The sequence below is a fragment of the Lolium rigidum genome, chromosome 1 (assembly GCF_022539505.1).
Source record: "Lolium rigidum isolate FL_2022 chromosome 1, APGP_CSIRO_Lrig_0.1, whole genome shotgun sequence".
NCBI classification, from domain to species: domain Eukaryota; kingdom Viridiplantae; phylum Streptophyta; class Magnoliopsida; order Poales; family Poaceae; genus Lolium; species Lolium rigidum.
In genome coordinates, this window is record NC_061508.1 from 202,615,889 (window position 1) to 202,687,977 (window position 72,089).

Genomic DNA, 72,089 nt, shown 5'->3' on the forward strand with positions numbered 1-72,089 from the left:
TACCTCATTCCTTACCACATCCTTCATCTTAGGAATTAAACGACGCTGATGTTCAACAACAGGCTTTGCATCATCTTCCATATTGATGGCATGTTGGCAAATAGCGGGAGAAATCCCCTTCAAGTCATCAAGAGTGTAGCCAATAGCTCCTCGGTGTTTCTTCAATATTTCCAATAATCTTTCTTCCTCAAAATCTGAAAGCTTAGCACTAATAATAACATGATATGTTTTCTTATCATCAATATAAGCATACTTAAGATTATCAGGTAATGGTTTCAAATCAAAAACAGGATCTTCCTTTGGTGGTGGTGTTGTACCTAGATCTTCAACCGGTAAGTCATGTTTAAGAATAGGTTGACGAAGGAAAATTTCATCAAGCTCATTCCTTTCTTCCCTAAAGACTTCACTCTCATGATCCTCCAAATGTTGCTTGCAAAGGATTATTAGGAGCAAGAGCAATAGATGCACACTGTTCAACTCTGAAATCAGCGTTAGGCAATTCAGCTTTATAAGGAACTTTGGCAAATTTAGAGAAATTAAACTCATAAGATTCACCAGAAAATTTAGTCACAATTTTCTCTTTCTTGCAATCTATAATAGCTCCACAAGTATTTAGAAAAGGTCTACCAAAAATGATAGGACAAGTCTTACTAGCGAGCGAGAACCAAGTACCAAAACGTCAGCAGGATATTTAATCTTACCACATAGAACTTCCACATCTCGAACAATACCAATAGGAGAGATAGTTTCTCTATTAGCTAGCCGAATAACCACATCAATATCTTCAATTTCACAAGAACCAATTTCATGCATGATTTCCTTATAAAGCTCATAAGGAATTGCACTAATACTTGCACCAATATCGCATAAACCATAATAACAATGATCACCAATTCTAACAGAGAGCATAGGAACACTAGCTTTCCTAGACTTACTAGGATGTGAAACAATATTAGAAGCATCTTCACAGAATATGATGTGACTGTCTTCTACATTTTCAGTCACAAGATCTTTCACTATTGCAATAGCAGGTTCAACATTTATTTGCTCCTCAGGTTCTATAGGTTTCTTTGCACTTTATTAACCACACTAGTTATAACAGAATAGTCCTTCATTTTAGCAGGGAAAGGAGTTTTTTCAATATAAGCTTCAGGAAGAATATGATCAACAGTTTTAATTTCAACACATTTACCTATAGGTGAGTCAGTTTTATCTTTATAAGGTTCATGATACTTATTAAATTTCTTCCTAGGCAATTCAAAATGAGAGGCAAAAGCTTTATAAAAATTTGCAACAACTTGAGAGTCAAGACCATAAGTAGCACTCATATTACGAAATTTATCAGTATCCATAAAAGTTTTAATGCATTCGTAATCATAATTTATACCTGACTCTCTACCTTTGTCGTTCTCCCATCCTTCAGTATTCTCTTGGATCCGCTCAAGAAGGTCTCATTTGAACTCTTCTTTGTTGCGCGTGAATGATCCAGAACAAGTAGTATCCAGCAAGGTTTTATCTTGAAAAGAAAGTCTTGCATAGAAATTATCAATGATGATATTACCAGGAAGCTCATGAATGGGGCATTTGAGCATTAAAGACTTCAACCTCCCCCATGCTTGGGAAATACTCTCTCCATCATGAGGCCAAAAATTATATATGCGGTTTCGGTCTTTGTGAATTTCACTTGGAGAATAAAATTTAGAATAAAATAGAGGCACAATATCCTTCCAATCAAGAGAATTCCCATTCTTCAGCAATTTATACCAATGCGCCGCTTTACCAGACAGCGATATAGAGAATAGTTTCTTCCTAACTTCATCCATAGAAATACCTGCACACTTGAATAACCCGCATAATTCATGTAAAAACAGTAAATGATCTCCAGGATGGACAGTTCCATCCCATTCATAGCGGTTATTGATATGGGTATACCCTTCGGGTACCCATTATTAGTATACCTGGTTTGGCTCGGCCCAATATGGAGAAGGCCTAACAAGGCAACCCGAAGAAGTAGTCGACTAGGACTCTTCTAAAACCCTAGGCTGGTTGCATATATAAAGCCAGCCAGGGCACCCGATAGAGGAGAGGCCAACAGATAGACAACATAGCTCCGCCTACGGCGGCACCCTGTAAAGATTCTTATGATCATATAGTAGATTGCTAGCAGCACGTAGGGATTCTCCACCGAGGGGACCCGAAGCTGGGTACGTCGTGTGCTTAATCTCGCTCCCGGAATCTCCATCGTCGCTCTCTCCCGAAACTCAAGTCTACAATACGTAGGCATTGCCGAGGTGTTCCCTCGTCAATTGGCGCCGTCTGTCGGAATCGCGGCGACTGGATTTCGTCATCCGGGCGAGATCCCTTGTCATTAACAACTTCGTTACGCCGTTGTCGTCTCCATGGAACTTGAACTGGTGATACATCGGCAAAAATCGATTCATCCTTAATAGCGCATGTCGCGGCAAGGCTGTTTCCGTGTGCGCGTGCGGAATCAAGCACAGCGCACTGTCGCAAGATTCGATCGATCTAAGAGAAAAGCTAAGTGTTACTTCTACTTCCCGTATGTACATGCAATAGATATTACAATTATTTTTGATCCGTTCACGTGGTGTTCCTGTTTACTCATTATGGTAGATTCCTGTAAGTAGCAAGGAGCACGAACGGGACAAGGCCTAGACCCGATATGATTGCAGACTTGTGTTGCCTTGAGTAGCGCGCTGGCATGCATGAGATCCGCATCCGACGAAAGGCGTAGGAAAAAGATTCATAAGTGTGCCGATGAGGAAAAATTCTGGAGCTTACAGAAGCAAAGCAGAGCTGCTACGAATCAAAAAAAAAAACCATATTCGTTGGCACCTCGCCAGCTGAGGAAAATAGACAGGCAATCACGATTGGTTCCGGAACGGAAATCGCAAGTTCATCAGTAAATGATCATCCGGTGAACAATAACCAGGTGCTATATTTCTAATCAATTATTATTCGCAAAATTTATTTGGTCAACTTTTTTTCAGTTTGTGATGTTATTTGCGCGCAGATTTCCGTGCTCCAATACAAGTTAAGATCGGAACAACCCGGCGCGCGCAGTCACATGCTCGGGGGCTCGCTCGCCGTGAAGCCGACAACACGCATTCGCCTCGCTCGGGGACTCGCCCGCTGCGAACATGATGATTCTCTCCTCCATGCCGACTACTTCCACCATGTCGAATAATTTTGGCTAAACGCCGCACGGCTCCGCTGCATCGACTGCGTCCGCTTTGTCGGTTCCGTCTGCCGGACAACCTACTTCCACATCGATTCCTCCACATCCAATAATAAAGCTAAGTGTCCCTTTTCCAAGAGTTAATTATTTAGTTACTTTCACCATACCCGAATATTCGGGAGCTGTGCCATTGCAATATTGCAGTAAATACACCCGACACTAGGGGCTGCGCCATTACATTATTACCGCAAATACACCAGATTACCCGTGGATATATCTTCCCCGTCTCAGTGGATTTATTTTCTTCGGCTTAGTGGATTTATTTTCTTGGGCCTAGTGTATTCATCTTTCTCGGCTCAGTGGATTCATCTTCTACGGCTATTACTGGATTTATTTTCTTCGGGTCAATGGATTCATTGCCGAGGTGTTCCCACAGAAGGCGCCAATTGACGAGGGAACACCTCGGCAATGTCTACGTATTGTAGACTTGAGTTTTGGGAGAGAGCGACGATGGAGATTCCGGGAGCGAGATTAGGCACACGACGTACCCAGCTTCGGGTCCCCTCGGTGGAGGATCCCTACGTGCTGCTAGCAGTCTACTATATGATCATAAGTATCTTTACAGGGTGCCGTCGTAGGCGGAGCTATGCTGTCTATCTGTTGGCCTCTCCTCTATCGGGTGTCCTGGCTGGCTTTATATATGCAACCAGCCTAGGGTTTTACAAGAGTCCTAGTCGACTACTTCTTCGGGTTGCCTTGTTGGGTCTTCTCCATATTGGGCCGAGCCAAACCAGGTATACTAATAATGGGTACCCGAAGGGTATACCCATGTCAGTTATCTACAACACGTTCAATAATTTTCATAGGTATTTTATATGGAACCTCTTTCTCACCTGGCGCCTCATCCACTACCGTTGCAGTAGTAGTAGATTTTCCATATAGGAATTCAAGAGAAGATCTCTCCATAATGAATTATAGCAGCAGGTAGAAATAAAAACAACACGTACAGTAAAAGTTTTCCTTACCAATTTCACTTACCAATAGCGCTTCACTCCCCGGCAACGGCGTCAGAAAATAGTCTTGATGACCCACAAGTATAGGGGGTGTATCGTAGTACTTTCGATAAATAAGAGTGTCGAACCCAACAAGGAGCAAAAGGTGTTGACAAGCAGTTTCGATGAAGGATTCACTGTAAATGCTCACAGACAAGTTTTCAGGGGGTTTTGATATAGCAGATAAATAAAGTACAAAGTAAAATGCGAGAGTAATAATTGCAGCGAGTGGCCCAATCCTTTTTAGCACAAAGGACAAGCCGGTTTGTTTACTTATGATGACCAAACGTTCTTGAGGATACACGGGAATTTAGTCTAGTGCTTTCGCTTCATATAGTTGATTAATCTTCATTGTTTTGATAAGTGTTGTGTGGGTGAACCTATGCTAATGCACCGCCCTTCCTAGGACTAATACATACTTGTGATTAAACCCCTTGCAAGCATCCGCAAATACAAGAAAGTAATTAAGATAAATCTAACCACAGCGTTAAACTCTGAGATCCTGCTATCCCTCATGCATCGATATACCAACGGGGGTTCAGGTTGCTGTCACTCCGGCAACCCCATAGCAAACGAATACAAGATGCATTCCCCTAGGCCCATAAAGGTGAAGTATCATGTAGTCGACGTTCACATGACACCACTAGAAGAATAACACCACAACTTAAATATCAAACCATTAAATATTACTCAACATAGTTCACTACTAACATTTAGACTTCACCCATGTCCTCAAGAACTAAACGAACTACTCACAAGACATCATATGGAACATGATCAGAGGTGATATGATGATGAATAACAATCTGAACATAAACCTTGGTTCAATGGTTTCACTCAATAGCATCAATAACAAGGAGTAATCAATACCGGGAGAGTTTCCCCTATGAAATAATCAAGATTCAACCCTAGATGTTACAGCGGAGACGAGGTGCAGCGGTGGAGATGATGGTGTCGACGGTGGAGATGATGGTGATGATGATCCCAATGAAGTCCAGCTCGATGACGGTGACGATGGCGACGATTTCCCCCTCCGGGAAGGAATTTCCCCGGTAGATTTCAGCCTGCCGGAGAGCTCTTTTCTCTCTGGTGTTTCTCCGCCCCGCGGAGGCGGCTCTGTCTATTCTCGATGCCTCCCCTAGCTTTAGGGTTCTCTGGAGATGAAGTGCGCGAAAGGGAGACGGACGAGGGGGGTCGTGGGCGCCCTCCCCACATGGCGGCGCGCCAGGCCTGGTGGCCGCGCCGGCCTATGGGGGGGGCCATGGTGGCCCTCCTCGGCCTCTCCTTCTGGCTGGCTCCGTCATTTGGAAAAATAGGAGCTTCGGTATATTTTCCGTCAATTGTTGATCTTCAGAAATATTGTATCCCGACGGTGCTTTTTCCAGCAGAATCCTGACTCCGGTGAGTGATTCTCCAATAATCACGAAACATGCAAAATAGGTGAAATAACATAAGTATCATCTCTAAATATGAAATATATCAATGAATAACAGTAAATTATGATATAAAATAGTGATGCAAAATGGACGTATCAGGGGGGGCTAAGACCTATGATCGGATGATAACAGCGTTTGTGCGTTGTATTGGGGGTGTAGATTATGAAGAATTTGGATTCCAGTTGTTGTCTTGGGAGTGTTTTTGCTGCTGCTACAAGGGCTAGAGCATTGTAGCAGGGTTTTTTTTAGCTTTTTTCCCTGTATGCATGTGTAGTACCATTAGAGTATTGCGTTGTTGCAGAGGTTAAGTGAGGCCGGGAGACGCGGCGGTGGCTTTGCTGTCTGGTGTCTGTGACTCTGTCTCGAGCTTTGCTTCGCTACAAAGAAAACTAAGATTCCTTGCCTTCCCGTGTGTATTTACTTGTAGAGTTTTTAATAATAATCGTTTACTAATAGTAGTGATATATATTCGCGGCTCTGATGTAGGTTGATTACTATGTTTATGCAGGTGGACGCAACCTTGATATCGATGCTTAAACTAAAATTATGGGAAAACAATCATTGGTATTTGCATGTATGTTGTTTTTGGACCTATTCACCTCCTCCTGTAGCCTGCGACCTAACCTCCTTCTCTCGTGACCGCTGTGCGGCAACACCGCCCCGCACCGGGGCTCCCCCTACCGATCCCCTCACCTCCTCCCATAACCTCTCCTCCCTCTGTCGTCGGAGGCGCCACCTGGCAAAGCCCGCGTGACATGGCGGTGATGGGATCTGCTGGGCGTGGACAGGTGGGGTGATGGGGGCGCCCACTCTCCCTCCTTCAGCTACGGTGGTGCGTGGCGATGGCCAGAGGAGCGGCGCGGCAGATGGATAGCAGCGGTGACGAGGCAGGCTCGTGAGGGCCCCGATATTGCACCTTGCTGGCTCCTAGGCATAGCAACGAATGCGGCTCTGCCGGCATCACCATGGGAGACGAGGCAGTGGCCTCCTCCCCATAGGTGGATTGCCTTGATGGGATCTGCGGTAGGTGATCTTGGGATCCCACGCCGATCTCCGTTCTCCGGCGGTGCAGGTCCAATATGCGTGCCACCATCAATTTGCTGGTCTTTTTTGATAGGTCGGGCGGCCGAGGATGGTCGCTGCTTGGGGGCTCGGCCTGAATAAAGGCATCGGTTCTAGGTTCCTCTCTCGCCAAGATGAAGATCTGCTTGATGCATTTTCTCCTTGATCTGGGCGGGGTGTCGAGTTTCAGAAGGCTCTGCCGGCGAACTCCCTTCGGCAAATCATGCCTAGAGATTGCAGGATCGGATGGGATTCGATCGTGCGCACCCATCTTTTTCCCGACCGTTTGGTTTCGGGAGGGACTGCGTCAAGCTCCGCTATCTGTTGTCATCATGGAACATGTCTTTTTCTTTCCATGGTGAAGTCAGAGACGGAGAATGGCATGAAAGCCGAGATCTAAGGACTAATAATGGTGGTTCGAGTCTTTGTGGCGATGAGGAACTTGCTTGTTATTTCGGGATTTGTACCACCGGTATGCAAGTGGGAGCGACATCATATGTGAAGTTCAACGGTTGTTGCAAATCCAAAGTCTGGCTGTAATAGGTTTTGTCTGGCAATAACTTGTTGAAGGCATTGTTTTGAGAGAGGGGGTTTGTGCATTATTTCCTTGTTGGAAGCGTCGCTTATAAAGAACTTGGATTTCAGTTTTTGTCTTGGGGGTGTTTTTGCCGCTGCTACAACTGAAAGTGCATGGAGCCCCCATGTGTGGTTTTGGTAATTAATGACAATCCCTATGGACTAATGTTTGCATTGAGTTATATTTGTAGGAATTGTCCATAGGCAATGCTTGAACCATATGTTGACTTCAAGGTTGCAATAAGGAGCAAATGAAGAAGATCAAGGGTCAAGTATGTCCTGAAGATGAAGATGAAGTGAGCTCTCAAAGTTAACTTCAAGACAACAACGAAATGAAGTGCAAGTTCAAGATGAGCCAACTCGAAGAGATCATATGCTTGAAGCTTGCCATGAAGAAATGAAGTGCAAGTTCAAGATGGGCCATCTCGAAGAGATCCTTTGCTTGACTCTTGCCATCCATATGGTGATCATGGATATGTGAAGATGCGCCGAAGAAGAAGCTCTCCCATTGTGGATTATGGGGGAGCAATCCATATGGTGATCATGGATATGTGAAGATGCGCCGAACAAGAAGCTCTCCCATGGTGGATTATGGGGGAGCAATCCACAAGACTTCGTCAAGTAAGCACAATCAAGAAAGGTGTTCCATCTTGTTGCGTTCAAGATCGTCATCATCGAGCTCAAGTGGAATGCGCAAGTATAAGGTTTGCTCTTGATAGGGTTTCTTTCTCACCGGTCTCATAGTGTAGTTGGAGACCGGTTTATAGTTTAGTTGCCGTACTATCAAGAGGGCTCTCGAGTGAGTAACTCGATCGTATCCTTCGGAGAGTTCAAACATGTGCATCATTGCATCATCTTTCTTGATTGTTATTTAAATCTTATCCATGTGATGTTTTAGAGCTCTTGCTTATTCTCATGATAAGCTCTAGTTCATCAAGAATGGTTTTTGCACGGGCAACTTGTTGCATTTTCAAGGTTGGAGGTTTTACCGGTATGTCTTTTTTAGATAGGTCAAACCTTTCGTCATTTTTTTCTATCCTCCCTTGTTAGACTATGATGGTTCCCTGCATGATCTTGTAGAGCTTGTTACTAGCTTCGAAACGAGCCCAAGATCATCAAAATCGGAGTCCGGATGCTCAAGGTATGCTCATTCTCGTTTTGATGTTTCTGCCAGTTTTTTTTTGGGGGGGGGGGGATATATAAGACCCCCTTCTTCCTCCTTGGGCTGGTTGGTTCACTCTCTCTCTCCCCTCCATTGTTGTCCTTGAAAGCTTGCCCTAGTTCTTGATTCCTCCCATGATTCTTGCATATTCTTGAGGGAAAAGAGAGAGGAGATCTAGATCTACATCTTCACCAATCAAATCCCTCTCTTTATGAGGGGAACCCACTAGATCTTGATCTTGGAGGATTTTGTGTTCTCCTCTTTGTTCTTCCTCTCTTATTCCCCCAATAGCTTTTGTAGCTTTGTTGGAATTTGAGAGAGAAGGATTTGAACATCTTTGTGGTGTTCTTGCCATTGCATTTGGTGCATAGGTTTGAGTTCTCCACGGTGATTCATGGTGGTGAAAGCAAGAAGGTTGTTAATCTTGCGTTCTTGGAACCCTAGACGGATTCTATGCCTTTGTGGCGGTTTGTTGGGAGCCTCCAATTAAGTTGTGGATGTGTGCCCCAATCTTTGTGTAAGGCCCGGTTTCCGCCTCGAAGGAAATCCCTTAGTGGAACCGTGACCTAGGCCTTTGTGGCGAGGGTCACCGGAGAATAAGGTGAGGCGCCTTCGTGGCGTTCGGTGTATGGTGTGAGTACCGCATCTTGGGGTGAGGCCTTTGTGGCGTTGGTGTGCATCGAGCAACCACACCTCAAGGTGAGCCTCTTGTGGCGTTCGGGAGCACTAAGCCACCGCACCTCTCCAACGGAGATTAGCACTCACAAGAGTGTGAACTTCGGGATAAATCTTCATCTCCCGCGTGCCTCGGTTATCTCTATACCCGAGCTCTTTACTTATGCACTTTACCTTGTGATAACCATCGTGCTTGAAGTCATATATATCTTGCTATCACATAAGTTGCTTGTATTGCTTAGCATAATTTGTTGGTGCACATAGGTGAACCATTGCTTAGAATAAGTTGTTGGTGCACATAGGTGAACCATAGTATATAGGCTTTAGGCTTGACAAAGTAAACGCTAGTTTTATTCTGCATTTGTTAAGCCCATCTCGTAAAAGTTTTAAGCCGCCTATTCACCCCCCTCTAGGCGACATCCGTGTCCTTTCAACAAGGACTTGAGCATTGTAGCAAGTTTTTTTTAGCTTTTTTTTACTATTTGCATGTGTAGTACCATTAGAGTATTACGTTGTTGCAGAGGTTAGGTGCAATATCCTCTTTATCGAAAAAAGAAAGAAATGTTGTTTAGCCTCAATGTTAGTTTTCTAACGGCTGAATTTAAAGAAATCCCAGATGCGGAAATTCAATTCGGCCGGATACGTATGCTCCCTCTACCAACAAAACATATTTCGAAGTGTGGAAAAATTTTGAAAAAAAAATCTACATGTACATCTCCATAATATATGTGTATGAGTCAAGTTTCATGAAAAAATAATATTTTTTGTGGCCTATGTAAAAAAGAAAAACACATCTGTGAAAAGCATTGTTTTCAGCACTGAATTTTATCTTTTTTACGCACGTCACATGATAACTTTATTTTTTATAAAACGACTTTGTGCGCACGTAGCACATGAAAATGTACGTGCGAATTTTTTGTTTCAATTTTTTTGAAATTTAAAATATGTGTGAGATGCATTTCAAAATATAGGGAGTATATGCTCCCATGTTCCAAAACACCACTCCCCAGAAGATGTCTCTAAAAAATGTTTGAAGACTTCAAAGATTTGCTCGCTTTTATACTTTATTTTTTCTAATTGCTGGAGACAAGTTTACAATTGGACATAGGTACTTCCTGTTTCATAATTCTTGTCATTAATATCTAGAAGATACATTTCATGCATAGATACATCCAAATTATCCACAAGAATTATGAATGTAGGGAGTACAAGGTATATGTATTAGCCACATTTGACATTCCAAGACAGTACCTACCAATCTACCATGTTCAACATGAGCAAGTACAGTGGTCTTTGAAGAGACGGACATGTGGAGACGGACAATCCAAGACAATACCTACCATATACAACATGTCAACATGAGCCAGTATAGTGGAGTGGTTTCAGATACATAGCGTATCATATTCAATCCTTTGTGTCAGAGTCAGGTCTCGGACATGGCATATAGCGGATACTCATTTCTCCAGACCATATATCCAAAAGCTCTCTCGGTTGGATGGACGGTCGGAAAGTATATTGTTCCTGTAAGAATAGGTTAACACGATGTGAAAAAGTACCAACATTAAGAGAAAATTCGGTTAGTCATACGAGGAATGCGAAAGAGATCAACCTATATCACTAACACTGCAAATATTGCAGAAATTTACATGAAATTCCAGCATTGTAAACAGACCAGAACTGAGCCATCCGTCCGACAATCGGATCAACATAAACAGTTTACCAGCCGCATTGCTAGGCCTCACTGGTGAACAGATTATTGTCACTAAAGTAGTTAACCTCGGAACAGCAGCACGCACCAAGGTGTCATTATGAACAAATGAGCATGCTACCCTGAAGATTAATTCGTCTGAAACTCATCAGATCCTACTACAGGCCAATCCAATCTACATGTTAGATTGTTAGATTACTAGTGCGCATCACAACTCCTCCATGCCATCACCGCCTCTGCCACAAGTCTACCGCTCTTCAACGCGTGCGCGTCACAACTCGTCCATGACATCACCGCCTCTGCCACAAGTATTCCGCTCTTCAACAGGCTTTGCGCTGCTTCTGCTGCTTCTAGGGCTGCAATATCTACACTTGTTCAAACCCTGTGTGTGTTTGATCGAACCGACCGACATGGTGTGGCCAACAAACATGGGACATCTTATGACGACGTGGATTGAGAGATGGGGCAGTTCTACTTGCCGCCGTACCAACTTAGCGTGGAAACTACTTGGCATCATACCAACTTTTTCCACACTTAGCATCGACAGCCAGTTCAACGTTCAGGATGTTGGTTCCGTAGAAAGGCTTGGACATGCACTCTACCACGATGGCCCTGGCCGTTTCAGCAGATTCCGTTGGCCCTTCCAGTATCACTTCATCGTGCACCTGAGAAATGCCAACAAAAAGATTCAAAATGGTGTATTAGGCCAGATCTGGGGTTGGAATAGAATAATTTGGAAGCAAAAAAGGTAGTTACAAAGTATCATGTCAATTGCATTTTTTTCCCTTTCTCTTTCAAGCAAAAAAAAACATAGATTTGATTCTGTAACACTAGTTTTTCGTTTGCGAGGAAATCTATTTTGTTTTTAACAAGAAAAAAACAAAAAGTGGTCTCAACCTGTAACAGGAGTCTCCAGCCGAGCTCCTTAAGGAGCGCATTTCTTTCTATCTCAAGCATTGCACACATGGCAACATCTGCTGCACCGCCCTGTGGATTAGAGATACATTATTATAGATTTTCCCAAGCCAGAAACAAGTGGAGCATCACAACAATTGGGCCATGTTCAGTAGCAAGTACCTGCACTGGAGCATTTATAGCAGCACGATCAACATGGCCTTTTTGAACATGAAGTGCATGGGTCATGTTAGGAAAACGGCGTGATCGTCCGAGCAACGTGTAGACTTCACATTTTTCCCGTACAAGCTCTTTCTGCCTATTTTGCCAAGCTTTAACTTCCTTTCGATCTCTATACCATAGGTTGAGTGTATCTTTTGCTTCCTTGACAGTCACCTGTTAAGATGGTAAGCTATAACTCTGAACTGATTGTATCAAATTACTTTCTAAGAATACAGAATTTGTGAAACTGTACAGGGTTATCAAGTGGCGTTTCTCTAGCATGCTAGTAGTGTCAATAAACAGAGCTAATTCGACATGCATCTTATAGTTTGGCAAGAATAAAAAGGGCAACAACGCAATCTCAGTGGTAGGGCCCATATCTCCAGCAGCTGCTGCCTTGCTGAGTACAAGGTGATGTGCACAAGATATCCATCCTGTATAATTTTCGGATCTGATTTCCATCCTGGGTCATTGGTGGTAAGCACCAAACAAACACCAATGAACTGAAGTGCTGATCCGTGAGGACATATTTTCATAAAGCATGTGGAGGATGAGGGTGAAAGGAGAGTACATCCTAGGCGCAAGAGGTTAGAGCATCTCCAGCCGCGTCCCCCAAACGGCGCCGAATCGAGCGTTTGGGGACGTCGCCGACGTCGCCCAAACGCGGCCGCCAAACTTATTTTTACATTAAAATACTCTTTTTTTTTGCATTTTCATTTTAATAGAGAGGAGAAGCATTACACAAACTAATACATAATCGGAAATATGGTTTTACACAAACTAATACATAGTTTGGAACATGGTTTCCACAAACTAATACATAGTTAAAACATTGCAAAATGAGGAAACCTAACTAGTATTGGCATCGCAAATTTCGTATGTTCGCTGCCAAGAAAGAACACTTGCAGGCAGTCACCTAAACTAGAAAATCCAGCTGGTAATGATAGCCCTGTTGGTCCTTTGCAAGGAGAACATACTTGGTCCTTTGCAAGGAGAAAATACAGAAACCTCCGTTACCATTTTCGCTGCGAAGAAAGAACACTCGGCGTGTTCAATCGTCCTCCTCTTCGTCGTCGCCGTGGTAGTGCTGGCGGCAGGACGTGTCCTCAAACACCTTCACGCTCATATCCGCGTCGCCTAGGTACGAGAATGTGAGCACGCAGCCGGCTTGGAGGTCGTGGTAGAACTTCTCCTAGCCGGTGTGGGTACATCTTGCTGCGCCCGTCGAAGAGCACTTCCATTGGCCACCGGCAGCAGTCGCAGCCAGCCTCCCGCAGATGCAGCGCGGCCGGCTCGTTGCCGGCAACGAACTCGGCGAACTTGTCCGGCGGCCTCTGGATGCCGAGTGGGTCGCCATTGAGGACGACGACGAACTCGAACAACACTTGGTGCTCTTCCTGCAGATACGATGATGAAGACGACGACATCGCAGGCGACGGCGACCGTGCAGCTCTGGGTGCTCGGCCGCGGCCACGACCACGGTCGCGACCTTGGCCTCCACCTCTACCAACCATGGCATCGACTCTTGAGATGGTGGCAGCTAGGGTTGGGGAGAGAGGCATTAGGGTTTGTGTGTGAGGGACGATGCGAGAGCGCCCCTTTTTATAGGTCGGACGGAGGCGGGGAGCGGTGGCGCTCATTAACGCCGGCACGGAGAGCTAGGCGCAACGAGACGCATCGCTACGCCTCTGCGGAAAGTGCACCGTCGATGCACGCCAATAACTTCCGTCGCGAGGTAGGCGACGGTTAGGTTAAACTTGAATGTGCCGGTGACGCGTCGGTCCCGCGTCTCCTCGCCTCGCTTTTCGTTGTATCCGGCGTGCCCAGAGCGTCCCATGTGGACCGGGGATGGGCTCGGGGCGCCGGACACCGTATTGGGCCGCGCCGGACGGAAGGAGGCTTTGGGGCGCTTTGGGGACCAAGGCTGCTCGGTTGAATGGCTATATTTTTTTGCCACGGAAGTCTCAGGTGTAGGAGGTCATTCAGAGGGAGGCACATCGTACCGAATATACCATTTTTCTTGGAGAGATAAAGATGCACGATGAGCTGAAAAAGAATTATTTGTGGTAAACAATGAAAGGTGTTGTGGCCAAGTATGTGTCCTATTATCAGGTTTGTCTATGAGTGAAGGCTGAATGTAAAATACCAACGGGATGGGTAGTAATCCTTGGAGACCTCCAAAATGGCCATCATATTTTTTTTGTCCTACCTAGCATGGGAAGCATGCATGATGCAATTTCGGTGGTTGGGCATCAACTTATCAAATTTTCCCATTGTATTCTTACCCAAAACAAACTAAGTTCCTTGGCACCAATATATGTGTAGAAGATAGTACGGTTGCATGTTGTTTCTGAAACGATTACTTGTGATAGGGATGCTAAGTTTGTATCAAAATCTTGGGAGAGTTTGCAGAGTGCACTAGGTTTGCGCTTGATACTTGGCATTGCGTTGCATTTCCAAACAGATGGCCAGTTAGAGCGTAAAACTTTGGAATGTGTGTAGAGCTATTCTGCCCTAACCTGGCAAGGGAGATAGGAAGATCACTTGTCACTTGTGGGGTTCTTTTATAATAAGAGCTGCTAGAAACTCATAGGAATGGTAGCATACAAGGCTTTTTATTGGAGAAAGTGTAGATCTCCACTTTGTTGGAATATCATGGGCATGCTGGGAGCAAAGTAGATTCAATAAACTGTAGATTGGGAGCCTGAGATTAGGCAACATATGGTAGCAACGCATAGCAGAAAAAGAGGTAGAGGGGGGACTTCAAGGTAGTGAGGAGGCATTCTTAATGGTGTCACCCACTAAAGGTGTTATAAGATTTAATATCAGATGAAATTTTAGTCCGCGGTACATTTGAACTTTCATGATAGTGGCACGAGTGGGAAAGCTAGCCTACCGACTTGAGTTTCCCGAGACAATGAAAGGCGTGCATAATGTGTTCCATGTCTATATGCTACGGAAGCATTTTCGTGATCTAGAATGACAAATTACCATGGAACCATTTAAGATTTAACCTTTGAGGTTCGTCCTGTGAGGATATTGGAAGAGTCTGAGCGGATGATGAGAAACAGGACGATAAAATATGTTAAGGTTGGGGCGCGCGTGGCGCATATGTTTGGGTTAACTGTATAAGAAAATGATCTAATCAAGCTGTTTTCTGAATCAGGTTGTCAGCACCAATTATACTAGTTAGTTCAAATGCAGATGTAGCCAATAAGAGTTCATACCTGCCAATCCTGAGCTAGCCCCCTGGCTGTCTTTCCGTATGCAATGGAGAAATTAAGCATTTTAGCCTTCCTTCTCTCAGCACCAAAAGCATCCTAAAATCGAAGGAAAGGTACCAGATTAAGTTTCATATACTCTGCAGAGTACAAAGCATCTAGCAAACCAAAACTTAAAACAGAGACAATTCATGCCCAATAAAAATTTAATAAAGACCAACTTCTCTGGGAAAGTACAAAAAACAATGTGCGACCCTGGCAATGTGCGACCCTGACAAAAGGGACATCTACATACAAAGAATCACTGCTACAACTTATCAACGATGGCTACTAGAGATGCAAGGCCAAAAATATTTAGTGAAGAGGAGTGCTCGATGACACAAACAACAAACGTGTGGCATGCTTGGTTTTATGAATGCCCCAGGCCAGAATGAGTGCATTAATCTTGGATGCCACAGTGACATTGGACCACTTTGTGTAGAAAGTGGGGGTATCCAACAAATTTTGCAGAATTTTGAACTTCTTAGGGGGGCCAACATCAAAGGATAACAACATCATTGGATAGGCCAATGTATATGTACACGTGCAAGTGTGGTAAATAAGCAGAAAACCCGGGGATAATACACGGCTGATACTGGAAAGTATATACTCCCTCCGTCGGTCCGTCACCAAATAGGTGGCATATTAATTGAGTCAGGAAGTCAATACTTCCTAAGTTTGATATACAAAAATATGAAGATTGACAATAACAAATAAATATCCATAGATCCACCATAAGATATATTTTCATAATGTATTTATTCAATATTCTAGTTGTTGGTATTTCCTTCAATGTATTTGGTCAAACTTAGAAATGGTTGACTCTCTGACTGAATTTATGCACCACCTATTTGGGGACGGAGCGGGTACAACTCTAACACCCCGCTCCTCAAACTCATGGTCAACCATGCTGAGTTTGGAGAGGTAGAACCTATCTTGTGCTCTAGTCTGGGCCAGCTGTACATATTTAACAATATACCCTCCATTAACTATTATACTAATATGTTTTAGATATTTCACTGTGGACTAGATACAGACCGAAATGAGTGAACCTACACACTGGAACGCATCTACATACATGAGTTTGACAATATGCCCTCCATTCACTATTATAATATGTTTTAGATATTTCACTGTGGGCTAGATACAGACCGAAATGAGTGAACCTACACACTGGACCGAGTCTAGATACATGCATTTTGGAAAACCTAAAACATCTTATAATTGTGAACACTTCCTCCGTCCATAAAAGGATGTCTCAATTTTGTCAAAATTTGGATGTATCTATATACTAAATCGGGTCTAGATACATCCAAATTTAGTAAAACTTGAGACATCCTTTTATGGACGGAGGGAGTATAAAAGTTGCAGTAGGGAATTTTCCAGCTGTTGCTAGCAAAAATAAGGTAAGAATTTGATCAAGTAAACTGCTAATGATCTAATTGCATGGAAGTGGAACAAAACAAATATGGACAATATTCTGAACAGTTCAAATGAATCAAGCATAGATTTAAAAAGTATGGACAGCATATTAGTGACTCTGAGTCAAGTACCTTCAACAATGGCACTGGAGGCTTCTGTTGATCTGGTTGAGGATCCCATTCAAGAAGGACCCTTTTTCCGTGAACAGCATCTCGGACATGCTCATACATATTCATGGCTGTTCTAGAATGGAAGTCACCACCAGCCTTGAAAGCATCCAGCATGCTTTTACAACTAGTAAGATGGGCTAAGATTCTCAGCTCCAGCTACATGAAAACGAACCTTTCATCAGGTCAAAATAGTCTCGGGAATCCCAAAATACAGAAGAATTACTACTGAGCATAATTTTGCATTTAGCATACCTGGCCATAATCAGCAACAACAAGAGAGTTCCCTGGAGCTGCAACAAAAGCTTGGCGGATCTTATATCGATCTTTTTCATGTGCAGGTTGATTCTGCAAGGGAGATTATTTATGCATTGAGTCTAAAAATAGTTTTGTCAGTAGGAATAAGATACTACAAGATATTTTCTCCTATACTAAAGCCACTGGTGAATGCTTATATTTGAATTTTTCATTAGCTTGTGTGCTTTATGTTAGTCCCTAAGTACTTCACAAAGTTCATGGTGGCAGATGTGTGTACAAAAATAATGCATATGCTCTGAAGAACTGGAGAACATGCACATGCATAACATGTTCATCTTGCGTAGAGAGCATCTGTGAAACAGCAGCTTCTATTATCCTCTCAAAACAAGCACCCTGGAGAACAAAAGTAGGCAGTGCTTATTTGCATTTTTTTACTTACTTGAATTTATACCTATTACTACTGCCGTCCTAACATAAGTGTCTTGGTTTATCTAGACGCATTTTAGTTGAAGATAAATCTGTATCTAGAAAAAGTTCAGACACTTGTTTTAGGACGGAGGGAGTACTTGCTTGTATTTAACTCTCTTTTCTTGTATACTAATACAGCTTGTGCTTAACAACTAAGAAGTGAGTTGTTACTCTTTTTTCTGGGAGATGACATAAATGCGAAAGATACATACCTGCAAATTTGGTATTCGTGCTGATAAGCGCCCAGTTTCAGTATTGATATTTATTGAACAGTGAATGCGCCCCTCCTTACATGATATATTACCTCCCTACGATGTACAAAATAGTGTTAAGACTAGAATACTGGGTGGTGCACATAGTTCAAGGTTAGCTTGGACCTCCACCACCCCTCCACGCACGCACAACCCCACACCCAGGAAAATAGCAATGTGTACAGTTGTTGAGTTGTCTCACTCAGAGAACACACAAGCACAGGTCAGCACTATGCAGCATAGCACATATAAACCTTCAAAGATACTCGAAGGGGAACAGTGGAAAGTACGATGATATGAAGCTTTTGAAATCCAGATGAACCCACCCGTTTTTCTGCCATATATCAAACAGTAATACTTAAAGCATTTAAAACTCGCACTTGTCGGCGCACATGTCACCGATTTTAGGTATGTCCATGCCTCTGAAAAACCTTCCATATCCATGCTGGGAAATTGCCAAATGGTGGTTCATAGAGCACCAGGTAGAAAATATTTGAACTGAGAATGTCGCACAGCTTGATTTGCATTGTAAATGCATCCCAGATATGCAGCCTTAAGGTAGGAATAACAGCTCTAGTCTACACAAGTAAGATCAGCTGGCTAACCTGCAAGGGAAGAATAAAGCTGGATATCAACTTGTCAATAGAGGAGATTTCACATAGAGCTGCAATTGCATGGCATGCTTCCTTTCCCTTCTTTCCTCCACCAAATGCTTTATATGCAGTTCCATATGATGATGACTCATCTATATCCTGCTCGGGAAGTTCTGAACCATTGCTATATTCATCATGCTCTTGGTCATCGTCCATTGTGTAAATCTGATCCATGGGTATCTTACCAGACAAAGTTTTCAATGCATCAATGCTGAGTGAAGGCCACCCACTCGGGGAGAACATATTAATTTTCAGATCTTTCACAATACCATAAAGTTTGATTGTGCGAAACTTTGAAGCCTTCTTGCCTTCCGGAGCTACATTTTCATCATTCTGAACTTTAAATGTTTTACTTTGTGGGCAGGTCTCACCAGATTTATTCCTGCTACGAAGTTTAGAGAAGTTAACAATTGAACCATGCATAAGCAATGACTGCTGGCAAGCAAAAAGAAAAGAGGGATTATGTTTACTCTTTCTCAGGAATTATACACAAAATGACTGGCAGATCCAAAAAGCAGAGGAAGATCCAGTTTCTCATTCCTCTCTTGTTGATATGAAGAACTACAAATGCTCGAAACTAAGTAAAGTCCCATCTCAATTTACTCTGAAACTGACTCCTAATGAAGAATCATGAGCAAACACTACAATTATACTACCGCTCAGGTAAAATCAACTAACATGTTAATTACTATTTCTCAAATACTTGAGATGTTCTGATTAGACATATTTTAAAACTGTTTCATGAAAAGGCATCTTTAGGAATGGGAATGGAGACTAATTAGTTTAGGGATATGTTAGAGTACGTAATGGGCTTGGGCTGGCGGTATAGCCCGTTAGTCTTAGGGTTAATTAGAGATAAGGGTCGTTTTCTTAGGGGTCAAGTAAACCTCTCTATATAAGGAGAGGAGACGTATCAATCTAATCAAGCAAGAATTAAGAAGGAAATCCCTTCCCTCTTGCCACCGGCCGTGGGCAAGGCCCCCGGCCGGCTCTCTCGCGCCATCCCTCTAGCAGCACCATAACAATTTGGTACCAGCTTTCCGGGTTTTTCCGGGTTCGATCATGTCCAGCCATCCCACCACCACTGGCCCGATGGCCACCACCACCGGCGCCCCGACCAGGCCGGTGCAGGCCACCTCCACCACGCCGCTTCCCGTCACCCTCACCCCGGAGGAGATCGCCGGAGCAATCCGCGATCTCACCACTGTTGTCCAGGAGATCCGCCTCTTCCTGGCTGGTCCCTATGGGCCGCCGCCGCCGGCGCTGCTGCTGCCGTGGCAGCCAACGCACCAGGCGGCCTCCGCTGCGATCGCTGGACCGCTGCAGCCGACGCTGCTGCTGTCGTCGCCGCCACCCGACGCCGGGCTGCTGCAGTCCCTGCTGCCGCTGTCCACCATCTCCGGGCCAGGCCCTACCTCGGTGCCGGGGTCCCTCTTCTCCAGCAGCCGGCCGCCTTCTTCCCCACCGGAACGCTACAGCAGCAACAGCAGCAGCTGTCGCCGCCACCAACGCCGCCGCTGCAGCTGCTGTCCTCACCGACGCTGTCCCTGTCGTTCGGTGGGCAGCTGCAACAGCTGCCGTCGCCACCAACACCGCAGCAGCGGCTGCTGCCACCACCGACACCGTCCCTGCCTTTCGGCGGTGTGGGAGCGACCTTGGCCCCGGGCTCTACATCGACACCGCCCGGGATACCCTTCCACCAGGTCCGTTTCCCTCCGTCGCCGTCACCGCTTCCGGCTTGGATCGCTATCCGCCACGTGTCGGCGGCGGTGAGGCAGCAGGCTGCTGCGCGCGGCCTCCTAGTGCGTTGGCGTGTGCGGGAGATGCGTGATCTGCAGCTGCAGCTCCTCCAAGTTGCGCTTCGTTGCGCAACAGACCTCGATCTCGTCTGCTGCGTCGGGGATCTTGGGCGTGCAGTTTCCCCCACGGGCGGCGGACATGTTGTTTTTCCCGCGGGCAGCGACCTCAAAGTCTGCGCCATCGACAGTCATCCGGCGGGGAGAAGGCATGGTGTCACCGACAGGAGCGCACCGCGTAGCACCACTGCATTCCGCCGCCGGCCGCCGCGCGGGCTCCTTTTGTCCCGCTGGTTTCCATGGGATCCAGGTGGCTGTACAGGTGCACGTCGGGTGGATGGTGTCCACTTTATGTTCAGGGGTCAACAATAAAGCGTCCCAATCCATCTCAGGTTGAGAGTAATAAAACAAGCCGAGATGTAAAAGGCTCGTTTTTAGGTGTTAGGTTTGTGTTGCGTCGAGTCATGGTTTGTTTAGGTTGCAGCTCGAGGACGAGCTGCATGTCCAGGTGGGGTGAGGTGGGGTGTAGTGTTAGAGTACGTAATGGGCTTGGGCTGGCGGTATAGCCCGTTAGTCTTAGGGTTAATTAGAGATAAGGGTCGTTTGCTTAGGGGTCAAGTAAACCTCTCTATATAAGGAGAGGAGACGTATCAATCTAATCAAGCAAGAATTAAGAAGGAAATCCCTTCCCTCTTGCCACCGGCCGTGGGCAAGGCCCCCGGCCGGCCCTCTCGCGCCATCCCTCTAGCAGCACCATAACAGGATACTTCGCAACACGATGTGGGTGATAATAGTAGTTAACATCCAATTTATATCCTGTGTCACAGTGTGCATATGCATCGCAAATGGTTAATGTGTGCGAATTTCAAAGATTGTCAGAATTAGTAACATAGCTTTGTTAAGATCCTAAACATGTCACAAACTACTGAAGATATCCTAGCATAAATAATTTGCAAAATCCAAAAGATAATCGATGTTGAAACTTTAAAGAGGAGATAAGCACAATATGGCGACAATACCTGTTTTTAATGCCAGCAAAGAAAAGCTGGCGAAGTTGTACATCACTATTCAGATTCATGTACTTCGCATCTGGACAATATTTAGATGCCCAATTCCTAAACTTATCTGCAGCCCTTTTTTGTTCAGCAACAGCTGTTTTCTCGATCACTGAAAGGTAAGCACGGTCAACAAGCATACCCTCTGTTTCCATCTTCACAAGAAGGTCACCAAAGGGGCGCCAATACTCTTCATAGAAATCGTACATTGTTCCTCTAGGACAACCGTCAAAAATCCATTCTTTTGTTTCAAGCTTACATTTCAAGCTTTCATAAAGCTTTAGTGTACTCACTGCATCCAGTGATGAATAGCAAATCCACATCTCCCTGTCTTCCCTTTGCAAATTTTCAACTGGTTCAATATATATAATTTTCCCTTCGGCTCCATCCTTCCTAATCTTTTTCTTACCAAAGATTGTTTTCATCGATGACTTCCCAATTTTAGTTAAGTCCTTCCCAACATCACTCATGACTCTAGGATCATTTGCAAGTCCTTCAAGTGAATATCCACCATCAGTTTTCCTGTTAGAATCCCAAAGGCGTGCAAGATGCATTGTATCAGCGTGAAATCCAGCAACCTTGATTCCGTAGTTCTCAATGACATGGCTATCAAAACTATAGTTATGCCAAACCTACATGATGAAGAGCAAAACAAATGATCACTTTCAGTGACACAAGAAAAAAACAAAGCTTGCAATAATTGATAAAGCATGATCAACCAGTAATACGTAAAAAAATCTGAATTTGCAGTTCAAATATAGCAGCGTCTAGGCCATAATGGAATCTTAGAAGCAGATTTGCATTATGAAGCAGCAAATCAATCAGGCTACCATATAACAGATTAAGACATGAGATACCACGATCAACAAGAAAGTATGCACTTGAGTTAGTCCAGTGACACAAACTAATGGTGTGGGTTTTGGAAGGAAGCCAAGTATTAAAATATATGCCTTGGTTATTGGTTCTTTTCACATGCAATCAAGGTAGTGTTTTACTGTTAGAAAGCCACATCCAAAGTATTTTGCTATTAGAAAACCAGCAATTATGTCATACTTAACTGTTGGGCATCATGTAAAATGCACAAGTACAAAAATTAATGCAGTACATCCAACTTATTTCAAAATTAATCCACAACAGTAAATAGACAATGGCACAGGGCATTCCAAAAGAACAAAACTACAAGAAGCACAGCAAGAGGCACAAGGAAATGTTACACTCCATGTTCCACCCAACACATAAAGGGAAAACAATAGCAATATATTTACACCATGATAAATAAGGAAGGATAAAAATTGGACCTTCTTGATAGACGGGTCCTCAAAGAATGGAGCAAACTCCATCAAGACATCCCTTCCACCATCAAGCACATCCACCCAAATGCATGTTTTCTCGTTTCCAAAATCGGCATGTACATCAGAATTTTCTGAATAGATGCTAAAACATATTACTTCTCCATGATCAACTGGTGACTCCTTTTTGACATCAATATTTGCTACCTGCATAAGATTGTGCTAGCCCAAATTAAAACATTTTAATGAGCTTAGGATGAGTTATGCAATGAACTCTATGCTTGTCATGGATTAGCAACATTGGACCATTTGGTATAACTGTGAGCATATGAGTTCTCAGCATAGCCACTACCCAGCGGCAATTTACGATGTGTTGCTGCAACCATGAGAGGCCAATACTGCCTATGACGTACTCCGTCCTTACCAAAATGTAGTGCATATAAGTTTTTTGAAAAGTCAAACGATGTAAAGTTTAACCATATATGTAGATAAAAAATATCAACATCTAGATTACCAGATCAATACTTAGATTAATCATGATGCATATTTTCATATGGTATACATTTGGTGTTGTAGATATAGATAAGTTTCTCAATAAACTCGGTCAAACTTTACATCGTTTGACTTTCTAAAGTTCTTATATGCACTACATTGTAGCACGGATGGAGTATTTATTTTATCATTCCTCCTAACATTTGGCATAGTTTATCTGCTTACCATGGATGCTGATAAATTCATGACAGACGGACATACACCAAACAGAACAACTGTTTTTTGTACTCCCTCCGATCCATAATAAGCGTCAGGGCTTTAGTTTAAATTTCATCAAATTTAAACTAAAACTCTGACAGTTATTATGAATCAGAGGGAGTAGCAAATGCCATTTGAGGACCATAGCTATCATCTGTCAGAATCAACTTCTTATGATAACTATGCCAAGTGGACAAAACATATGTAATCCATGGAAACATCACTGTAAAGAGACATTACTTCACTAACAAACTTATTACCCAGTTGGCAGCTTTTAATGCATCTAACATTGTCTGATAGGGATAAACAGCATAATCATTCTAGAGAAAAGGAAACAAGCCAAGCAGAGTTTTGCTGAATACCTCCGTGTCGCATGCATGAACAAAGTTTCTGTACTTTGTAGTAAGCAATCGTACAACATTCTTTGCTGACTCAATATTGTCAATTACCAAAACTTTGTCATAGATACCAACAAGAGCCTTCCGTTTGCTTGTAGACTCCTTGGTCAAGAAAGTTCTATCTGGGAAAGATGGTACCACCTTTTGAGATATGAGTTTGTGTTTATCTGCATACCCAACATTAGTCTTTCCATCAAGCCCTGAAGTTTCCTCCATATTTGAGATATTAGGCAAAGGAGCCTCCATGGATGAACAATCATGCGCTGAAATCTCCACATTAGAGCTGCTAGGCATGCCCAATAGTTCGATGTCATCATTAACATCACTCATTGGGGTTGAAAGAGCATGGGCAAACTGATTTGTCAGATTACACTCAGCCAAGTCTGTATTGGCATGTCTATTTACAATTGAGTAAGATGGCACTCTTTCTCTTAGATTATGCATGGAAGGATAGTTTGAACTTCTGTGATTTCCAGAGGGTTCGTGATTTGGATTTCCAACCCTTAGAGGAGTGGCTCCGTTGTGGATGCTATGGCTGGCGTTGTTGGCGATTCTGAGATAAAACATCCTCTTGCTCTCAAGCGCCCATTCATGTTCGTTACTTTGCCCATTCATGTTGGCATACAGTCCAAGCCCGCACACGCTGCGTTCTCTAACTCCCATGTCTGAACTGTTAGAATAGTCTTGCCTGTCAGCCAGAATCAGTTCCAAAATTAGACTCTGAGATGCAGAAACCAGTGTGAAATTCTTAACTACTGAGACAACGCGAAAGAGCAATCATTATAACTAGTTCCAACTGAAATGAGGTACGCGGGCCAGTGGGAGAAGTTCAATCTGACAACTAGTACAAGGTAATGAGCAGGTTTTTGCAGGAAGAATGGTGTGGCCATAAAACATGATATATAGCTTCCTAGTACAAGGTAATGAGCAGGTTTTTGCAGGAAGAATGGTGTGGCCATAAAACATGATATATAGCTTCCTAGTTCCTAATACAAATATTACTGGCCAGGGTAGCATCGCGGCCACAATCTCGAATAATAAGTTTATAGAAGTATGCGTCGCTTCCAAAGCACAGATATATGAATTCCTGGCACAGATATTACAGGCCAGGGTAGCCTTCGCCCATAAGCACATACTACGTATCCAGCTACTCATCAACCAAATCATCACCCTCTGCACCATTTCATTTCATTTCACGGCACAGTTAATCAGCCCCCTATTTCTCCATTTCCATTTTCCCTTCATTGAAAGTCAAAATAAAAGTCAAAATATCACAACCCGGCGGCACGGCAGGTACCTTCTTCGGCCGGGGAAGGCTCGGGGCAACGGCGGGCGGCGGAGGAAGGGAGAAGAGAGCCACGGCGGCGCCGAGCACGGGCACCGCGGCCGGAGGCGCCCGGACGCCGGCGCCGCCGCCGCCATGGCGCCCACGAACCGCTTCAGCTTGGAATCGGCTCGTACACCTCCTCCTCCTCCTCCTCCTCCTGGTACCAGTAGAGCTCCGCCGCAACCGAAGCCGCAGGGCGCCGTCGTCGTCGGCTACGGCTGGTGCGCGCGAGGTGGGCGGGGAAGAAGGCGACACAGGGTTTGGCTTCGGACGTTCGGGAGCGCAGCGGGCCGAGGGTTTAAGCGGCGGATCCCGTCTCCGTGGCTCGATGGCGGGGTTTGGTGGAGGACAATGGTAGTCGCGTCCCTACTGATCGACGCGTCTTCGGTATCTGCGCCTTCGAAAGCTGTACATGTACTGAGCCAAAATGTTACTCCTTTCAAGGAAGGGGAAGTATATTTTTCTGTGACATTTTTTTTTGCCCTTTTTTTTTGCTGAAAATGATACGGCATCCACCAAGTGAAGTAGATTTTGTACTCACTCGAAGAAGATGGCCGCTAGGAGAGTTCACCCAATTTAGCTGCGACTGTCCTCTCACGTGGCGGATTCATTGGTCGTAGCGATTGGCGCATAGTGGTGCATCCATGTTGATGGTGGGGTCAATTGTTTTGGGAATTTTCGATGTTGCAAAATGTGTTAGGAAATATTACAAACGACTATCCTTTTTGTGTATACTCACAAGTAAATGTTGCGATGACTACTGGATGTATGCTACAGAGATATCTTCAATGCTGAAAATGTGTCTGTGATACTGCATGTGTAAGAGAAATTTATGTTTCGTTGCAAATGACGACACACATTTTACGTTTTGTTGCAACCAAAGTAGTAATATGTTGAGGTGTTAAGGTTTGGTCTCGGCTGATTGGAGCTCTTCGTCTACTATGTTGGGATTTCTCGTGCAATTTTCCTACTGTTGGTTTTGTCACTTTGGTCCTTGCGGTGGCTTAGCTTGTAACGCGATGAGTTTGTGTGTGTTTTCTTTTTTAGATTTCGGTATCTGAACATGATGTTTCGGCTCACGGTTCTGGATGCACATATCATGAAAAATGCGTTCGAAATGTTTTAAAAAATCAACTAAAATTTCCGGTGTATATCTCAACAGTCTATGCTCGCACACAAAGTTTTGCGGGAAAAATGACATTTCTTGTGGCCGATGTAAAAAATATAATGATACACAAGCCACAAGAGAATGTATTTTTTTGAATTTTTGAATATTTGAAATATGATTTTTGGCGGCGCATGCATCTACACTTATGAGCCAAGTGGATTTGCACATCCCTCTTTTCTTGTAATCACTGTGAACCTATTTTGTAGGAGGTTATAAACCTATTTTCTTGTAATCACTGTGGTCGTTCTTCTTGTTGAAGGTGTTGTTTGGTACGCGGTGGTTCGGAGTGCTAGGAGCGTGGTAGGACTTTTTCGGGAGGCGCAGCGGTGGCGGGTTGTCATCGTTCTTGTCGATCTGCCGGTGTTGGCATTCTTTTTCTTTTTCGTTTTTCTCTGTTGGTTCGTTTGGGCTTGGTTGTGCTGCGGCCCCAGCATGCTTGTTGTATCGTGGTTGCTATATTAATATAGCGGGACGAAAGCCTATTTCGAGGAGGACAATATGAATGAAAAAAAATTAAGGTGGGGATTAACTCCCCATGACCATTAAAAAGGACTAGTAAACGTGCACGCGCAATGCGCGTCTTCGTATCAACCAATGCCGATTAAGAAAATATACTCTTTCCATCTAAAAATAGGTCTCACTTTTGTCTAGATACGGATGTATCTAGATGCAATTTAGTTAGAGATAAATCAGTATCTAGATAAAATTAAGACACCTATTTTTAAATGGAGGGAGTATTATATGTCTATTGATAAAATTAAGTTTGTCATATTTCTGTTAAAACCATTTGCCAATACATAGTCCACATATTGTATCCACGACATGGTTTATTTAAGGCCCGTGTTACAATTTGTAAGAGAAAGCGTAATTGAGTAGTATCTCATTTTTGACCGAGTGCTATACATAATTTATTCAAGCACAACCATAATCTGGCTTGAGAGGATGCCCTGATTATATGCTCTCCAATCTAAGTAGGAAACAATCAGAATATCTACAAATCTTCTGGCTCATAATATCATCGTATCGACAGTATATAGACCTGACATGGAGTTGGTCTCTCAGCTAAGTGCACAGACCAAAAACAGATCTCCTTACGTAACCCGACATATCTAGCAAAGCTCATACGTTAGAATAAATATAAACATAGAATTCTCAACCGGGCTGGTTTAGCACTGATGTCATACCTTATGCTCGTAGATGTTCTTTCACTGTGGGCTGTTGCCATTAGTCAATCCAAATATTACTTAAAAAATAAAATTTATGGTACAACAACTCTTCTTCCCTAATGCCCCCTCCCTCCACCGTCGTAATGGATAGTGCACTAAAGTTAGAATCACGAGGACAACCCTTGAATTGAAATGATGGATAAGATAATTTTGTATGAAATTCATTTTGTCTTGCTAGGTCTATAAATTAACAAAAGATTTTTTTCGAAATGGAAATTAAGAAAAGATAGGTTCCCTACAAGAGACTCAAAATGACAACCTGAAGCAAACACATGTGTAATTGATCATTACATCCTGCATACTTATATATGCATTGATCACGAAAAACAAGGGAATAAAATATCTCCTCAACAATAAGTGGGGCAGATTCGAACACTTAAATTGAGTTGTGGTCATATAGAGTTCACAGTCAAGTGATGACCCATCTATAAATTTAAGATCTGATTCCCTTAATTAACAGGATGATAAGCAGTATTTTGCACATGTGTGGGATACAGATTCCTATAATGGTAATATGAATCACGAAGAGAAGTACTTGCCACTATTTAGGTATATCGCAGTTACTAGTTACTGTTTGTTGAGTAAAATTGAAATGTCGAACGCTCATAAACGGTCTCTGCAGAACAACCTTTTTCTTCATTTCCCACTCTCTCTTGTCAGCACTCATAACACTTTCAAGATTTCTCATGTTCACGATCTCTAGAAATATAGAGAAATGTTATAAATAAGGGAGTATCTATGTCTCAGTTGACGGACAAAGAACTAATTATTGGTCTGATTTTATAAATATGTCTATATAGATCAAATAAAATGTTTGCTGAATTGTACTAATTTGTTCAGGTGCATGAACTGTATTGGTTGTTCTTGGAATTCATAATAAGAAACCTTATAAATCCATGTGAGTACTAAATAATATTCAATCAACACTGGTATGTTCGAATCATTGAACCATTGGACGAAGGTAGAACGAAAAATAGGACAAAGCTGTATGGAATGCTTCTGAGAAAATCTCTTCTTGCGTTATATCTTTCCTTCTCCATCTTTTCTCTTCTTAATTTGCTTAACCATTTTAGGAGAGGGGGAATGGTCAACTAACCTCAAAATTCCATGTGCTGGGTACAAGTTTGTCATGTCGATAAAATTGACAGGAATGGCATTTGATGCAATGCAAAAAAGTGGAGGGCTATAAAAAAGGTCCCTAGCTGTAGCAGCATGCATGAGTATTATGATCTTCATTCTATATATCTTTATCCAGTTACCATCCTCATCAACTTGCCAAATGCGAATGTTCTACAGAGTTTGGAAAAAGATCAGTAGAGCTTAACCATACTTGGTACAAAAACAACGGATTATGGATCACTCAGATATGTGAGACTACGAACCTCTATGAGTGAACATCAGCACTTCAGAAAAAAATAAATGGGTAAGCCTGTGAAATACAAATAATCCAACTATAAATAAGTTTACGTCCGAACTGCGACCAAGGACTGAACGAAACAACAGATCAACGCAATCACTGATACTCTGTACATCACTGCTCAATATAACACTCACTATTGGTGAGTGAAACGGAAAAAATGGTACAAACAACTGTTTAGTTGCACCTAAATGCAAATTTTATGCCCTAAGCGATATAGTGAAATGCATATACTTGCTCTCCAACTAAGACACATCAATACCTAATTAGAATGCAAATGCATTATTATATACCATTTACACCCCCAAAATGGCAGTAAAAGTGTACAATTTGGCGAAAATACTTTCCTCTAGTCAAGAATTCACTTGGTAATTTAGTTTCGCATGATCATCAGCAACATGAATTGCTACACAGTGATTAGTTTCATTTTACGTGCACTCCTACCATGCCACTACTTAACAACAACCTGAAGTACGACATGAAGCCATGGTATTTAAAGAGTGTATTAATATGTAAACATTTACTTATAGTAAGTTTATTGTATCGATAATCAAGATAAAACAATTAAAAAGAGAAAGGTGGTTCATAAGATCATCCATAATCTCATGGGAGTCGCAATCAAATATCTACCCTTATTTTAGTTTGTTGTGCACGCCAGTGGGAGAACAGCTTGGGGCCTTGTGCATGGGTGAAGTTCTTTGCCGAATCCCCGGTGCAGAAAATAAGTAGGATCAAACCCGATGCTATATATACTGTGAGTCCATCTCACATTCTGATAAATCCAATGTCATAGTGGTGTTATAGAAAACAATGCTTCCAAATCAAATGCAAAAGCAACATGAAGCGACATTGAAGATGTTGATCACTGAACCACAGACTCAAAAGTTTGCATGTTGTCAACGATCTAGATAATATATAATTGGCTATATGATTAAAAAATGAACTGGTAAAGTGGAAGCGTGTTTCTTCAGCGGATATTAGGACACAAAATATAAAATATATTGGGAATTGGTAATCAGAAGTAGCAAACCTGCAAGTTTTGTTCACTAACATAAGATCAGAGAGGAGCTTTTATATTCTATAAATGAAAGAATTTAACAAGGAAATAATTTGAAACCAGACAAAGTTAACACACAAGAGGATACATTGACAAAGCCATTGTAATGATATACCTGAAGGAAGGTTTAAAATAACCTGACTACCTCAAGGAAGCATCTATGCTTTGATATCCCTGAAAGACGGTGTGCATATCAAAAATTAGAACAGGCCAATAAGACCAAATGAGAAGTGCCGACAGTAGCTAACTTAATTGTGAATCATGATGGAAAAAATAATCACCAAGTAATATTCCCTTAGGTTCTGTGCAGAGTCACACATCCCGGATAAATCACCTTGACTTTCCATTCGCCAGTTTTGGATACTGTCCAAAAGAAAAGAAAACCAAGGATGAAATTGTGCTTTTAGCATAACACCATCCTTAGTAGCATAGATATCTTTGATCTCTAGCACAAAATTCGAGAATCAGTTATCATTGCAAGAAAAAGCATTTATTCAATGCATACAGAAAAAGGAATTTTAGGTAAATTTTCCATAAACTGTAGCAAAATTTTATCGACAGGGTTCATTGGTATTAAGATAAGGTTCAAAGTTGCATCTGTCCAATCGGAAATCACATGAACCTACACGGGATGTTGATTGAGAACAACCAAGTACCTGCCTTCCTCTACCCGGTGGCGGCAGGGCACGATCCTCCAGCGTGGTGGCTGGTTGAAGTGGGGATGGATAACAACGAACATACAGCTACGTCGTTGCCAGGACGGCCTCGCGACGGAGGTCCTCCTCGTCGGGGATCACGCGGTCGTGCGGGTGTGCTGTCGCGCCTAGTCCACGACGGCGGCTGCAGGGAGGCGACGTAGGGGCAATGGAGCAGCGAAGGGCATACTGCAGTAGCGGCGGGGTGGGCGGGCTCGGGGAGGCGCCGGTGTGGGCGGTGCTGGGGCATGGCGTGTCGGCGCACCGGCCCGGGGAGGCGGCGGCACAAGTAGGGCAGCGCAGCCTTGGAAGTGGAGGCGCAGGGCAGGGCACCGCGGGATTGGGGACGTCGGCGCGGGGCAAGACGGCGCACGCAAGCGGCGGTCCCTGAGAAGTGAGAACAGTGGTGGCGACATGGGCATCGGCGTGAATCAAGGAACCGGATTGTTGATGGTGGGCAGGTGGGTAGGAATTAGGCAGCTCGGGGCAAAGGGGAGGTTACTCAATTACCGCAGCAAGGAATTAGGCGGCGTTTAGCGCTCAACGCGTTTGCTGCTCAACATTGGAGCTATCTTGATCGTCAAATCGACGTGGTGGAACGGCTGAGATCTGTTGGATCTGCCCCTCTCTCCCTTTTTATATTATTATTATATATTATTATTATATTATATTATTATATTATACTAGTACAAATGCCCGTGCGTTGCCACGGGACGCAAATTTCATTTCTAAATGCACTTATATAATATTTTCTTACATAATACATATTCCTTATAGCAAAGAACTTCAATGGAATCATCTTTGTCCACACTATGATTCAACTCTAATCACCGACTCGTTGTAGACACACGTGTTCACAAAAAATGTAAGAAACTGGGCATCCGACGATAAAGCGAAAATACTGTTATATTTCGACCAAGTAGTCACATAAATCTCATTTCTTGCAAAACTCTATCAATTAATTAAAAAGCAACACTAACAACATACAATCTATTAAATAGCTAGACCCTTAATGTAGTCTTCCAAGCCTATACTTCAGCTTCATTTTCAGCTTGCAATGAATGCCCATTTCTTTCTTGCCACTTCAGGCAGCACCATGCACCCACTTCCTCCTTGGTTCCTTGCACCAATCCTGAAATTTTGGTGCTATGATTTTTTTCCATAAAAAATAATTGTACTACAAACTTTTCATCAAAAGGGTGCGTCGGAAATAGCTTAGTCTAATTTAGTCACAAGTTCTTGATCTTGCGATAACCAAAAATTTAATATGCCTCCTCCACTATGTAGTCTATTATGTAGTGTAAATTTAAAATATCATGCAAAATTCAGTTAATTAAAAAAACTGTTGATCTGTTTTGTATAGAAGAAAAAATAGTGTACGCGACCCAAAAAAAAATCCCCTTCCCATTAAAGAAAAATGACCATCTAAATACTATGTATATGAAGTTAATAAAAACCGTAGCATTTTGAAATTTAAATTTAAAGGCAAATAGATTCTAAAATTTTAAAATTGTCTATACCATAATGTTTTTTTTGGAAATCCGTAAGATAACCCCAGGAACACATAGCACCCACTTCATCGTTCCCCACTCTCAAGCTTCTTTCTTCACTGTCACTCACGGCGACGCGGCGAGCACAAACCTTCCAGGCCTCCCCGCCGCCGGCAAGAATACCACGCCCCTCCCTTCGCTGGTGCGGCGAAGACCTCCTCATCCCCTGCCTCTCAGCTTTTGCCGCGGAAATCGCTCACTTCCCTACCTACCAACCGATGCATCGACGACCGCCCCTTCCCCTGCCTCCCCGTCGACGGAGGTGGAGGCGCGGAACTCATCTCCACCGGAACCTAGGCATCTATCACCGCGCGCGCCATGGAGGGCTCCGCTACTGCTTCCGGAGTGGATGGTCGATCCACTCGCCACTTTGCCTGAGGATGGAGGAGGCAGTCTTCGGGCCATGGCCCGAGTGGGCGCCGTTCTGGCCCGGGAACTCCTACTCTGTGCCATCCCAGCCCGCTGGCGCTGACCTGAGCATCCTTGAGCTCGGCGTGAAGGGATTGGGGTGCTGCCGTCCCACAGAGCGACGCCGTGTCCACCCACGCTCCTACAATAAGGAGCGCCGCTGCGACCACCGATGGGTACCCAAGCTCGACATACTTCGTCGACGGTGAGGAATTCAAAATCCCCATTTGGATAGGTTCAGACATAAAATGTGTCCAAATATTACTGAACTTTGAATGAGCCTTTACATCTTCAGGTGCTTCTCTTGTATTTTTTCGGTTCTGAAGTGTTGCGCTAGCATGATCATGAGAACATAGGTGCGCTCTGGAAGAATAAAAATCTTATTAATCTTTCATCATGGAAACTGTACATTATGCAAATATAGCTTTGGATGCTATTTTTCTGCACTGGTCTTTTCTGATTAGTGAGGAATGATGAGAATATTTCCATGGAAAATGTCTTCTTACAGCTACAACTTGAGGAGTTAGACATTAATATTAGCATGCTCTCCACACATTTGTCATTTTAAGCCCTAGGTGAAGGTCTGCATGAATCTTGAGGAGCCTGATGAACATTGAGAAGAATTCAGTTGGTTGTTTCCCAACAGGAGTCAGACTCCTGTATACAAGTTGATGCACCTTCCAGGTGTATTCTCGAAAAAAAATCTGTCAGATAGCCACGACCTTTCTAGTAGAATAATTGATTCAGTTGGAGAAACATTTCTATATGTAGCTCTTGTAATGATTTTTTAGTAGTCAGTTGTAATGATTTTAATCGGTGATGATTGATCGCAAAATATATGTCTGTTCCCGCTTGTGTTCAAAACCTGTTTTCTATTTAAAAAAAGTATTGAAGCAAATTATGTGTATTTCGCAAGTTCCTAATCAAACATACTGTTGGTTATTTCACAAGATCAGAGGCTATGGAGTTTAACTATGTCTCATCTCAATGGCCACTGAGAACTGAGTTTGGCCAATAGGATATCCATCTCTGAATGTCCAAATTATGCACCTATGTGTTGTGTGCGATTTAGTATTCAGGTATCTGTATTTTTCACCCTATGCTATTTTGGATATACTGATGATATTTAGGTTCTTTACAATAGGAATGTATTTAGGTTCAGTTTGCTTATATACTGAGTATTCCTTAACCCCTACTTGCTGACAGGAGGCAAGTCAGATGCTTTTGGGGCTAAATTGAGCACGCCCTCTTGGGGCCATTTCACTGCCCGGGGCCCCAACACCTCTTGCAGAAGCGCACAACTTTACAAGTAAGCTGCATTTATTCTAACTTGCAGTATAGATTGTGAACTGGTCGTGTTACCTGTGAATATCCTATTCTTCGAAAACCAGAAGCACCTGAACAAGTATAACTCGTCGATCCGCAGCTCGTCTTGAAACGATATGTTTGATGCCCATATGCTACTGCTTTCCATTTTGCCCCTGTCAAAATAGCAAGGTTTAGCTATCCAAGCTGAATGTCATGTGTTCCTATATTGCTTAGTTTATGCGATCAAATATAAAAGATAACATCGAAGCATTATTTTTCCCATCTCGCAGAACTTTTCAATGGTCCTCAAAGACAGGTCGCTGAGTAAGCCACGGTAGATCATTATCCATTTCTGGCAACGCTGCTATAATAAAAGAGATATATGAGGAAAATGATTATCCATGATTAGAATTTTAGACATAGCAACCAAACATTAGTTCAAACTTCTTACAGTCAGCTTGAAGCCTAACTATTATTTAGTTGCTCATGTCTTCAGCAGAACGTACACACACACCTGATATATCAAGCGATTTGACTAATTTTAGACATGGGAACCAAGCAATAGTTCCTACGTAGTGACTACTTTACTGATGATCGAATCGCGCCGTCTGGATGGCGCCGTAGCAGCGACGGGCACGGACGATCATGTGAAGATGGCGTGTAGCTGCAGTGTACCAGTGGATTCGGGCGGCCAGGCGGCAGCGACACTGATAGGATCGGCTCGTCCTCACGGCGCGCGCTGCGGCACATGTGTGGCAGTGTGGCCTGCTCCTGTTGGGCGGAGTATAGGATTTGGATTTAGAGGTTCCTTGATGACTTGATCGTGTTTGACTGCGGTTTTGCTTTCAATATGGATTTGAAGGCGCGCTATTGAAGGCGTGACAACTGCGGGGATGCGAGAATCGTATTGAGTCTTGCTCATGGTGCTGATCATAGACTGACAGTTCGAACTTTAATTTCACTGTCTATACTTATTTTGTTCTTTTAGGATTTTTGTAGCCGATGGCTGTATGGCTAGGTAGTTATTTTAAATTTTCCACAAAATGATCATTTTATCTCCATTTAAACGTTTGAACAAGTTCATCTTTGATTCCTTCTGCTCTTAGTCTGTATTACTTTCTGGACATGGATCTGTCAAGAAGATTTAAGAAAACTCACCAGTGCAGTAGTATAGGATAGGTGTATCACTCATTTTTAATGTTGGTTGAATGGACTGTTAAATGCCTTAAGCATTTTGTTAACTATATATTCCCCACCAACCTCCCAGCATTGCCAGACCTTTTATTTTTCCTAATCTTCTGTTATCATTGAGGATTTGAGTTAGATACTATTTGAGAAGGGGTATACTTATACTGAAAAGGCATGTTCAGTGCTGATAAAGGATTTTTCCCTCTCGGAGTACATGCACTCAATGGCTTAAATGCTGAATTTATAGCCGTTTCAAGCACATAAGATGTATGCATGCTCTGTTTATTGAGGTTGTGTGTTGGCAATGAGATTGATGCTATTGGAGAAGGGATATAATTAGATTTTACCACTTGTGCAGGTTTGCTAGATACATCATATCCTACACAGAATTGGTCATGCCATAACATTGTGGCTGCAATGCAGTCTCAAACAATGGCTCTCCACTCCCCATTACTTAGGATGATCTTAGCCCAAGAAGAAAATGGTCGGTCTGATTGATATATACAATTCCTCTCATTTACTTGAATGTGACTGTGCACTGGGCTCTTAGATGCAGAAAGAAAAGGAGGACCATGGTAATTCTTTTCCAATGTTAACCTTAGAAGTGTGTGTGTTCAGCGTTGTTCAAAGAATTCAAGTTTTAGACGGTGAATTTGCAACTAATAGTGATGAAACTATTTATCAGGGTGTGGATCCTTGCTGCTATATTCAGGTATGGAAAGTGCTGAAGCAAAACATCAAATCAGAAAAGGTAAATGCTCCCCCACATGATTTTATGTTGACAGAGATAACAGTGTCCCTGTGCACATTCTCTATACTCAATCCCTGTGTCCAACTAAATCTACTGGCTAACTAAATCTACTGGCTAACTTAAAATATTGACAGAGATTATGTCCTAACTATGTTGACAGAGTGTCATGTTCATCACAAGGGACAATGGAGAGTGTCATGTCATGTTCATGTGAGGAACTAAAATAAGTACCAAGAGTTTAGGTTCAGGTGAGATAGGTACCAAGAGTGTAATTATTCAGAAGACTCACATTTCTGTCAGCTAGTATGGCACGGTAAATAAGAACTCCCATCCAAGTCACCTTAGTTCGCGCGGTGACAATTTTCACGATCGTCACCCAACCATGGCTGTACGTGTGCATGTCTTCAACAAATCTGAAACTAACATGCCTGAGAAATGAGAGGAACACATATATATTAGTAAAACTAACAAGTGGAAGCTTTGATGCAGTTATCAGAAAAGAAGAAGTTACAAGTGGGGATTCCAGGCGAAGCGAGGGTATGGCCTTGATGCCATTATCCTCTTCGAGCAGGCGCGTCCTAGGCTTAGTTGCATTGGCATGGTAGTCTGTAGGTTGAAGATGGCAAATTCTGAGGCTTTTATGATTGCACCCAAAACGCAATTCACGTCCTTCCATATATGTGGAGATTACCTTCCATATATGCCTGGAGCTTGATTACTGGCATGGCTGGAGCGTGATTGCTTCCAAATTAGATAGTGCTCCCGATTACTGGAGCGTGATTGCCTGGAGCGTGATTGCTCCCGATTACTGTCTGTGGAGATTAACTGCCTGATATGTGCTTCCATATATGTCCCGCTTTGCCTGATATTACTGGCCCATTATGGCCCAAGTTGGCGCGGTGGGGATCACAAATGATGACCAAAATCTTGACGTAGTGTTCTGGTGGGGAGAATAGGGAACATCTTCGTTCTTTTTAAGTAGTGTAGATGTAAATTATGTAATTTTTGGGAAGGTAATTTGTGAGATTACCATAGCGTGATTCCTGGGCTGATGATTCCTAAAGCGGCCCAGGCTTATTAAATGTGCGAGTTGATATTCTGGAAAGGTTAGGATGACCAAAGTGCTGGATTGCAGCATGAGTTGATATTGACTGATTGATTGCTGGATTGCAGCGTGAGACTTTCCCTGTTTTGGTGGGACGGACGACCAAAAGGACGACGAAAGTAGGGGGAGAAGGGGGAACACGTTCGTTCTTTTTAAGTAGTAGAGATTAGTGGAGATATGAACGTATTAAAAAAATATTTTTTTTCATCTTTTAGCCGCCACGGAAGAAATGTTGTAAGTAAGGTTGCATACACGCACCTTTGGTGTATTTCTATTGCGATGGTGAGGCACCAAATAATATTCCACTTCAGGGATCGGATGGAGAAGCCGACCAATTTTCCTCTTCAAACCGCCTCACGACTAGCATTGGACTATTTATTTAAAAAAAAGATGAGCTTTATCGGTTCACCAGGAACAAAATTATTACACTCATAGACCAAAATCCTTGGAACACTTAGTGGCATTGTTACACATTACAAGAAAGGAAGGCTAACATAGCTAACTTATTCGAATCACGTGGTATTTTAACCTTTTGATATTGCCTATTTGTTTGTTCAGTGGTGGCAAAAGTACGAAACACTAGAATAAGTAAGAACATCATTTGGCGTGAGCCATGATAGACATTTTTTTTATAATTTGTTTCAGTCACGAACCTATATCTTTTTGCTAGTTCCAAGTTGTCTTCATCATTCCCGTCTCAAATAAACTCAGTAGAAATTTGATCTTATTTTTTTTATGCATCACTCTGTATTTAATTTCAAAGATTTATTTATCCTCTTAGTCTATATTTTCTGAAAAAACGAATTTTGTACTAGTAGACTAAACCCAGCTGATACAAAGTCAATACTATATATGAAAATTCATCTGTTCTTGCATCACCGGATCCGTGGCGCAATGGTAGCGCGTCTGACTCCAGATCAGAAGGTTGCGTGTTCGATTCACGTCGGGTTCAAAACCCCTACTATATCCGGCTATTTTTTTTTTTTTTGCTTTTCCATTCCATCAACCGGAGATAGATTCGCAGTGCGTCAGTTCCGTCACTCTCCTCCCGGTCTCTCTCAAATCACAAACGCAAGATCGGGGAATCAAACCCGAGCAAAGCCATACCGTGGTAGCCATGGATCCGACCAGCGCCGCGGCTCGCCGGAGCTCAGAGGACGAGGCGGCGGCCTTCTTCCGCGCCGCGCCGCCCCTCCGCGAACGCGACGCCGTCGCCGCCACCCTCGCCGGCTTCGTCGCCCGCCACTCCCGCTCCGCAGGCAAGCCGCCCCATCCCCCCATTACTTTGCCAACTTCTGCGAAAATCCCCCAATTCATCGCAGAACTCCGACAATTCGGCTCGAAAGGATGGGATTCTTCTGCTGCTTGTGTCAATCAGCTGTGCTGTGCGCTGCAGGGACCGGAGTAGGGCCCGCGGGGGTGGTCTGCGTCACCTCCGGCGGCACCACGGTGCCCCTGGAGCAGCGGTGCGTGCGCTACATCGACAACTTCAGCTCCGGCCAGCGAGGGGCCGCGTCCACCGAGTAAGCACCAAGACGGCTTCTTTTCTACCTGCCGCGTTTCTGCTTGCTGTGACTGAGAGCTGTCCGTGCAATGCAGGTATTTTCTCAAGGCTGGTTACGCCGTCATCTTCATCCATCGCCGGTGAGTTTTTCTAGCTCAAGAATGAAGCTCAAGTAGCTCAGCGCTCGATTCATATGCTTCATTGAAATTTGTTCTGCAAGGCCTCTAGTTTGTTTGCAAACTTCATACTCCGTCAATATGAAGATGTTTCTGGCGTAGTTGGTTGCTAGCAGTCCTGATTCAGTTCTATTCCTCTTTGCAGTGGGAGCAAGCAGCCTTACTGTAGATTTCTTCCAGAGGATTCGTTTCTTGATCTTTTTGAGCTTGGTGAAGAATCAGAGATCCAAGGTATAGTGATTGCAACCCTGAGTTATTTATGTCATACAATCTGTACCAGATCCATCTGTGCTTCTCACTGTTGTCGTAAATCCGCACTGTTTTGTCTTGTTTGCTTTTTTCAGTGTTCAAACCTTCTCGCTTGAATATTTTGCAGTAGTTTAAGTACCATGTATCCTGCTTTGGAACTTTTGTGCTCATTTGAGCTACTTATCTCAGTCCCAGAATCTCATAGCACGGTGGTCAAAACAGCGATTAGCAGTTATCGCAAGGTATATAACCATCTATAAGCATCTCTTTTTTGAAGTCACTTTCACTTCTGCATCAGCTGGCAGTCAGACTGAGATGCTACCATGATCGTTGGCTTGTATTATTGAATGCAGGCAATTGATGAAGGTCTACTTCTGAAACTTCCTTTCACTACAATTTTTGAGTACCTTCAGGTACTGCACGCCTATTTCCTAATAGCAAATGTTGCCGCATTTTATGTTTTGCAAATGCGCCATTCTCATACGGTCTATTAATACTGCCCATAGAGCATTTTGTGCCCTGCTGGATCATTCGTATTATATTTGACTTTTGACGTTTCTCAGGATTAATTAAAGTTTGGCGTGCTAATAGAGCATAAAAGGAAATGATTTTATGAGCACTCAGTCTTAGAACTGAAATCTAATAGTTGTATTAACTATCCCATTTATTTATGCAACAAAGCTTAACCTGCTGAATGATGTTATAATGATGTGAATCTTTTCTGTCTGTATTGCCAACAGCTACTGCAATTGGTATCAACTTCCATGAATTGCTTGGGACACCACGGAATGTTTTATCTTGCTGCTGCAGTTTCTGACTTCTACGTTCCATGGGAGAGCATGGTAGGTTCTACTTCGTTTTTTCCTATGTTCATTATTTGTACATGTGAACAACCAATCAGTTCGTGGATAGCAGATGGTCGATCAAGTGGGTACGCTAGATTGTCATTTTCTTTGCGCTTCCATCATTGGATAGAGGGAATAGTCCAAAAAATTAAGTTTGTTAATTGAAGAAATTATGTGAAAGCAGAATGTTTTGATTTCATTCTTGCTACTTTTTATTGTTCATGCGATGTGATCATGTTGTCTGATACTTTTAAGGGACCAGTGCCCCTATTATACCAGATTTTCCATTTTTTTCCTTTCAAATGCCTTCAACCCAAAATTGCCGTGAGCAAAGCCACCCAATACACAACTAGTTAAGGCAGTAGGGCGCACTGTACATGTGGTGGCATTGCACTAATATTTGCAGGTTAGTACTTGTCAAAAGCAGTTAAAATACAGCTCACTGAAAAATTTAGGAGGATATTCATAGTAGTTTGGTACCCTTACAGTGTTTACTTTCGTATTCTTCGCTGACCCAAATGGTTTTACAGGCTAAACATAAAATCGAATCAGCAGGTGGCCCTTTGAACATGCAACTCAGTCAAGTTCCTAAGATGCTTTTCATCCTCAGGAACCATTGGGCACCTTCAGCATTTTGTGTATCCTTCAAGGTTAGCTACTTTGTTCTATACCTTTTCGTCTCTTCTAAATTCGGATGGAAGCTAAATTAGCTAATGATGTCCAGAGGAGTCACCTACCTCAGTAATTCTTGTACATGTTACCTTCCTATTCTCTCGATCCACCATACTGATTGCTCTTGCAACCTGCAAACTGCAGCTCGAGACAGATCCGGACATCCTTCTGCATAAAGCAGAGATGGCCTTGAGAAAGTACGGTATGAATGTCGTGGTGGCGAACGAGCTAGCGAACTACAAAGACGTGGTTGTCATGGTCACAAGTAGCGGGAAGACAACTGTTAGCAGGCAGAGCAAGGCAGACGACCTTGAGGAGCAGCTCATAGGTCTCCTGGTAAAGATGCACTCGAATCACATTACGCGGCCCAATCCAGACCAAGAAACATGAGACGTTTTACTGAGATGAGAAAGGCAAGTATCTGCAATCACTCGTGGCATCTGCATCCAAGTATGTTAGAAGCTGCATAGAGCCGGTAAAGTCTGATTCTATCTTTGTTTTCACACGATGTTGCCAGTGTCTGCTGGACGACTGATGGTCATGGCACGGAATAAGTAAGCAATGTGACCTGCAAGAACATGATGGATCCTTAACATCCTGCCCTATTGTAAATGGTGCTACAAAGATATACTATCTGTTTAGGTGCACCAGTATAGTCTGTTAATCTGCAGTATGCTCCTCTGAACAGAAAAGACATGCATACGGCTTCGTTGCATCATAAAGACAACATTCTGCACCCGCATTCTGAAGGTAGAATTAGAACAAGTCATAAAATCGACAACTTTTACCAATACAAACTAGAAATGCATGATAAGTTATGGGAACATGCAGGATCAAGTGAAACAAGTACTCCATCCGTTCACAAATATAAACTGCTAAAACATCTTATATTAAGAAACTGAGGTAGTTACATTTGAATTGATCTTGCATAATACTGGAACACATCTCTCTATCTGAAATTTTCCTTACAAATTAATGTAATACATTGAATATTTTTCCAATCATCAAGGTGCATCACATTTGAAATCTCATGGGATTTCATACTATGTACTAACAACCTGTTCTTGTAAAAAAAAAAGTTAATTTTTGCGTCCTAAAGTGCCCTATAGACTATAGTACAGCAGCGAAGTTTCCAATTTGAATGGCTTCGCATAAGTTCTAAAAAAAACGTTCGCTCCATTTCAGACTTTTGCGTGTTTTGAAAAAAAAAAAACAAACCAACAGGGCACCAGAGAGGGCGATGAAACTCAAATGCTAAACTCAGATAATGAACTGCCATTGAATTAGCCAAGCAATCAACGGGCACGTGGACAACGTCCGATACATAAATCTACAGAATTGTTGATGAACAGTTTCCTAGTGCAACTTCTGTAACGGCCAAGGGATCAAGCCCTACTACCGTCAGAATCTCACCAAGCCCCGCCGCCGCACCAGGCCGCCGGCCACGGCCAGCATGGCTTCCCTGCTGGATCTCCCATCCCGGTACAGACCCCTCGCCCTCTCCACCGGAGCACGCGGCGGCCTCAAGCACCCGGTACGTTCCAACTTCCAACTTGCATATTGATAGTTCCTGAAAGGAATCAGATTCGTATGTCTCCTTCAGAGCATTTTCCCTGGGAACCAATGCTTGAATTTTGTACTAGGGCCACCACGAAAGGAAGACAGAGATAGTGGTGATGTGTGTGCAACAACAACAACTAACCACAATGTAGAGTCGACTAGTCATCAAGTCAATGGGCAAAATGAACACAATGTCACTCACAAGTCACAATGATGCTGAAGCATGGTTCCGACCACACAAAAAGAGAATAATTTAGGTAGGGTCTTTCCTTGCAACTTCTCCTCAGCAAGGAAGGTCCAAAAGCGTGTTTCTTGTCCCTTACTGACCAGAGACCTTAAGGGAGGAAAAACACAAACATTGAAGCAACCACCACATCACTTGTGAAATCTCGCATAGCACGTATCTGGAAGCTCACTGGCTGGTGATAGAGAGAGAGATGGAGGCTGCTCTTGTCACCGTTTCTACTGGGGTGATCAAGCCCCTCTTGTCCAAGCTCTTCAAGCTACTGGGGGAAGAGCACGCCAAGCTCAAAGGCGTGCACCGAGACGCCAAGTTCATAGGAGATGAGATGCACAGCATGCAGGCTGCGCTAGAGACTCTCGCGGATGAAGAGCAACTCGATCCCGAGATGCGAATTTGGAGGGATGCTGTCCGCGAGCTTTCCTATGACATGGAGGATTGTGTTGATGACTTTGTGGCTCGTGTCGACCATGATCATGATGGACGCACGGCCTTTAAGAAGTTTGTTGACAAGTTGAAGAAGCTGAAATATCAACATCGGACTGCTAATGAGATCGGAAAACTCAAGACCCGTGCAACTGAGGCAAGCGAGAGGCACAAGAGGTATAATATTGTGCGGCCAACATCTGACATTAGCACTTGTGCCATCGACCCCCGGATGCCTGTGCTTTACGTGGAGGCTGATGACCTTATCGGCATTGATGGTCCTAAGGATGATATCATTGACTGGTTTCAGTGGGAAGCTACTTCCACACAGCTTCAAGTGCTTTCTATTGTTGGTTCTGGAGGTCTTGGTAAGACTACTCTAGCAAACCAAGTATATCATACAATTCGAGGCCAATTTTCATGTGCAGCTTTTGTCTCTGTTTCTCGGAAACCTAATATGAGAAAGATTCTAAGAGATATTGCTAAAGGAGTTGGGGCCACAGACAATACACAAGATGATGATGTGCAGCAACTGATTGATAAACTCAGACGTCATCTCAAAGATGAAAGGTAATCCTGATCACTGATAGTAATGTATTTGAATGCTGGTACTGTCTTTACAAATTATTTGTTTAAGGATTTGATTTACTACATGTTTTGTTGCAAAGTTAATGAACATAGGCACAACTTATCAATATTTAAACAGCAAAATTTATGCAACTGAGAAGCACATGCATCAATCCATTCGTAACAATCAATATTAGTCTGGTAATTTGCAAGGTTTGGCAACATACAATATTAGTCTGGTAATTTCATTGCGAGATGATTATTCTTATCGAGCTTTTCACTCACATAGAAATTGAGTGTGAGAATTTCAACTTTTAAGTTCAGACGATTCTATAGGAAACTTATACAAAAGTTGGGTATATCTAATTGCAGTTTATACACAAATGTCTTGCCCATCTAATCTTTCGCTTGTTTCGCTCACAGCCTCTGAGGCGAAATAGGTCATCTCTCCGTGTAACTTGCAAATGTACATGCATATTAGAGCTAGAGTCTCAGGGGATTAATTAACTATTATAATTGAAAACATATAATTTAGACATTTGTATATACTGAAACTAATTTGAACGCTAGTACATTCACATGTTCAGGAATTTGGTTTTCATAATTTTGTACGTGGAATGGTATAGGTGCTTCTTGCAGGTTGAAATGCAGTAAACATGGAGATTTAAATTACTATGCCGTTGCGTAAGATTTTTCATTTCCTAGTTACCTGGAGGACTTGACTTATGTACTAGGTTTGATTATTAGAGAAATGGTTCTAGTACAAGTACCATGATTCTAACAAACATGGCTTGACAATAATCTTGTGTCGTCTAATGAGAGAATACTAGTTAGTTAGCCAGAAACCTTCCATGTTGAAAACTGGCAGTCACTCTGTTGACAATCTTCTGTAAGATTCTAGTAATAGCTAACCATAGTTAATTAATGCAAACGATGTATGCAGTTTCTAACTGATTTTACGGGATTTAAATACATCTTGGTTAAAATTGTGCTGCAGGTACTTCATTGTACTTGATGATGTGTGGAGCGCAGAACAGTGGAAAACTATCAGCCTTGCATTACTGAATAATAATTGTGGGAGCAGAATTATTACTACAACACGTAATAATGAAGTTGCTTCATGTTGTTCATCACGTGTTGGTCGTGTTTATGAAATGGAACCCCTTAGTTTTGGAGACTCCAAAAGTTTGTTTCTGAGAAGAGCATTTCGTCCTGAGGATCCAGGCCATTCTCATCTGGAAGAAGTCTCAAATGAGATATTAAGAAAATGTTCCGGCATACATTGGCTATTATTACGGTGTCTAGTTTGTTGGCTGATCAGCATGCAGAAGATGAGTGGAAAAGGGTGTTGGCTGCTATTGGTTCTGCTCTTGCAAAGGACCCTGGTGTCGATAAGATGACAAAGATATTATCTACGAGCTACTTTGATCTTCCTCACCATCCGAGAACTTGTCTCGTTGTACTTGAGTATGTTCCCAGAAGATTCTACTATCCACAAACAACATTTGATACATATGTGGATTGCTCGAAGGATTCATTCGTGAAGAACAAGGGTGAAGTCGACATGCAGTAGGCGAGAGTTATTTTAATGAGCTCATTAACCGATGCTTGATCCAGCCAGTTGATGCAGAGTTTGACCAGGTGGAATCATGCCGAGTTCATGACATCATTCTTGATTTCATCACATGCAAGGCTGCTGAAGAGAATTTTGTCACTTCATTCAATGATGTTGAATTTGTGTGTAATTTAATTCACTTCTAAACTTATTACCAAATATGGTAAACCACAAGGTCTAAATTGCATAAAAATCACACATTCTTATTTAAATTTATGGTATTTTTTTTGAAAGGAATACCGGTAGGGGAAGCCTCTACAGTGATTTTGTTTTTTAAATAATAAGAACCCAAATTCACATCCCTGGGAACTTGAACCTGGATGGCTGGGTTGTACATCCACTTCCCTAACCAAATGAGCTAGGCTCACTTCTTTAAATTTATGGTATATCACAAAACTAAATTAGTTTACATTACGAATTATAGTTCAAACTATTTGAATAAAATTAACTATGAGTTTTTTGAAACTCACATGATCATGCCTTGGTGAAATCAAACATGACCATCCAAAATTGGGGCATAACCTTTATCTTTAACATTTTGAACAGAAATATAATTTGGAGACACACACACATGATATAGTGCCTCATCCACAGTAATACAACCATCCACAAGACATTTAGTAACAAATGCCACTTGGCTATCCAAAAATAAATCATATGAAAGGATAATGCTCATGCCACATAGGATGAAAATATCTACATAGCTATCGTCAAAAAAAAAAATCTACATAGCTTGCCTCCTTAGCTATGCCACCTCATGCTCAAAGGATTGCTATGGATGAGGGCATGACAATCAAACATCTTACTCATCAAACCAAAACAAGAGTCACCCATCTATGTGTCATCATACTAGAGCAAGCCCAAGCCTATAAAAGGAGCCACACCCTTCATCCATTTGATCATCTTGTAGCATGATACAAGGAAACCGATACATAGAGCCACTCCATACATTAGATAGGGACAAGGTGAAGCAGCTAGGAGGTGGAGGCATGCCACAAGATGCAGGTTTATCAGATTTCATGAAGAACAAGCTACAGAAGTTAGCAAGGTAGAATTCCTAGGCAGACCATATATTTACAAGATCATATCATCATATTTTGAGTAGAGCCCTAGGATGTGTGTCAACACCCGAATTTTTAATTCCAGATGCCTATTATGCCATACATCGCAATCCCAGGAATATTGTTTTTGCGAGACATAATAGATTGATATCACAGAACATCATTCATTACAAACCATAATAGTCTTACATCAAGGGATCACATGATCCAGTCTTACAATAATAGTTGATCTAATGATCAATTACAAAACATACAGCAGAAGAAACGTAGTAGCGGTCCATCTGTTCCACAGGCAACGCTTGACGTCAGGAGTAGTCCTAGTTATCATAGACGTCCTGCTGTCCATCCTCCTGGTACTGGTTCTCCTCTTCATAGTCTGGCCATTTGAATAGCCAGGGACAAAGCCGTGAGTACTTTTAAAGTACTCGCAAACTATCACTAATAGAAGTGCTAATATCTCTAATGGATTCTAAGCTCTAGGTTCATTTGCACAAAGCTAGTTTATTTCATAAACACATAGAAGTCAAAGACTCTTTATTTGCCTAAATTTACTCAAGTGCATTAGTGTCATTCCCACAACTCTGTTGTGATTCAAGTCAAAGTCTCATTTCAAGTTCAAGTCACAAGTCACCAGTCACATGTCACATTTTGAAAAGTTCTGATGACGGAACAGTATGGCCTTTCCAACTGTCCATGACCACGAACGCGGCTATTCGAATAGTTTTACACTCTGTAGAGGTCGTACACTTGTGCCACAATATTTGCAATAATCCGTCAGGGGTAACTGGCCCTGATTTATCACACTCAGTGTGTGGACTACCAATCATAACCTTTCAATTACATACCCTAGTACAGGCACCTCTCCCTATGAGTTTGGCCTCCCAGCCATGGCAAACCGCCATCCTGGGAACTGCAAAGGGCTTGGGTCGGACATTCACCTCATTTCACTTTCAACGGAGGCAGCCTCGGCATAACCCCTATGACGCTTGTTCAGAGGGAACCCGTACTAACATACATAAGTTTCCAGTTAAGCCCTACCCAGATTCAGGTTTTGTGGGGGTACTTAAAAATTGGAATGGTATCGCATCCGAACCCAACCATCATTTTTTGTCAAAGAGTCACCTTGTCATTCAAAGACCACATTCACCTTCAAAACTTTCAATAGAATGAATCATCATTCCAAGGTTTTCAAAATCATTTGCTTCACAAGTTCCCATCTAGAGTGGTCAATTTTAGTGTAGCACTAGCAACTAATCATGAGGGGTGCTAACTAAGTTTTAACTCTCTAGGCTAAGTTTGAAGCTCTTGTAGTATTCTACCTCTAGACCAATATCAATTATAAGAAAAAGCTTTGGTAAAAAAAGTAAATGATTGCAAGATAAAAACTTGGGTTTGGACAAAATTCTTAAACAAAAGAATATGGCAAGAGTATCTTGCAAAGGTATAGCTTGTAGTATGGGAGCTTGTATTGGTAATAGCCTTCCTTGAGTGGTATAGTAGTCAAAATGTTCCTCTTCTTCTTCGTAGAAGATCTCCTCCTCCTCGTAGCCTTCGGTACTAGCGTCTATAAACGGATACGAGGTAACAATCACCAAGCAATACTTAAGTACTCTATTTATCACACAAGATGATCTAGCATCATCACAATCATCACCCAACTTAATGCTAGGGTTTTCTTTATTTAGTGTTGGGAAAATAATTTCCTCTCATTGAAAATTACTAAGATTTAATTTCCTCAAATAACAAAGTATGAGATCATGTTGACCAAAGTACACTTCATCTTTATACATTTGGGAAAATGATTTAAATGAGATACTATATCTCATACAATTTAAATAATACTTTTGGAAAAAGGATTTAATATTCTCAAGTAATAATATATGGGGTCATGAAGACTAAGGTCATCACCTCATATTGAATTACTTGTGAAAGTGATTTAAATGAGATGCTACATCTCATAGAGTTCAAATATTAATTTTGAAATAATTTAAATAAGCTAGAAATGGCCACATAGCCACTATTTGAATCTAGCCCATGATACTTTGAAACAACCATGTCATATTTTTGCATATTCAAATAGAGGGTTTGAAATGTGAATTATGAGAATTGGAATCATTATGGTTGATTTTTAGTAATTGTTTGAATTTTGAAAAGGTACTGTCTTGTTATTTTTCTTGCAAGTGATCTATAATGAATTAGGATTTGAGACCAGTGGGGTTTGCTAGAGAATTTCATAAGCTTTCCAGAAATATAAAATTCATCAATTTTGGCTCAGTAGATTTTGTTTTATTGAATTTTGAATCAAGCATCAGTATTGAATTTCAGCTAAATTGAATAATTCAAAATTTGAATTCGTGGGCTGCGCAGGAAACGGAAATGGGCCAGGGAGAGAGAGAAAGGGAGAAGGCCGGCCCAGCAGTGCGTCTCGCACATGCGGGCCGCCTGACAAGGGGTCCCACTGTCAGCGGGTTATAACACCCGAATCGGTACGCGCGAGTGGAGGCCGTAGGATTAGATCCCGATCGGACGGCCGACGCTCGTCATCGTCGACGACGAGCACAACCTTATTGGCGGCGAGCACCAGGGGGTCGGCGGCTCACCTGGGTTCCGGCGAGGGTCGGGGTTGGCGGCGATCGACGTGGAAGACGATGGCGAGGCTCCTGGTACCGGCGGCTGCTCCTGGGACGACTCCAATCGACGGCGAGCTTGGAGAGGTGCTGGCGGAGCTCCGGCAAGGAATTGGTGGTCTACAGACTAAATTGAGAGGTGGCGCTGCTCGAGGAGGCTCAGGGAGATGAGTGGAGGCGAATGGTGTGAAGAAATAGCAAGGGGGAGGCCTCCTTTTATAGGGTTGTCGAGGTGCTGCGGCTCACGGGCAGGTCGTCGTCGACGATGCTACATCGGCGGGGAGGCGTGGGCGAGGATGCGTTGTTGCTCAGTGTCGTCTGGCGGTCCTAGTGCGCGTCATGGCGCAGCAGGAGGTGGACGGGAGCGTGCGGGCGACGTCAACGTCTGTCACGCGACCGGCGGAAGTCATCGATGATGGCGAGGGCTACAGGGCTCGCGCGGGCAGGTGAGCGTGTCTGGGAGGGAGCTAGTGGCCTGGTGAGTGCGTAGGAGAGAGGAGAGAGCGAGGGGAGGACGGAGGCGACGGGACGAGGCGACGCTCTGGCGTGCCCGTGGCGTGTCCGTGCGCATGCTGGCGTGCCTGGGCATGACGGGGCACGTCGTGTGCTGGCCAGGGCAGGCTCTCTCTTGACCAATGGCTGGTACAGGCAGGTCTAGGAGATCAAGGTCAACTTATTTGACATGGTGGGTGAGGCTAGAGAGGAGTGGAGAGGGAGTTGGCATGGGAGTGGCATGGTCACCTCGGCATGGCCTTGTGCTTGCCATGATCATGCATGATCATGGATGCTGAGGCTTGGCATGGTCCAGGGGTATGTAGAGGGGGCTGAGGTTGACCAGAGAGGTGAGGGTTTGGGCCAAAAACCTCTGGATATTAGAGTGTAGGGAGTTGGTAGATCAGTGCACACAAGGTGTTTGATGAAATGGCCGCAAGAGATTTAAATTCAAATTTTGCCAAAATATTTTATGGGTGTGATTCAAATATTGTTTGGCACCTCTGGATGGGGTTGGTTTGAAATTTGGAAAGGATTTGGTAAAAAATCAAAAGTGGGATGATCTATAGTCTGATTCAATGTTGCCACTTGGCATGCTTATAATAAGCAATTGAAAAAGAATTGGCAAGGTTAGTCAACACCAAAGATGACCATCTTGATGTGCTCTTGGATGAGGAGAAAAGAATGGAGAAGGTTTAGTTTAGAAATTTCTTAATACAGGGGCTCAAAGTGGGTAACATGTTAAAATTGTCACATATGACCATTATCATATGTGACTTGCATTTTTCATTTTCATTTTCTTTTCTTTTGTTTTGATTTTCTTTGAACAAAATGTATTCTTTTGAGTTTAGAAATGTTTTCAAACCATTTACACAAAGTAACATGGCCTAGGTTAAGTTTTTGCAAAAGTGGCCAAAGCTCACATATGCTTTTTCTTTTCTTTTCTTTTTCTTTTGCTTTGTTTCTTTTTGACTCCAAAGAGCAAGGTTTAGGGTTCCTTTAGTGTTAGGTTGAGTTCAACCATGGTTCACAACCATTTTGGTAAAGTAGATAGGGCATAGACCTATATTTGAAAATATGGCTACATGCCCCTATATGCTTCACCTTTTTATTTGTTTTCTTTTTCTTGGTTTCTCTTTGATTTTGAAAAGAGGTAGGGTTTAGGGTTTAGCACATGTTAAAACACTTTAAATAAACAATCATGGCAAAAATCACCATACATGCATGAACACTATGCACATAAGGTAATGTAACTTCAAAAATTTTGTTGGCTCCAAACTTTGGAAAAAGGAATTTGTCTTCTTCATTGTTTTTGAAATTTGGGATGTTACAAACCTTCCCCCCTTAAAAAAAATCTCGTCCCCAGATTTAAGAAAAATTAGGAATCCTAAGAGAGATTGGGCAAATGGGTTAACATGAAAACATACTTTGCATGGCATTGGGTGCTTCCTGGGCTTCTGTTGCACTCATGTGGTAGAGACGGCCGTTGCGGTTGTTCGGGTTCCTTCCAGTTGCGAAGCGGCGCTGTTGCTGGGCTGGTGTAGTGGTAGTGGGGGCTGTCTTCGCCAGTTTCTTGGGGCACTCGTTAGAGTAATGACCAGTAACTCCACATTCATAACAGGTCACTATTGACTTGTCCTTTGGTGCAATGGGTACAACATTGCTTCCAGTCCTTGGGGCAGTGTTGGGGTTTATGTTGTTACCATTATGGTTGTTGTTGTTGTTGTTGGCCTTCGGGCTTCGGGTGTCCTCCATTGTTGTTGGTGTAGTTTGAACGGAACGTCTGAGCAGGTGGCTTGTTGTGTCTTGGGGCAAATCCTCCACTTGAGTTGGGGCGATACCTTGATGCATTGTTGGCTCCATTCTGGTTCATCATACGGCGCTTGCGGTTCTCATTGGCTTGGTGGAGCTTTCCTTCCATCTAGATGGCAGAATCCACTAGTGCTTCCAGGTCAGCAAACAGAATGTTCACTAACACTGTCTGCATCTCATCATGCAGTCCATTCAGAAATCTTTCCTTCTTCTTCTTCTCGTTGGAGTCGGTCTCATCCGGGGCGTACCTAGATAGAGTAAGGAATCTGTCACGGTATTCCACCACGGACATCCTTCCTTGTTTGAGTTCCCTGAACTCATCCCTCATCTTCTTGATTAGACCCTGGGGCACATAGTACTTGCTGAACTTGAGTTTGAAGTCTTCCCAGGTCATCATCTGTCCCGCATTCATTGTACGGGCACTAGTCCACCAGGCTCTATTAGCAGGTCCTGACAAATAATGGGTGGCAAAGAGTACTTTCTCTGCAGCTTCAACTCCTACAACCTCCAAGTTGTTCTCCATTGTTTGGAGCCAGTCATCTGCATCTAACGGCTCTTCAGTCTTGCTGAACATGGGAGGGTTAGTGTTCTGGAAATTCTTCAACTTGGATCCAGGATGATCCTGATGTCCATGTCCTTGGTTGTTCTGGGCTAGCTGCTGCAGTACGACAAGGTTGGCTTGCCGCTCAGCTCTTTCGACTTCTCTATCTGCCATCATCATTTGTAACATGTGCAGCATTGCATCTTGGTTGGTGCTGCGGGTTGGAGGGGCCATCTGAACATTGAGATAGATCATAAGATAATAGAGAATTTTCTATGGCTTTGTTGGGTTTAAATTTGATAAGTTTCAAAACTTGAGTAGTGTTGAGGGGGTAAAAACCAACAACACTTTTTCATTCATTCCAAACAACACACATTACAAACTAACACATAGTTGGTTTAAAGAACCATTCATTCGTTCTATGATACAAGGGGACAGATACAAACTCACACCTACGCGAGTGCTCTAGTGATACTACTCTTCATCCGGAATGGTGGGTTCTTCGTCTTCATGGGTAATGTGCTTGGCGAAAAGCGCGAGCTTTGTCCAACTCCTTGCGGGTCTTGTACAACATGAAGTCCAGGTATGCAACATAGTGGTTCATCTTCGGGGGTGGTGGCATGGTGATTGGTCTTCCCATGGGGTCATGTCTTGGGTAGTAGAAGAAGCGAGTGTTCTTGATCTTGTTCACATTCTATCCACGCAGACGGGCAATCGCTTCTTGCATGGCTTTGGCTAGTCCATCCTTCCAACTGTTCCCCCTTACACAAAACCATATGGTTTCCCAAATTGGGGCTCGAGTTCAATATCTCACCGGAGACACCGCCGCAGCACTTGGTCGCCGGCGATGCTCCAGTGATCTTTCTAGACTGGCGCCACCACCATCGTGTTCCACTTGTCATGGGGATGCTAGCGCACCCATCCACGCATCCCGGGGGCTCTGAAACGCCAGCGCCGTCGTATACTGGTTGCCGGCATTGAGCCGCCGGTAGGCCGATGTGGCTGGTGGGTTCCTGAACATTTGTTGTCTGGTCGTTGCCATCGTGGCAGCTGTCCTAGCCAACGCCCACCTGTCTACATCTGTAGCTAGGGTTAGTCCGGGTATGTTTAGTATTTCCATTTAATTCAAAATCCAGAAAAACTGAAACTTTGCCAAACCATATAAAATTCATTTCAACTTAGAAAAATACAAATAAGATATCAAAATGTTCACACAAAATAAACTCTATCCATTAAAATATAATATAAATTTGTGCTAAAGATTTTTTTTAATTATTTAACCTTTATTCATTATGCCTTTTATTTTATCCAAAATACAATTAAAATTTAATAATTATTTAAATTTCAAAAATGAATAATAACTATTTACTAAGTAAAGAAAACACTAAGATTAATTTTCTTTTATCATATATCATTAACTTAAATCTTAGTGGTATTTTGAAAATCCTAAATTGTAATTACCAATTATCAATTTATTTAAACAAGAATAAAATAAGAAAAATATTAAAAAATAAAATTATTTTTCATAGTCAAAAGTTATTTATTTACTTCAACCTTCTTAGTTAACAAGTTATTATTTTAAAACTTAATAACAACCGTAGAATCCCAATTCCTGAATTAAACCCTAAATAATATTTATCCTAATTATTAAATCTTTTAAATTAATAAAATATTACGTCCATTATTAGTTTTATTTCAAAGTTATTAATAACTCCAACTCCATTACAAATTATTATTTTAAGAATAGTATCACAATTTAGAAACCTAGTTCCAATAGGAGTAAAAACCTTAACCCTATTATTTTATGTTAGAACCCTAAGTTGTTCACACCTCTAAAAGCCTAGTTATTTATAACATATGATCATAGGAACTTAACCTTAGTTATGGATCTAGACTAAGAAAATAAAACATGCTCATATTTTATTAAGACATTCTCAACTCAAATGCAAATTAAATTATCATTTCATGCTTTCACTTTTGACTAATATCTTATATGACCAACTAGTACCACCTAGGTGTAAACCCTAACTTGCCACTCTCATATTAGCACTATTGATCACCATTCCTTAATACCATACCATTGGGATCAAACCTTAAGTAGCAAACGCTATGTACTAATTCACTTTATATGCTAAGGCTTAACTAAATCATGCAACTACTTAATAATTATGAAACCATCTTGTTTTAGATTCATTTGTTACTATCCAAGGAACTAATTTAGGAATCCTAGTAAACCCTAGAAGCACATACACTACAAGAAAAGTTCTGATAGACAACGTCCCAAAATCGTCCGCTAAGGGTCATTTTTCGTCGCCTATGGGCCTAACCCGACGATATGGGTTCTGTTGTCGAAACTGCGTCAGGCAAAGTCCTACGACGATTTTTTTGGTCCGTCGCGCTTGGGCGCCCTTCCGCCACGGAAAATCGAACCGTTGCGTAAGTGTTTCCGGGAGCCCGTTGACCGCCGACGTCATGCAACCGACACGTGGCGGACGCCGTTAACCGGCGGCTAACGGTGTTAACCGGCCGAAACCCCGTGGTAGATGGTAGGCCCACACGAGGCTCGCCACGCCTTAAGCGGGCCGGCCCATTAAGTTTGCGGGCCGGGCCAGCTGACTTAGTTTGACCGGTCAACTATATAGCTGGGCTGATCCATTAGTTACGTGGGCCGGGCCTAACCACTAAGGTTGACTGGTCAAAACTTTAATGGGCCGGGCCGAATGCACTTGTTTGACAGGTCAACAGGCAAAAGGGCCGGCCCACAAGACATGTGGGACCCACTTTCCTGTTATCGGGCCGGCCCATTTAACAAGTGGGGTCCACCTTAAAGCAAGTGGGCCGGCCCAAGAAGTTATTGGGCCGGCCCAATTAGCATGTGGGTCCCACTATCCTGCTATCGGGCCGGCCCATTTAGTACGTGGGGTCCACAACAGATCAAATGGGCTGGCCCAAAAAGCCAGTGGGCCGGGCCAAAAACACAGGTGGGTCCCACTTTCCTGTTAAAGGGCCGGCCCATTTAGTATGTGGGGTCCACCATATAACAAGTGGGCCGGCCCAACAAGATAGTGGGCCGGGCCAAAAAACACAGGTGGGTCCCACTTTCCTGTTAAAGGGCCGGCCTATTTAGTATGCGGGGTCCACCATATAGCAAGTGGGTTGGCCCAACAAGTAAGTGGGTCGGGCCAAAAACACAGGTGGGTCCCACTTTCCTGTTAAAGGGCCGGCCCATTTAGTATGTGGGGTCCACCATATAGCAAGTGGGCCGGCCCAACAAGATAGTGGGCCGGGCCAAAAACACAGGTGGGTCCCACTTTCCTGTTAAAGGGCCGGCCCATTTAGTATGTGGGGTCCACTACAAAAGTAATTGGGCTGACCCAACAAGTTAGTGGGCCGGCCCAATTAGCATGTGAGGTCCACGGTAAATCAGGTGGGCTAGCCCGACGAGTTAGCGGGCCGGCCCAATAAGCTTGTGGGCCCACTTTCCTGTTACAGGGCCGGCCCAGTAGTGGGTGGGGTCCACCTTAAAGCAAGTGGGCCGGCCCAATTAGAGTGTGGGGTCTACCGTAAATCAAGTGGGCTGGCCCAATAAGTAAGTAGGCCAGCCCGTTTAGTTGCTGTTTATATGCCGGCATAATAGGCGCTTTAGGATTTTGCGGGCCGGCACATATGTGATTTCGCTTAATTGGGCCGTTTAAGGGATGGGAATTTGTGATTTAGATACTGAGAATATTTACGCAGCACATGATTTCTGTCGGATAGCCTCACTTACCACAAGCACCATAAAAAATGCGCGAAAGAACTATAAAACTAACTAAATATTACATCAGCTGCAAGGCTTTGAAAAAAATATTACAGAACCCAGAGAAATTGAATGGTAATTAAACCTAGCAATACAATGAAGCGATTCAGCAATCTTTTAAGTTGTCCATGCAGCACCTATATCTGAAACAAAGACATTAACAGGTAAGACAACAACAATGGAAAGGCAAAGACACTACAATATTGTTTGCCAAAAAATTTGGAACTCATCATTTCGTCATTATAACAAGATCATTGTAATGCGCATAATAAGCAAACAAAGAGTGCACGCCGCATACCAACAGCCAATATAATAGAGCACGTAAGAATGAAACAACATACTTACTACTGTCGAGTCCCATGCAAACCAACATGTTCAGGGAGTACAAAATTGGCATGAACAACATAGTAGCATGATATAAATTTTGTAACAACGACTGAGCAAGATGAAGTTATGATGGCTACATCTTTAGAGCAGGGAATGTAAACCAAAAATAGAAGTTACGATGGAAAAAGCTAAAGAGGAGGGAATGTGACCCAACAAGTGCCAAGTGCAATTACTTCAAATTGACCGTGAACTAAATAATACTCCTGAACTTATAGTGAAGGGGATGAAAATCAAGATGTTTCGAGATATAAACTTGTAATGAGCAACACATAGAGGATAGTTAATGCTGGAGCTTAGGATGGACCGGATACAGAATATAGTGGGATCACTGTGAACTTGTATAAGAGGGAATGCAAACCAATATGTTCAGCATTCCATATGTGAGTGTCATGCCAAGTCGGAGAAACAAGTCAATAATGCAGACTTTTGAAGAACAAGATGGCACACAAAATTATTATCTAGTAGTATGACAAGTATATTTGTACTACCAGGCTAGATAGCAGAGTGATAGCATGCCAAACTAAATACTTACTTTGTTAGCTTACAATGAACTAGATACAAAACAATGGCATCACCTGCAGTACAGGGAATGCAAGCCAACATGTTCATGGAGTAAAAAATTGGCACAAACAACACAATAGCAGGCCATAATTTTTGTAACAACGACTGAGCAAGATAAAGTTATGATGGCTAGATCTACACAGCAGGGAATGTAAACCAAATATAGAAGTTACGATGCCAAAAGCTATAGAGCAGGGAATGCGAACCAACATGTGCAATTACTTAAAATTGGCCATGAACTAAATAATAGCAGGATGTTACTATAATAGCCAGGAATAAAACAGATAGGAGTTATAAAGGCATCACTCATAAACTTGTAGATAAGGGAAACAAATCAATTTGTTTCGGGATATAAAGTTGTAATGAGCAACACATAGAGGATAGTTAATGCTACGGCTTAGGATGGACCGAGAAACGGAATATAGTGGGATCACTCGTGAACTTCTAGAAGAGGGAATGCACACCAATATGTTCACCATTCTATATGTGAGCGCCATGCCAATTAAGAGAAACAAGTTAATATTGCAGCTTTCGAAGAATCGGATGGCGAGACAAAATTATGACGGAAGTAGGCTCGTCGTGAGCGAGTTCAAACAAATTTGTACTGCAGGATGGCAGAGCGATAGCATGCAGGAACTAATAGCAGGAAGTTACTTTGTTAGCTTACGACGAAGTAGATAGAAATAACAATGGCATCACCTGTAGTACTGTTATCACCAAGATTTGACCGAGTCAGAGGTGGGCCGCGATCAAGATGGTTTGAAGAAATATATATATAGAAGGAGTGCGTGGATCGGCCTTTTATACCAAGTTGGGCTTAATTGCCCGTGTATCTGTAATATATTAGATCGTATTTCAGTTAGGAGATAGAATCTTGGTCGTGCACGGTTTAGTGCACGCCCACATTAGAAAGTCCGCTGGACTATAAATATGTACCTAGGGTTTATGGAATAAACAACAACTCACGTTCAACCCCAAAAACAAACCAATCTCGGCGCATCGCCAACTCCTTCGTCTCGAGGGTTTCTATCGGGTAAGCGACATGCTGCCTAGATCGCATCTTGCGATCTAGGCAGACACAAGCTCCACGTTGTTCATGCGTTGCTCGTATCGAAGCGCTTTTGATGGCGAGCAACGTAGTTATCATTAGATGTGTTAGGGTTAGCATTGTTCTTCGTTTAAGCATGCTTACGTAGTGCAACCCTTGCATATCTAGCCGTCCTCACGCCTATCTCAGGTGTGGGGGCGGCACCCCGCTTGATCATTATTTAGTAGATCTGATCCGTTACGATTGCTCCTTGTTCTACAAGGATTAGTTTAATATCTCGCAATAGTTTGGCCTTACAAAGGGGGAGGATCCCGTGGCACGTAGGGTGGCGTTCGCAAGTCCTAAACGGGATGTTCCTAGGATCAACTTCATGTTGGTTTTTTGGCCTTGTTTAGGATCGGCTTACGAGCACCGTGCGTGGCCATCCGGCCCAACCTGGAGTAGGATGATCCGATTATGTGGTGAAAACCCTAAATCGTCGTAGATCTCATTAGCTTCATCTTGATCAAGCAGGACCACCAAGTATTCGTACACCCCGTACGGATCATGGGTGGATCGGCTCTTTGAGCCGATTCACGAGATAACCCGAGAGCCGATCGAGGCTCGTATTTAATGTTTACATGTATGCCCCGCGAGAAACTAAGCGAGGCAGTATCATCACCTTCCCGACCAGGTATAGGTCGGGTGGCACGCCCTTGCACTTCGCAACGCCGCGTGTGACCGAGAAGAGCATTGCGGGCCGTCGCTCGGAGGGGTCTCAGCCGGCCGCAGCTCTAGGCTCCCCCGGCTCTACGAGTGTTGACAAGGCCGCTGCCCGCCGGTGGGTTTTGGCGATCAACACATTCTGGCACGCCCGGTGGGACAATCGTCTACATCAACCACATCGCCATCTACATCCGAGATGGCGGACGGCACGCCGGTCACCTACGAGGATCCGCCCGACGACCTCAAGAAGCAATACAACGAGATCAAGGCTACCCTCGAAGCCGACCTCATCGGCTCTTTTCGCAGAACCCGTTCGGTGGCATCAGATGGAAGGGGTTCTCACCAGAAGGTGCACTCGATGGGATAGACCTCTCTTCCCCGTCGGAGGAACGCACCAGGGGTCTGCGGCAAGAGATCAACTACCTGGTGGCTCACTCGCTACACCGCCACTCTGAGAACTTGGTCAACGTGCTGGAGCGTGTCGCTCTGGCGTGATCCGAGGAGATCATGAGCCACCAGTACTCGCCGTCAGGACCAGCTCTCGGGACTCATCAAGGAGAGTTGCCTTTCCAGTCCCGTCCACCGCTGCCGTTTACGTTGGCAGCACCAGCTGAAGTGCCGACTACACCGGCATTCCTCGTCTACAGAATTGGTGGCGACCCCAGTGACTACCAGTTCTTAATGGAGGCGCCTAAGGAGATCCCTCATGGATACGCGTGCATGTATGTGCCGGATTGTGGTGACTGGGCACTCACAAACCAGGCCACAACATCGGGGACTCCGGCGAAGACAGGAGGAACGTCGGCCGACGGAGCGGACGTGGCTAACTAAATACGCCACACCGACGAAACTCCCGAGCCCGGCTCCTGCAGCTCGGCTCGTAGCCGGAAAAGCAAATGTGGCAGGCCAAGTACGCCACCCCGGCGAATCTTCGGAGTGCAACTCCTACGGCCAGCACGGCGGATCGGATTAGTACCATACCGAGAGACCGGTTCGGCATGATGCCGAAAAGAAGGGCGGTCGGCTATTCCAAGCCGTACCCGACGATTACGAGATGATCCCGCCGCCACCAAAATATCGGCTCCCCGACTTCTCCAAATTCAGTGGATCGAGGTGGCTCCGGCTCCATCGAGCACGTCGGCCCGATATTTGGCTCAACTAGGACCGGCTTCAGTGTCGGATCAGCTACGCGTGAGGCTCTTTTCACAGTCCCTCACGGGATCGGCTTTTGGATGGTACACCTCTCTACCAGCGAACTCCATCCGGTCTTGGAAGCAATTGGAAGAACAGTTCCATATGCAATACCATTCGAAGCTTCCGAGTCCGGCATTGCCGATCTAGCACAACTACGTCGAAGCGCGGGGAAACGGTGACGTAATACATCCAGCGCTTCAGGAATCTTAGGAACCGATGTTATTCGGTTCGTATAACCGAAAAGGAAGCGACCGAGTTGGCGTAGCGGGCCTTGCAACACAGCTCAAGGACATGGCCTCCCAAGCAGATTATCCCTCACCGGCGCACATGGTTCGAAACTATCGGCATATGAACAGCGCCATCCCGACCTGTACCAAGACAAGTTCAAGCGTGCAGTAGTCATGGTCGATACGGAGGAGGATGAAGTGCCTGCGGGAGGCCAAGAGATAGCAGTGGCTGAGTGGACTCGAGGAGGAACCCCGTGGCCTGCAAATGGGTAAAGCCACCGGGGCCGCCTGTGGGATTTGATTTTGACGTGACCAAGACCGAACAAATCTTCGACCTCCCGCTTAAGGAGAAACAGTTGACGGTTCCCGAAGGTCTCAAGTTCCCCACGGCGAAAGAGCTAAACGGAAAGCCGTACCGCAAATTCCACAACTCGCTTTCCCATGCCACCAACGACCGCCGGGTGTGGCGTCGGCACATCCAAGCGGCGATAGAGAAGGGGCGGCTAATTTTCAACCAAGTACGCCATGAAGGTCGACACCCAACCCTTCCCCGCCGTTAACATGGTAGGAATTACCTACCCCGAAGGTTGCCGCCAGGCCCCTCGTTCAGCATCAACATGGTAGGGCCCGGAAACCACTCCGGCAAAGATGGAGATGAGGGCAGCTGCTCTCACAGCAAGGATACGGATGAGGCCGCTCCATGCGATCGGCTCCGTCATGATGGCAAGCGCTATGTCACGAGAGGGAGAGGTGAAGAATATAAGATATCAGCGACCCTCTCTGATCACCTCCTCAACAAATATGTTAATCAGTATGGTCAACGCCGGCGACCCTATTACAGTGATAGAGAAGATCGTTTGGCTAGAGAAGCCAGAAGATATCGTCGGCAGGATCACGATGAGGAGGAGCATGAGCGCTATGCCACGGAAGCATCAAGGGAGCAAGACGACAACGCCAGGCATTGGGACTGCCCCTTCTTCGGACACTCGCCGGGATTCAGGAATGAGCCGATTGCCCACAATCGGCAATTGCCCGAATGCAATCGGAAAAGAAGGAGGCAGCCAACGTGTCCGTGTTCGAGCGCCTAGGGCCTCTCCCGTCACAAAGCAAACGCGCTGAGTCACCTCGTTGGGCAGATCTTGAGGATTCAGAAGACGAGGGAGAAGTGGAAGAAGACAGGTATCACCGGCCAAGGTGGTGCCCCGACGGACTCAGCCGTTCCCAAAAGCGCAGGGTTCAGCGATTGCGCGGCCTGGAGGAAGCCGAAAGGTTGTACCTGCATACGCTAAGGAAGGCACGGCCTGATCTGGCTGCAAAAGTTCAGCGAACCCTGGATGAAGAGGGTCGTCCACGGAAAATGGAGTGGCGCCCCAAACAGAGGAAAGCCGATGATGAGACATCGGCTGGCACAAACATGGTACTCGTCTTGCCGACGGAGCTTAGCCCTCCACGACTCTACGGAGCACTCAAGGTGGACGACGAGCAAGCGCATCAAGTCGAGAGGTTGGGTTGGTTTCATCCAGCCTCGACCAAGTAGCAAGATCAAACCAATGAGCAAACCAGGAGAGGCTGATCCTTGTGATCGGCCCCAAAAAGTTCATGAAGGGACATTACAGGACCTTCGTCGGCTCTCCAATGAATATGGAGGCCGATTTCAGCAATCGACCAAAATTACTTTCACCATATGTTCCGCTTGCGTTCAAGCACCGATCTATTGGGCAAGTGACCACGTCGGCATACGAGAGTTAGCTCGGATTTTCGCAGAGCCAACGCACAAGTGCAGAGCCCTAGCTATCCATACAAGCCGATATCTGCAGTCATCCAGCAGGTATCGGCTCGGGGGGCATATAATCGGATAGAACATGTGAGAACGTGCAATGAAACATTGGGGGCCGATTAAAAAAAAAAAAAAAAAATCGGCTAAATAAAAAATTTTTTACAGCCGATGCGAGGGCATCGACTTTAGAATTGAGAGGCAGCCGATGCGCAGCCATCGACTTTAGTGGAATTATGCAGTGTTTATCGAGTCTCCACCAAATCTAGACCAATGGTGGTGCTTTCTGTTGCCTCGAGGGAGTAAAGCAATGGAAACTTCTCCAACTGCTTCGAGCCGATCCGGGTTCTCGAACCTTTTCCGTCAAAGAGGAAACGGAGGGTTATCGGCTGTCGGAGGAAGAAAGAGGATCGGGCCGTGGCGTATTCTTTCGACATTCTCGCCTCGAGTAAGGCTCGGGGGCAAACGAGACCTAGTGGATACTCTGTTCAAAGAGCCGATGGGGGTACCATCGGCTGATCCTTCATTACGACCCTCTTCACACTGATGAATATCGAAAAGGATTAGTGGGTTTGGTTGGAAAAATTCGAAGGTTTTTTCGAAAGTCCGGCACCTTCCACCAGATTTAGAAAATCATCGCTTGAAGAAGAGAAGGGTGAATTTCAAAGGACCGATGCGGTGCGATCGGCTCATTACGCATTGGCAAAGGGGACGAATCGGCAAGGTCGGTAGAAGAGAGAATCGGCTCAATTAAAAGGAATCGGCAAAATCAAGATTGGGGAAAAGTTCTTCATTGATTAAGAGGAGATTTCTTACATAAGGAGCTAATTGCTCTCAAAAGGGGAATACTAGGGGTTCCACTCGCCCCATCTACTACTACTCGGCCCTATTCTAGAGGTCCTATCTATGGGCCATCATCGCCCTCGTCGTCGCCGTCGTCGCCATTATCGGCGCTGCTCCCGGCGGGCTTGTCGTCGCTCCAATGGCCGCCGACCGGGCCCTCGTTGTCTTCATCTTCTTCGTCGCCGTCGTCCTCGTCGCCGTCGAAGTCGCTAAGGTTGCCCGGCCAAGGGCGGAACCGCTTGGCCGGCGGCTCGTCGGAGGAGCCCTCGTCGTCGTCCTCCTCCTCCTCTTCCTGCTCCTCCTCCTCCCGGGAGAGGTGAAGTCGCAGGAGCAGCTGTCGTCGTCACTCCCCTCTTCCGTTTCCCCAACGGCGAGGAAGCGGAGGTCGCTCTCCCCGTCCGTCAAGGACTGGTCGTCCTCGGACCAGACGGAGAAGTCGTGGTCTGATTCCTCCCCTGCCGCAATGGCGCGGCGGGTGTTGGCCGCGTGGACCGCCGCCGCGTCGTACTCCGGCGTCGGCTCACGGGACGTGGAGGATTGGCTAGCAAGATTCGATGGAGCAGAGGAGGAGGAAGACATGGTGGCTGGGAGGGTTTTTGGAGTGCTAATGCGGAGGAGAGACAAAGGAAGAACTGTTCAGAGCGGTTAAATCAAAGGAGGATATAGTGGAAATTCAATGCCACAGCAGTTTCCGAGGAAGTGGTGCCTAAAAAATAAAAAAAAAAACTGCCAGGTCACGCGGAGAAGTTGAGAAGGCAAGGCATCATCATGAGGGATACTGCGACGGTTCTGCCACGACATGACCCGACGAAGGAAAGCAGAGTGATTTTGGAATTACCAATTCCAAAACCAGGGGGGCATGTGTTATCACCAAGATTTGACCGAGTCAGAGGTGGGCCGCGATCAAGATGGTTTGAAGAAATATATATATAGAAGGAGTGCGTGGATCGGCCTTTTATACCAAGTTGGGCTTAATTGCCCGTGTATCTGTAATATATTAGATCGTATTTCAGTTAGGAGATAGAATCTTGGTCGTGCACGGTTTAGTGCACGCCCACATTAGAAAGTCCGCTCGGACTATAAATATGTACCTAGGGTTTATGGAATAAACAACAACTCACGTTCAACCCCAAAAACAAACCAATCTCGGCGCATCGCCAACTCCTTCGTCTCGAGGGTTTCTATCGGTAGCGACATGCTGCCTAGATCGCATCTTGCGATCTAGGCAAGCACAAGCTCCACGTTGTTCATGCGTTGCTCGTACTCGAAGCGCTTTTGATGGCGAGCAACGTAGTTATCATTAGATGTGTTAGGGTTAGCATTGTTCTTCGTTTAAGCATGCTTACGTAGTGCAACCCTTGCATATCTAGCCGTCCTCACGCCTATCTCAGGTGTGGGGCGGCACCCCGCTTGATCATTATTTAGTAGATCTGATCCGTTACGATTGCTCCTTGTTCTACAAGGATTAGTTTAATATCCGCAATAGTTTGGCCTTACAAAGGGGGAGGATCCCGTGGCACGTAGGGTGGCGTTCGCAAGTCCTAAACGGGATGTTCCTAGGATCAACTTCATGTTGGTTTTTTGGCCTTGTTTAGGATCGGCTTACGAGCACCGTGCGTGGCCATCCGGCCCAACCCGGAGTAGGATGATCCGATTATGTGGTGAAAACCCTAAATCGTCGTAGATCTCATTAGCTTCATCTTGATCAAGCAGGACCACCAAGTATTCGTACACCCCGTACGGATCATGGGTGGATCGGCTCTTTGAGCCGATTCACAGGATAACCTGAGAGCCGATCGAGGCTCGTATTTAATGTTTACATGTATGCCCTGCAGAAACTAAGCGAGGCAGCATCATCACCTTCCCGACCAGGTATAGGTCAGGTGGCACGCCCTGCACTTCGCAACGCCGCGTGTGACCAGAAGAGCATTGCGGGCCGTCGCTCGGAGGGGTCTCAGCCAGCCGCAGCTCTAGGCTCCCCCCGGCTCTACAGTGTTGACAAGGCCGCTGCCCGCCGGTGGGTTTTGGCAGTCAACAAGTACAGGGAATGCAAACCAACATGTTCAGGGAGAACAATATTGGCATGAACAAAATAGTAGCAGCCTATAATTTTTTTAACAACGACTGAGCAAGATAGAAGTTATGATGGCTACATCTACAGAGCAGGGAATGCATACCAAAATGTTCAATCGCTTAAAGTTAACAATGAACTAGAAAATAGAAAGGTGCTACGGTCATAGCTAGGAATGAACTAAAAGAGCTTCAGACAAACAAGCATCTGAACACAGAACATGGCGCTAAAACAAGGGACTTACATTAGGAGAAGCACTCTGTGGGAGTCACGACGAGATCTTCCTGGGGTTGATAGATCCGGTGATGAAGCACACTACATGTGCTACTTGGGGTTGGAGAGACGGCCATTACAATTCATGGTTACTCATCTCATCTGCAAAAACGTAACGGCGCGTCGTTAGCACAAACAGGTTCCCCCAAGATTAAACAAGAACTTGCAGGCAAGCAATAGAAAAGCGACAATAGAAGAGTTTAGATCATGCACGGCGCCGGTGAAGCAGATCCGGTTCATGCATAGCGGTGTCGGTGAGCAAGATCCGATGCGGTGGACGACGGATCCGGCGATGCGGCTCCGGTGGGGTGGACGATACCGCAGCTGAAGCGACTGCGGTAGACTGCTGGATGAGCATATGGTTTGGAGGTTCGGCGGGGATGATCCGGTCCGGTTGATGACGGCATCGATGAAGCGGCTCCGGCAGGCAGCCGGATGACGAGGATCGCGAGGCCTCGGGTAGGCCAGGGAAGTCCGGCGGGGATGTTCCGGTGCGGTGGTCGTGGAGGTGGGAGAGAGGGACTTGGGAAGTTCCGGTGGGTGGTCTGAGGGAAATGAATTTTTTTTGGGAGGGTTTCCGGGCTAGGGAGGTGGTGATCAAAAAAATGACGGGCAGACCCCCCACCAACCGACTTTGCTGTCATCTCCATAGGGGTAGAATGGGAATTTGGAAGCGTGTGAAATTTTTGTATTTTGTGGGCGGGAAGTTTTGCCGCTATGAGATTTTGAATTTGGCTAAGGTCCAACTATAATGATAAAAAATTGTGAGACCGTACTAGTACCTCTGTTCAAGGCCGAGTGCAAAATCAAATCATCATCACCTTGAATATCGGTTACTACCATGATCATGATCTATCTCTGAAATTAGTGTATCCGCTAGATCTTGCAAAGTATAATGATAAAAAGAATTGTGAGACCATACTAGTACTTCTCTTCTAGGCCGAGTGCAACATCAAATCATCATCACGTTGAAAATTTGTTACCATGATCATGATCTACCTCTGAAAATGGGCGCATCCGCTAAAATTTGCAAAGTGTAATGATACAAATTTGTGAGACCGTACTAGTACTTATGTTCAAGGTCGAGTGCAACATCAAATCATCATTACATTGAAAATTGTGTTACCATGATCATGATATTTCTCTGAATTTGGCGCATCCGCTAAATCTCGCAAAGGATAATGATAAAAAAATTGTGAGATTGTACTAGTTCTTATGTTCAAGACCGAGTGCAAGATCAAATCATCATCACGTTGAAATTTGTTACAATGATCATGACATATCTCTAAAATTGGTGCATCCGCTAAATCTTGCACGTGGCGCATCTCGGTGCGGAGCAACAGGTCGGTGCTATCAAGGTTGAGGCGTCGGTAGCGTCTTCGGGCTCTCCTCTCTTGATAGATCTTCTACATGGCGCGGCGCACCACCCACCGAGAAGCAGTCACATGTGAGGCCGAGGTGGAGACGTCCCCGGCATCCTCGAGGCGCGGCCGCCCTTCTACGAGCCAGCGTCGAATCAAGGTATGAATCCATGTGGTGTCGCGCCCCTTCTGCCGATGAAGTGGGTGCCTTATATTTATTGTTCTTCTCTTATGATTATTTCGAGCCAAACATGTGTGCTCTTTCTCTGAATATATTGCTTGAAAAGCTTACCAAGTTACTTAAATCCACTTTGTTCTTAATCTTGCGTGCTAATATTGTTATTTTTGCTGACGGTGGTGCGCGCAAGGAGAATTATTTGTGGGTGTGTTGAGCTGTTAGGCATAAGTCGAATTCCTCAGCTAAACGAGGCCTTAGCTTAACACATAAAAAAGGTGTTCAATCTCGCCCACAATGCCCTCTTCTTTCCTCTCCCTTTATTGGAATTTGTTTTGCAGACAAGGAAAGTGGCACGTGTAATGTGAGTAAAACCCTCTTAGCCAAAATCATCTACGAGCAAGATTTTCTGTATTGTAGATGCCCCAATTGACTCTCATCCCCAAAGTAGTTTTTTATGTCAGTATAGACTTCTTTACTGGATGTATACGTACTATCGTACATGGCATGCATTTGCCTAATGAGCAGCATTGTATTGCTATTCTAGCCAACCTGATCGATCTGTCAAGCTTCATGCACGAGATGCCATGTTTAATTTACTCCCTCGCTCTGATCCATATTTCTTGGTGTGAAATGAATGTGAATCGGAGGGAGTACTTTTCTTAGATAGTACTATATCATTTCAAAAAAAGTACTACTACATCACAAATGCATCAAAAGAGTACTACATCACAAGACCACCACGGTTGTACTAGTAGAGTTTAATGCTGAACTTCCAAAGGGATTAAGATTACACATATAAACTTTAAACATGACCAGGAGCATGAGGGCCAGCAGCAGGGGCGTTGACGTGGAACAAGCCAGAAAAGACGTAATTCTGGAGGAAGAGGCCATATGATGCGTGCTTGGCCTTGGTTGCAGGGCGGTGCTTCCCCCGATGTACTTAGGCCTACACCCATCGCATGTTGGATCAGGCTGCGGATGTCCTTCTGGAGAATTTTGCCACATAATGGGCAAAATAGCTCCCCGCGCATGCAGAAACGAATTTCACCACCCTTCAGCCGCTTCAGAACATAGCGGCTTTTCCGGTCCCTGCGCACCTTGTTGTCGTCCATGTCATCAGAATACTCCTATGCATTATTAAGTACTACATAATCAGGTGTTTAATGACAGATCGAATAAATACCCCACTAACATAATCAAACCTTAGAAACCCTAAAATTAAATGTGTAGAACAAGTAAATGGCAGAAGAAATCGTACTAAATCATGAGAAACCCTATGAACAGCCATGAACATAAGCCACAACAATTGCAAGTCCACTAAGTATGAACACATAAATTGATTATATGACTACATGGCAGATTAGTCGAAATTTAACTAGATCTAATCTTACGAATCGTAGAATCAATTACATCTACAAGAACAAGGTAGGATATCAAATCAATCAAGAACCGGGCTCGTGCAAACCATGTGAACAGTAATATGACACAAAGAGGATTGAGATAGTTTCGGTAAAAGAGCAGTACCTCCTCGTCATCACCCTCAACATCCTCCTGGAACTGAACGTTTGGGCCGAAATCTTCGAAGGGGTCGAGGTCCGCGTCCAGCACTGGGCCTAGGAAGACCTCGTCGTGGTGTCCTGCAACGCCGTGCACATCTTCGGCGGGAGCAACAACGTTGGTATCCACCTTCTGCTCGACGGCCAGGACACCCGTTTCGACCGAGGTCGAAGAATCGAACAAGCGCAGGAGACGAGCGGCCCGGGTGCCCGGTGAAGCCTCACCCGCCATGATGGCCGGGACGCCCGTTTCGACCGAGGTCGAAGAATCGACAAGCGAGAGGAGACGAGCGGCCTGGGTGCCCGGTGAAGCCTCACCCACCGCGACGGCCACTACCGTAGAGGCATCCTCTGCGCGGGTGATGGCGTGTAACTCACACGTTCGTTGGGAACCCCAAGAGGAAGGTATGATGCGCACAGCAGCAAGTTTTCCCTCAGAAAGAAACCAAGGTTTATCGAACCGAGGAGGAGCCAAGAAGCACGTTGAAGGTTGATGGCGGCGGGATGTAGTGCGGCGCAACACCGCGAGATTCCAGCGCCAACGTGGAACCCGCACAACACAACCAAAGTACTTTGCCCCAACAAAACGAGTGAGGTTGTCAATCTCACCGGCTTGCTGTAACAAAGGATTAACCGTATTGTGTGGAAGATGATTGTTTGCAGAGAAAACGGTAAAAACAAGTATTGCAAGCAGATTTGTATTTCAGTATTAAAGAATGGACCGGGGTCCACGAGTTCACTAGAGGTGTCTCTCCCATAAGATAAAAGCATGTTGGGTGAACAAATTACGGTCGGGCAATTGACAAATAGAGAGGGCATAACAATGCACATACATGTCATGATAAGTATAGTGAGATTTAATTGGGCATTACGACAAAGTACATAGACCGCCATCCAACTGCATCTATGCCTAAAAAGTCCACCTTCGGGTTATCGTCCGAACCCCTTCCAGTATTAAGTTGCAAAGCGACAAACAATTGCATTAAGTATGGTGCGTAATGTAATCAACAACTACATCCTCGGACATAGCGCCAATGTTTTATCCCTAGTGGCAACAGCACAACACAACCTTAGAACTTTTCATCACTCGTCCCAGGTGTCAATGCAGATGAACCCACTATCGAGCATAAATACTCCCTCTTGGAGTTAAGAGCAAAAACTTGGCCAGAGCCTCTACTAATAACGGAGAGCATGCAAGATCATAAACAACACATATGTAATAACTTGATAAATAACATAACATGGTATTCTCTATCCATCGGATCCCTACAAACACAACATAGAGTATTAAAGATAGATGATCTTGATCATGTTAGGCAGCTCACAAGATCCAACAATGAAGCACAATGAGGAGAAGACAACCATCTAGCTACTAATATGGACCCATAGTCCAGGGGTGAACTACTCACTCATCACTCCGGAGGCGACCATGGCGGTGTAGAGTCCTCCGGGAGATGAATCCCCTCTCCGGCGGGGTGCCGGAGGAGATCTCCAGAATCCCCCGAGATGGGATTGGCGGCGGCGGCGTCTCTGGAAGGTTTTCCGTATCGTGGTTTTTTTCATCAGGGGTTTCGCGACGGAGGCTTTAAGTAGGCGGAAGGGCAGAGTCGGAGGGCTGACGAGGGGCCCACACCATAGGGCGGCGCGGCCCCCCCTTGGCCGCGCGGCCCTATGGTGGCGGCGCCTCGTCGCCCCACTTCGTATCCCTTTCGGTCTTCTGGAAGGCTCGTGGCAAAATAGGACCCTGGGTCTTGATTTCGTCCAATTCCGAGAATATTTCGTTACTAGGATTTCTGAAACCAAAAACAGCAGAAAAACAACAACGGCACTTCGGCATCTTGTTAATAGGTTAGTTCCAGAAAATGCACGAATATGACATAAAGTGTGCATAAAACATGTAGGTATCATCAATAATATGGCATGGATCATAAGAAATTATCGATACGTCGGAGACGTATCAAGCATCCCCAAGCTTAGTTCTCGCTCGTCCCGAGCGAGTAAAACGATAACAAAGATAATTTCGAAGTGACATGCCATCATAACCTTGATCATACTATTTGTAAACATATGTAATGAATGCAGCGATCAAAACAATGGTAATGACATGAGTAAACAAGTGAATCATAAAGCAAAGACTTTTCATGAATAGTACTTCAAGACAAGCATTAATAAGTCTTGCATAAGAGTTAACTCATAAAGCAATAAATCAAAGTAAAGGTATTGAAGCAACACAAAGGAAGATTAAGTTTCAGCGGTTGCTTTCAACTTGTAACATATATATCTCATGGATAATTGTCAACATAGAGTAATATAACAAGTACAATATGCAAGTATGTAGGAATCAATGCACAGTTCACACAAGTGTTTGCTTCTTGAGGTGGAGAGAGATATGTGAACCGACTCAACATAAAAGTAAAAAGAATGGTCCTTCAAAGAGGAAAGCATCGATTGCTATATTTGTGCTAGAGCTTTTATTTTGAAAACATGAAACAATTTTGTCAACGGTAGTAATAAAGCATATGAGTTATGAAAGTTATATCTTACAAGTTGCAAGCCTCATGCATAGTATACTAATAGTGCCCGCACCTTGTCCTAATTAGCTTGGACTACCGGATCTTTGCAATGCACATGTTTTAACCAAGTGTCACAATGGGGTGCCTCCATGCCGCCCGTACAAAGGTCTAAGGAGAAAGCTCGCATTTTGGATTTCTCGCTTTTGATTATTCTCAACTTAGACATCCATACCGGGACAACATGGACAACAGATAATGGACTCCTCTTTAATGCATAAGCATGTGGCAACAATTATTATTCTCATATGAGATTGAGGATATATGTCCAAAACTGAAACTTCCACCATGAATCATGGCTTTAGTTAGCGGCCCAATGTTCTTCTCTAACAATATGCATGCTCCAACCATTAAGGTGGTAGATCTCTCTTACTTCAGACAAGACGGACATGCATAGCAACTCACATGATATTCAACAAAGAATAGTTGATGGCGTCCCCAGAAGCATGGTTATCGCACAACAAGCAACTTAATAAGAGATAAAGTGTATAAGTACATATTCAATACCACAATAGTTTTTAAGCTATTTGTCCCATGAGCTATATATTGCAAAGGTGAATGATGGAATTTTAAAGGTAGCACTCAAGCAATTTACTTTGGAATGGCGGATAAATACCATGTAGTAGGTAGGTATGGTGGACACAAATGGTATAGTGGTTGGCTCAAGGATTTTGGATGCATGAGAAGTATTCCCTCTCGATACAAGGTTTAGGCTAGCAAGGTTATTTGAAACAAACACAAGGATGAACGGTGCAGCAAAACTCACATAAAAGACATATTGTAAACATTATAAGACTCTACACCGTCTTCCTTGTTGTTCAAAACTCAATACTAGATGTTATCTAGACTCTAGAGAAACCAAATATGCAAACCAAATTAGCAAGCTCTAAGTATTTCTTCATTAATGGGTGCAAAGTATATGATGCAAGAGCTTAAACATGAGCACAAGAATTGCCAAGTATCACATTATCCAAGACATTATAGCAATTTACTACATGTATCATTTTCCAATTCCAACCATATAACAATTTAACGAAGAAGAAACTTCGCCATGAATACTATGAGTAGAGCCTAAGGACATACTTGTCCATATGCTACAGCGGAGCGTGTCTCTCTCCCATAAAGTGAATGCTAGGATCCATTTTATTCAAACAAAACAAAAACAAAAACAAACCGACGCTTCAAGCAAAGTGCATAAGATGTGACAGAATAAAAATATAGTTTCAGGGGAGGAACTCGATAATGTTGTCGATGAAGAAGGGGATGCCTTGGGCATCCCCAAGCTTAGACGCTTGAGTCTTCTTAGAATATGCAGGGGTGAACCACCGGGGCATCCCCAAGCTTAGAGCTTTCACTCTCCTTGATCATATTGCATCATACTCCTCTCTTGATCCTTGAAAACTTCCTCCACACCAAACTCGAAACAACTCATTAGAGGGTTAGTGCACAATAAAAATTAACATGTTCAGAGGTGACACAATCATTCTTAACACTTCTGTACATTGCATAAAGCTACTGGACATTAATGGATCAAAGAAATTCATCCAACATAGCAAAATAGGCAATGCGAAATAAAAGGCAGAATCTGTCAAAACAGAACAGTCCGTAAAGATGGATTTTATTAGGCCACCAGACTTGCTCAAATGAAAATGCTCAAATTGAATGAAAGTTGCGTACATATCTGAGGATCATGCTCGTAAATCTTATATTTACTAATTGGAGGCACCATACGAGACACCACGTTAATCCACATCATCAAAATAATAATAGCAATTAGATCTATAATTTACGGTTAGGATTAACCGAGAGTGGTAATTAATAACGTAACACATGCACGTGTGTTTAATTATAGGAGGCAGCGGCCGTTGCAAACACAATATATCTGGCACACGATGCTTGACATAGTCCGCACATAGCTGAACAATACATCTGGCACGATGGTTGCCGTAGTTTTTCTCCCACACGTTTCTCCTAATCATTGTAAGGCTCAAAGTAAAGAAAAAAAGAGTTCTCTAGAGTCCAGCCAATACACGTCTTACTCAGATATGTATACGAGATGATCAAGTTTTTCCATTTTGGTGGGGTTCGCTCATGTAATTTAGATTATTTCATAAGAAAACTGATTTTCTGTACCACTTTAACGCCAAATATTTAACAACAGAATTTAGACGATCGCTACCCCACAAACTAAAACGAAAAAA

The 72,089-nt window shown here is 43.9% G+C and overlaps 2 protein-coding genes, 1 non-coding gene and 1 pseudogene across 3 annotated transcripts; 3 read left to right on the forward strand and 1 right to left on the reverse strand.

The window, feature by feature from the left end:
• Positions 1-10,787: 10,787 nt before the first annotated feature.
• Positions 10,788-25,103, reverse strand: LOC124688192 (DNA polymerase I A, chloroplastic-like). Its single transcript, XM_047221910.1, has 12 exons — positions 25,051-25,103; positions 23,718-24,441; positions 22,615-22,812; positions 21,281-21,948; positions 18,418-18,847; positions 17,774-17,869; positions 17,091-17,183; positions 16,800-16,994; positions 15,214-15,306; positions 11,948-12,160; positions 11,768-11,857; positions 10,788-11,535 (listed from the first exon to the last, which is right to left on the reverse strand). Exons 2-12 carry the CDS (start codon positions 24,414-24,416, stop codon positions 11,374-11,376), a joined length of 2,937 nt encoding a protein of 978 aa, XP_047077866.1. The 5' UTR covers positions 24,417-24,441; positions 25,051-25,103; the 3' UTR covers positions 10,788-11,373.
• A 12,730-nt stretch (positions 25,104-37,833) lies between these two features.
• TRNAW-CCA lies at positions 37,834-37,905 on the forward strand. The gene has a single exon. It is a non-coding gene; the product is annotated as a tRNA-Trp (tRNA).
• Positions 37,906-37,998: 93 nt separating this feature from the next.
• On the forward strand, positions 37,999-41,046 carry LOC124688213 (phosphopantothenate--cysteine ligase 2-like). The gene is made up of 10 exons (XM_047221926.1): positions 37,999-38,212; positions 38,350-38,476; positions 38,553-38,597; positions 38,779-38,864; positions 39,072-39,124; positions 39,236-39,295; positions 39,623-39,724; positions 40,258-40,377; positions 40,544-40,812; positions 40,917-41,046. Exons 1-9 carry the CDS (start codon positions 38,071-38,073, stop codon positions 40,787-40,789), a joined length of 981 nt encoding a protein of 326 aa, XP_047077882.1. The 5' UTR covers positions 37,999-38,070; the 3' UTR covers positions 40,790-40,812; positions 40,917-41,046.
• An 893-nt stretch (positions 41,047-41,939) lies between these two features.
• LOC124688204 lies at positions 41,940-45,015 on the forward strand (annotated as a pseudogene).
• The last annotated feature ends 27,074 nt before the right edge of the window (positions 45,016-72,089 follow it).

Excerpts from the sequence above, each read along its gene's own strand:
- LOC124688192 (XM_047221910.1), bottom strand. The coding sequence starts at position 24,416 with ATGGGAGTTAGAGAACGCAGCGTGTGCGGGCTTGGACTGTATGCCAAC. Across the intron at positions 22,813-23,717 it reads TTCATGCATGCGACACGGAG|GTAGCAAATATTGATGTCAA; the intron begins GTATTCAGCAAA and ends AATCTTATGCAG. Across the intron at positions 16,995-17,090 it reads TTGTTGCTGATTATGGCCAG|CTGGAGCTGAGAATCTTAGC; the intron begins GTATGCTAAATG and ends GTTTTCATGTAG.
- LOC124688213 (XM_047221926.1), top strand. The coding sequence starts at position 38,071 with ATGGATCCGACCAGCGCCGCGGCTCGCCGGAGCTCAGAGGACGAGGCG. Across the intron at positions 39,296-39,622 it reads CAATTTTTGAGTACCTTCAG|CTACTGCAATTGGTATCAAC; the intron begins GTACTGCACGCC and ends TATTGCCAACAG. Across the intron at positions 40,378-40,543 it reads CATTTTGTGTATCCTTCAAG|CTCGAGACAGATCCGGACAT; the intron begins GTTAGCTACTTT and ends TGCAAACTGCAG.